The following is a 60,948-nucleotide window of genomic DNA, read 5'->3' as shown; positions in this document are numbered from 1 at the left end:
CAAAATAAAAAAATAATCAACAAAATCAGGTCTGATGATACAGACATATTCCTGGGGAAAATGCATTTGGTTCGATGAATACAACTAATTATCAACTTGAAAATTTAACAAGCTGTGTGGTTTTGGACAAGTTATTTACCTTCTCTGTGCTTTTGCTTTTTCTGTTACAAAATGGACATAGTAATAGTACCCACTTTCATTGGGCTGTGAAAATGAAATTAGATGATGCATCCAAAGCATTTAACAGATATTTTGAAAACATGCTCAATACTTCAAAAAATCTTTCTCTAGAAACCTTAAGTTATAAAAAGCCAAACCTATAAATCAAGAAAAAGAAAGGAATTTAAAAGTTATATCTATTATCCTCTAAGGGAAAGGACCAGGAAATTTGTCACATCAGATGATTTTGGGATGAAGAAATCCTAAACAATAGGGTAGAGCCGTCCCAGAAAGTCCAACCTATTCTAGAAACAAAAACTTAACATTTGTTCTTTCACAACATCAATGAATACAGTGTAATGATAAATTCCAGGAGACTCAAATGCAACTAGTGTTTACCAGGTGACTGAAAATGACCAGGCAGCTACTACGTAAATTATATTTTATTATTCAGAGTTGGAGAAACACAGAATGAACACGGGTAAGAAGCGCAGAGGCAAAGGTCTGCTTTTCATTTTAAAAGGTCCACAAGAAACGAACATAAAAACAGGCAATTATAACTTTGCAGAAGCCACAAAGTGACGCAATCACCTATATATAAAACAGCTAGAAATTTACTAGCCGTCGTAATATCCCAATGAAGAATCTGATAAATGTTCTCTACTGAGAACATGTGAAATCCACACTTAAAAAAAGTCTTGTTCCAGTGTACGTTGGTGGTATAGTGGTGAGCACAGCTGCCTTCTACAAAAGCCTGCTCATCAAAAGAGGACACTCCAAGAAGCGTCACGATATATGCAACTTAGCAAAACAATAATTTAAAAAATTAATTATAGAAGTATGAGACATAGATGAAGCAAATATGACAAAATAAATTATGTGATGAACAAATTGTTAACAAGACTGTTCATTACGGAGTCTTCAATGCAAAACATGGGTGTCTGTTCTTTGTATTGTTTCTTTTAGCTTTTTCTCTATGTTGAAAATTCTTAGCATAAAAAATTCAGAAGGGAAGTTTACATACCATGTAAGCTTAGAAGTATCACTGAAATCAGTCTCTTCTTCTCTTAGATGCTCAATATATCTCAGTAATAACCATTATTTTATTTGAGGTTTTTCAATGAACTATGAAACCAATCAACAGAGTGGACATACGCAGAATTATCTTTGAATATAACGGAAGCTCCTGAATACACTAGGAAGGGCTTCTAAATTTTGTTTCAGCCTGAATTCATCCCACCAGGGTCCATTAAAGTATCTGGATCTTGCAGATACAGTCGCAGCCAGTCAACCTAGCGTGAAGGAAGTTAGTTCTTGGCTTTTCCTTTTTTTACAGGAAGTTGACCTGTAGCTTCTAAGTACTTATTGACGAGGTCCTCTTGCGTGGACGGTGAACATGGCTGATACCTGCAGTACTCCATTGTGTATTCCCCCTTTCCCTAAGGCGTTAAAAAAAAAAAAAAGAAAACCAAGATTTTGTTTGTTTTGGTACATCTACCAAGGTAGTCATGCAAAGATAGGATTTCACGTATTTGACACCGTGTGGGGTGGTTTCTTAAAGAGCACACCTGCTTACCTCTGTGCATGACCTAAGTTCAGTGGAGTAACCAAACATTTCGTTTAGAGGCACCTGAAAAACACAGTAGATAGTACTGCTTATTGAAAAATATTTTTGAAAAGTACAGAAAAAGCCTTGGGCATTGAATGCCCTTAGACTTCGATTTCTAATAATTACTCCTGATTTCAAAGAATTACAAAGCCAGAGAAGTACTTTTGTTTTACTGAATGTAAAAAAAATCTTACTTAAAAATAATTTAATGTGACGGTCACAACCAGAAACCAAATCATTCCATTTCACAGGGCGAATCACACGGACGGCCTTCCCCCTCATACCCACTCCGCACTCTGGCTGCAGCTCAAGCACGGAGAAGTGCTTCTGTGAAAATGTTACTACAACTTTCCTCTGGACACCTCAAGGATATGCTGACAGCAGTGTCCTAGGAGGCCTTGTGCAATGGGATACACACTCTCACCCGTGAGGTGTAAATAAAGTACAGGCAATGGAACTCAATTATTATCCAGTAAATCAGACATAACATGATAAAGCAGCTACAGAATTGAAACTTGTAACGAGAAAGATAACTTTTATACATCTAAGAAAATGACATATTCACAAAGGCCCACAGAAATCCTATTTGTAGCTTTTGCATTTAAGAGTTGCTCTAACAGCAAATTACAGAAATTGCCACACATACCTAAGCCCAAAATACAGCACTTGAATAGCTGGGAAAATGTGTCAATTTGCTCTACACTCTCCGAATGCTGCCCTACAGTCTCCTTCTGTGGTCACTGAAAGTAAGATCGTCAGTGCCCAACAGTACTTACATCTGCATACAGCGTAAAATAGTCCTCAATCCCATCTTGTCCTGTGATTACACCATGGCGCCGGTTAATTCCTGCGATCACCTGTCCCTGAAATTCATTTGGGGCGATAACTTCCACAGACATAATAGGTTCAAGAATACATACTGTTGCATTTGCCAAAGCTGGATTAAAAAAATACAATAATTAGTTTATTAATCTTTAAATAAATGGAAACTCTTTCCTACCCAGATACATAAAAGGGAGAGTGCTCTCCAAAGGCACACACATGAGTGATGAGGTTAAGACATTTGACCTGGACTCTTTTTTTCTAATAGTGGTTAATAGTCATTCTCCTAAAAAGGAAATTCCAGTAAGACAACACATAATTATAGTATTACTATTTCTATTACTACATTTTTATCCTTAAACATTACTAAGCTGCAGAGACTATAAAAGGGGTCTTTAAACAACATTCAATCAAGTTCTTTACCATCTAAATTATCCAGCTGAGGATTACTTATTCTCTCCCACTGTCAAGTCTTTAACCAGGTAAACCAATTCTTTCTGGTTGGTCCCTGGAAGATAGTTATTTTTAACTATAAGAGAATAACTTTTATCATATATTAGAATTTAATAATAAGTCACACCTGAGATGTGTCTTTCCTTTTCTAGGTTAAATAATTTCAACACGATTAAGAATTAGAAGACCAAGTTTCTAGTTTCTGCTCTGACCCTAACAAGTTATACACGTCTTTCAGAAAAACAGTATGTCCAGCCCTCAAATTTCTTCACCTACAAAATAGACACTGGATGTGAAGACACATTTAAGCACTCAAATGTGTGTGTCCAAGCTTATTTTTTATCCCCCTTAATACATAACTAGAACACTTCTCAATTGTGACAAATACTGACTGTGGAGAGTATATAAAAACATTTCAAACGTTCATATTTAATTTGTATGTTATGATGGTGTGGAATAATACTGCAGCCTCAGAATGGATGCATTATCTCTAAATAAAGACTTTAAGCAAAACACAGAAAAGACGACAAAGAAAATATTTTAAGATAATCATAGCTTTCTGGGCACCAATTTGTTTATGATAAATTAATCGGCAATCACTCTTACCCAAATTCACTCAAGCACTTCTCTTAAAGACACTATTAGCTTAAGTGCAATAACTGTAAAAACAACAATTTAATATGCTTGGATTTCTTTGAAATATTTTCTAATTCAAATCATAGCTCAGATCTACCTTTGATTGATTAATCCTAATTAGTGAATTTTGTTCTAAAAAGAGAAGTAAGGGAACTTTGCAGACTCCTATTCTTCATCAGCTAAGCCCCAAAGAACCCTCCCAGACATCTAAAGCACCAGACTAACCATTCTGGACTGCAGAAACAGCTCTATTTCTTGTAACATCCTGGGTTACTCCCTGGCTCTAAATAAACACAATTAATGCAAAAGGCACCCCGGAAGACAGATGTGAGCAGACATATGAAGATTTAGTACACATTACCTACTGCTTTCCAGGAGGTCAGTGACATAAAAGAGCTAAACTGTGAAAGGGTCATATTTTACAGGGAAGGAAGGGCCAGGTATACGGTGCCCATCACTTAATTGCTGGGGATGTCCTGTCCAGTTCTCAGTTTCATATTCTCTCATCCAGCTCCTTTCAGCTTCCCCTTTTCCCCTAAATTCACCTCTTGACTCTGTTCCAAAGAACCTCGTCCTTATTCACGCCTTCTTCTAACCCGCTGTGACTAGACTGGAGTTAATTCACCCTGCAGTATTCAACAGTCCCACGGAAGCCCACTCCTAAAAGCAAAGTTTCCTCAAGCAGATCCATGTGTTCTACGGCTTTTTAATAAGACAGTTAAGAAAAAATACCGTCATCATCACAGGAACTTTTAAGCCTGAACTGGTGAGAAGAGGTGGTAATATTTTTATTTCAGCCCACTAGGAGTAACGTTGGTAACACCAGGCCAGGTGCTAAAGGGGCCGTATGAGGTGGTGGTCACTGGCTAGGGCTCTGGGCTGGGCTTAACTCTCAGCTCCACCACTGTCACGTAACGTTGAGCCATTCAATTAACTATTCAAGAGTCCTAATTTTCTCAACTATAAGGTCACTGTGAACACAAGATATGATAATTCACGTACTCAGCATAGTGCAGGGCACATAAGTGCTCAGGAAATGTTATTACGACCACTCTGAGACAGGAAGCTAGGGAATGGGTGGCACGGCACAGTCCCAGCCAAAGGTAATATGAAGAGTGACTAGCGTTCACTGCCCAAGTATGCACGTTTCAAATACATCCTTATTTTTAATTTTACATTCTCTCATATAATATTGTGGACTTACGGTCTCCAAGGAGCCTGGGGGAAGTTCCTATGACTTGCTCATTTCCACACGGTAAGTATGGAGCAAAGCTGGGGTTTAATCTCAACGTCCTCCACGTGATGGGGCAAGAGGTCAAAGAAAGGGCACAGTCAAGCTAAGCGAGCTAACCTTTGCTAGTCTAGGCCTTTATTTCTCTTGTACAGCGGCTTCTGGGGAGACCAAGCACAGTGCTCTAAAACCTGGCCACAGAAAATGATGGCAACAGTCACATCCGTCAGGTGGAACATGCCCAAACAGAACATTCGCTTTGAGATTTCAGCTTTAGTTCCATCACTGATTAATCTCAGGGACCAGGTTTACACTGTGACAACACAGTTTCAGTTTTCATTTTTTTAATGAAAAAAAAAAAAAGAGAATTTGAACTATTTCTCTTCCAATTTTGATAACAGAGAATAGCAGGTAGGTCTAAGCTATTATGACACTGGGCTCATTTATCAACATTTTCACCCCAAAACTCTCACACTGTATTCAACAGAGGTATATGCATAACAAGATGATTTTCTTACTGAACTTACTGAACTAAGGAAAGTTTCCTTTCACCCTATACACATCTGTCTTTCAATCATGGATGACTGAATAACAGATGAAGAAACAGGAAAGAAATTCATTTTTCATGATAGCACCCTGCTGATTTGCACGTTTATCTGGCAAAAAAAAAAAAAGTAATTCTCAATTACTACCTATCTAGTGCTTTTCCTTTGCACCCACCAGGCAGTTAATCACATTTAATGTTTGTGCACTTCAATAATTAAAAAGAAAATGGCACATATTCATCTGTTTAGTTAATATTCACAGACATATACACTGTTTTCATGGATACTGTGTGTAAATTATGGGCATCTACCCCTGCACTTACAGTTCATACAAGAGCAATTAAAAAAGATGATGAGGCTCTTTGTTACAGACGCCCATACCAATTATCTGGCTTTGTGTAAACTCCATCTCCAGGAAAGCTTATCAATTTCCAGTCAAGAATCAGCACAGAAAAATTGATTTGTAATTTAGCTGTGCTTGTAAGAAGTACTGTAATATGTATATATATCAAATCATCAAATACATATTTAAAATACCTTACAATTTTGTCAGTTACATTGCAATAAAGCTGACAAAAAGTACAAAAGTGATTACAATTACAGATTTACTGAAGTGGTAAACACCCGAGGGCAAAAGAGGCAGACATTTTAATGTGAATCATGCGTAACAAAATCTTATTTTCTTTATGACTTAATTTCCCTTTTACCTATCAATGCAATCTTCAGTTTATGACAAGATTTCCAGATCACAGATTTCAACTGGATTTTTAATAGCTGGCGTAAAGAAAATGAAGGATTTTCGCTCCTTTTCACAACTGAGAAACCAGCACACAAATTAACGGCTGCCATTTGTTTAAGTAACATAAGTAATTAGCAACCTGGTCAAGAAATGAGCAACTTTCTCCAACCATTGCCCCACACCGATCACAGATGCAAACAGAAAAACAACACAAAGTCCAAAATTCATGTAGAATAAAAAAAATCGTGATTTACAAAATGCGTAAAAAATGTTATGATTTATCTATTTTTTACTGTCCATTTTGATTCCCTTTGATAAAAATGTTTCTGAAATGTTTTGTAAATCATAATTCTCCAGTGTAAAGATACTTATGTATATTATTAATAATGAATATGGAAGAGATGACAAAGAGAATGAATGTTCAGTTTCAAGCTTCTTTATTGAATAACCCTGAGGTCAAATTGCTGTTATTTGCTTTTTTTTTTTAAAAGCAAGAAATCAGATATACCTGCCAATTGTTTAGGTTTCTGGTTCATCAGCAATTTAATAGACCTGCTATTCTATGTGGAAAAGGTTGACAAGGCCAGCGGTTTAGCAAGAGGTCTACACTGTAAATAAAGTTTACGGAGTTCTTTCAAAACATGTTGGTATCCTCAAAATGCCAAAAAGCCTACAATTTCATACATTTAAAAATTTACTTACAAATCTGATTCCCTGACATCTGAATAAGTCACTAAAAATAGCGTAACTGTAATGTTTCTATAGTATTTCTTAGTCTTCTGAGCACCTCTATCTTCTTTATTAAAAACATAATAGCCAGGCAGCCCAGGTGGCTGCTCAGCAGTTCAGCCCAGGGCGTGATCCTGGAGACCCAAGTCCCACGAGTCCCACGTCGGGCTCTGTGCATGGAGTCTGCTCCTCCCTCTGCCTGTGTCTCTGCCTCTCTCTCTCTCTTATGAATAAATAAATAAAATCTTTTAAAAAAAAAAAGAAAAAAAACCCCTCCCCCCCAATAGCCAAAATATGGAAGAGCCCAGATGTTCATCGACAAATGAATGGATAAAGGGGTGGGAAAAAGAAATTTTTAGCCGTCAAGGAAAATGAAATCTTACCATTTGCAACAATGTGGATGGAACTAGGGAGTATAATGCTAAGTGAAGTAAGTCAGAGAAAGACAACTACCATGATTTCACTCGTATATGGAATTTAAGAAACAAAACAGATGAACACAGGGGAAGAGAGGGAAAAATAAAATAAGACGAAATCAGAGAGGAAGACAAGCCATAAGAGACTCTTAACCACAGGCAACAAATATTAAGGGTTGTGGAGGGCGGGGTGGGGGAGGGGTAACCAGGGGCCAGGCATTAAGGAGGGCACATGATGTAAGGCCTGGGTGTTACATGCAGCTGATGAATCACTAAACTCTACCTCTGAAATGAATAATGCACTATATGTTAATTAATTGATTTAAAAAAACCAAGTGGCAAAACAGAACCTACAGATTATAAATTTAAGCCTATAAAAAGTACTAGGTAATTCAGGAGAATAAAGTAGGTTTCTAATTTTGTGAGAGAGAGAACACAGCCATCTACCCTCACTTCAATTCCCTAACTATGTGCCCAGACCTGCCATGGTCCCTGGTGAGCTGCTAAATGCCCTCGGGCGACAAGACTAAACTAGGTACAGGGTCCTGAGGCTCTGAGGGTCACCAGGGAAAACAGACGTGGGTTGCAGCACGTGCCAGGACACAGAATACCTTGTTTCAGGGCCCCTTCTCCCGCACGGATGAAAGAGATTTCATTGGAGTCGACCATGTGGTGCGCCCCATCTTGCAGGACAAACCGGAGCCCGGAGAGCTTGTGACCGGAAAGAGGCCCTTTCTCACAGGCGTCCAGAAACCCCTGGGAACGAATGAACACAACTTCTGGAATCAGTGGGTTTCACTTGGAGATACGTCACCAAGAATACTCACACATTCTACTGTTCTGAAGTATTTTTACGGATACCACATTCCACCCCTCAAAAAAAGTCTTTAAAAAGTGAACAGCTTAACTTTATTATTGCGACATCGAGATGAACAATCCCTTGGAAAAGCATTATCACTTACAGGTGTGGGCTGGTTTGAAAGTGATGCTGTGCGTGCTAATAACCCTTATCATCTTCAGGAATTATTTATCTCATAACCCATTATACACACAGCCAGCTCTTAATTTTACAAGGAGGAAACCGGAAAAGTACCTCCACCAAAACTGGCATTGATTCAACAGCTGCGTGCTGAGCTCCCACGACACACCGATCACCCCTTGCCTCCCCGGCAGGTCGCTACATTACAGCTATGGTGTCATAACACTAAGAAATGCAATTCAACACTAATTTCATTTTTCCTAATGCAGTTCTTTAAAAAACCCAGCTTCAGGAGGTATGACGAAACACAATAAACTAAACATATTTTTAAACTACAATTTGGTAACTTTGCAATACTTTTTCAGTCCCTTCAACATTTGTAGAGCTCCTCCAATTTAAGTTCGTTTTTCCTGGCAAACAATCACATATATCTGCGTATATAGTACAGTGTATTTCTGACACTGCAAAACTATAAACTCTGTGTTTTAAAAAACTTAAGCTCTCCTTCACCTACATTAATCTTGGAGAACAGAAGATAAAGGTGTGAGAGTGACAAAATAACTGTCTTGTAATAAAGTACAATGAATGAAATCTACTAATCACAAAGAGCACTACCACCACTTAAACCAAAATTATCATTAGTAAAGATTCCAAGTTAAAAGGGTAAATGAAAACCTAAACATCTCAATATATGAGAACAGACTGTTGAAGATCAGCAACCATCTTAAAACCAGTGACCCAGGAAAGGAAATCAAACACTTACCTCTCGCATGTGCAAAGCACTTCATAATTTACAAAGAAATGTCACAGAGCATTATTTGATTCTCAAGGTGGTGGGGGGTTCAGGGTTAAGGTTTTTATCTACACTCAGTCTGCAAACGAAGAAGCTGGCTCTGAAGCCCACATGCTTTACCAAAGAGCACATTCCTCAGTAGCAGAGAGGACGGGAGAACTCAGGTGCTGGGAATCTTAACCAATGATGTGCTACTTGGACAGTAAACTTCAATCCATAAATCTCAAGTGACTGCTACAAATTTTAGTTGATTGCAATTAATGAAGTATGTTCAATTTGTCAAAAGGAAAATAATAACTATGATTAAGAAACAGGATGAGGGGCACCTGAGTGACTCAGCTGGTTAAGCATCCAACTCTTGAGGTCAGCTCAGGTCACAATCTCCGGGTTGTGAGATCGAACCCCGCACTGGGCTCCGTGCTGGGCAGAGCCTGCTTAAGAAATCCCGCCCCCCCCCCCAGAAGCTTATATATCAAGCATGTTTAATAAATAGTTGCTAGTGCATGTCTTTAAAATGCTAGCTACAATTTTGAGATAGTTGAACTAGGAGAAAGGGGTTTAGCCCTCTTAGAGAAAGAACTGCTGCTCCATTTAAAAAAAAAAAGAAGAAAGAGAACGATTTCCCCCTTGCTGTCATAGCATATCTTTATATCTCTTCAACTTAATAAATTGAAGATTAAATCAGATAAAGAAGCAGGACTTCTTTATCTGATTTAACTAAAATGAACCATGGAAGACGATGTGATAGAAACAGGATGGGAGGGGTGCCTGGCTGGCTCAGTCAGAAGAGAATGCAACCCCTCTCAGGGTCGTGAGTTTGAGTCCCACACTGGATGTAGAAATTACTTGGGTAAAGAAAACTTAAAAAAAAAAAAAGAAAAAAAAAGAAATACCTAATTTGATTTGATATCTAATAAACTGGTTGAAAAACATGCAATAAAGTTATTTGTTTTTACCTTTTCTACTGCAGGCACAAACTGCTTTGGAACATTTGCCCCAAATGTTTCATCTGAAAACTCCAACTTAGTGTAGTTCTCTGGGTCCAGAGGCTCCAGTACACCTATCACTTTTCCAAACTGGCCTGCACCGCCCGACTGTTTTTTATGTGTAAATTCAAACCTGAAAGTGATTTAGGAGGGGGGGAAAAATCAACACAGCATTATGTTAATTACCAAAATGAAATAATTCCTACTGATCTAAATGAAAAACCACATTTCACCATTTTCACTTTTTCTTTTGAGTACTTTGCCATAAAATCTCATTGTGAAATTTATTTAAAAAGCAATTCTCTCTTTCCTGTTTTTACTTGGCAGCGAGGGTGAGGTTCAACACCAAAGTAATCTAGGGTTTTCTTTAATCCTGCCAATTCTTCACTTCACAGGTAGAAAAGCACAAAGGTTAGAAGTCGGTCTGAGGTTCTTGGTCTAGTAACCTACGTTCCCACGAGCCTATCCTATTCTTGTGGAATCCCTCCCTTTCCCAGACACAGGGTTCGCTTCTTAAATGCCTACAACTGAAGACAGTCCCTTGAAAATGGGAGCTCTGCAGTTAATTTATTGAGACGGTTCCTATCTGAGCTGACCACATGGACTTTACGGAGTGACGCAATACAAGGGAAGGGAGTTCTGGGGGGATTACCACCTAAGAGGAGTAATGGCAAAATAGTGACTAACAAGTCAGTCATTCAGAGACATACAGGGACAGATCAGTGCTCACTTCAAACCACTCGTGGCAACAGAAATACAATAGTATGTTCATATACATATTAAACATTTGTGAACATACACTAGTTCACTGAAAAAAAAAAATAGCAGGAGTATTTACTGTCTGCAAAGCATCTCTCCCTTTAAACTGAAACCTTCCTCAAGATAAGATGAGGGGCCCCTGAGTGGCTCAGTCGGTTGAGCATCTGCCTTCAGCTTGGGTCATGAGCCCGGGGTCCTGGGATGGAGCCCTGCTCCTCAGGGGGCTCCCTGCCCAGTGCGGAATCTGCTTCTCCGTCTCCCTTTGCTACTCTCCCTGCTTGTGCTGTCAAATAAATAAATAAAATCTTAAAAAAAAAAAAAAAAGTAAAGACCTCAAGATGAAAGAGGCCAAAAAGGCCAGCTGCTTTCAAAATTATCTCCGATAACTGCAGGCAAATGGACACTAATGAGTGTGCTCCTACATACAGATCTATGAGTGCTTTGGAATTACTGAACATTAGTTTTGGTAGGAGATGCCAGCTTGGAATACGTGGGTTTCATAAAAAGCCTAAGTGTGAATGCGCCTTTAAATAATCTCCCAGTTGCCAAGAGATTTGGGATGGGCTGAGAAAAACAAAATGCTGGAAGGTTAATTTTTCTGGGAGGGAAAACAACAGCTATCAGAACTAAGAGAACAAAAGCAGAAGGGAAAACAACTGCCAAAGCAGCACAGAATGACGGAAGGGATTCCACAACCGTGGTCCACTGACAAACTGTTGGGTATGCACAAGTTCTCGGAGACATCTAAAATTTTGTTTTCAATTTGACGATAACATAACATCTATACAAATATACCCTTGACCTGTGCTATCTATGGGGTAACCAAGGATGTTTACATTTAAGCTAGAATTTTTAAGATATTTAAATTTAGGGATCCCTGGGTGGCTCAGCGGTTTAGCGCCTGCCTTTGGCTCGGGGCACAATCCTGGAAGTCCTGGGATCGAGTCCCGTGTCGGGCTCCCTGCATGGAGAATGCTTCTCCCTCTGCCTGGGTCTCTGCCTCTCTCTCTATCATGAATAAATAAATCTTTAAAAAAAAAAAAGATATTTAAGTTTAGTTCCTCAGTTGCACTACTAGTCATATTTTAAGTAGTCCACAGTCAAATGTGGGAAGTAGCTACGGTCCAGAGCGGCGCACTGGGACATTTCCATCACTGCACAAAGGTCTACAGGACAGCAGCGCTCTCAAGGGCCAGTTCACAAACGAGTAAGTTTCAGGGGCCACGTTTGAAGCATCATCAAGTGGATGCCAAATAATGGAACACCAGGTGCCAGGCTTGTGCTAAGCAGTTTTTATGGATTATTTGTTCTTCACCACAACCTATGATGTGTGCACTATTTCTAGCACCATTTTACAGATGAGAAACCTGGGATCAGAGAAGCTACCTAACTTGCCAAACATGATGTAGCTATTAAGTGGCAGAGCCGGGATATGCACTCAAACTAAGTCTCTTAATCAAACATTTTTCTAGAGGGCAGAACACAAACTGATATAACCTGCAAATGAGGATTTCACTTAAACAGCTGTGAGAGGAACGGTATACGAAGACAAACTTTACAGTAACAGACAAGGGATAGAAGAACTGAGACATCACTCGGTAGGCAGCTCACAGGTGTGCTGGAGGTAGAAGAACCCATGCTCCAGTCATCAGGCCACTAGCATGTCGTGAAAGGCAATTTTGTTTTGGGAAAACATCATCTCTCACAAAAGTATTAGTGTTAATTAGAACTGCGTTGATTTTATGTCTTTTGTAAATTTATTTTGATTTTACAGTTGTAAAGTTGCAAGCTGCAGACCTTTTTACTTAGTTTTATGCTCATGCAGTTACATAAAATTATAATAATTAACCTGATCCCAGAGACCTGTAATAATTTTGTTACTTTAAAGGAAACCCATAGGGATGCCTACGTGGCTCAGTGGTTGAGCATCTGCCTTTGGCTCAGGGCGTGATCCTGGGATTGACTCCAGCATCAGGCTCCCAGTGGGGAGCCTGCTTCTCCCTCTGCCCCTCTCTAACTCTCATGAATACATAAATAAAATCTTAAAAAAAAAACAAAACTAAAAAACAAAGGTAACCTGTATATTATTCAAATTTGAAGATAAAAGCCTTGGACTAACCATTCATAAAGCTTTAGTACGTAAGATTTTAAGGACTCATGTATAGGAATGAGATTCTCTTAGTGCAGTTTATTAACATCTAGATAAACAGTTAAATGTTTTAATGTGGAAATTATACTTTGGGGGCATCTGGGTGGCTAAGTCGGTTTAAGCATCTACCTTCAGCTGAGGTCATGATCCCAGGATCCTGGGATGGAGTCCTGCAACTGGCTCGCAGCTTCTCGGTCCTCCTGTTCTTGCACGTTCACTCTCTCTCCCTCTCAAATAAATAAATTAAATTAAATCTTTAAATATATTATACTTTGAAAAGAATATAAACGTGTGCTTTTAGTAAATGCCTAATATGTCACCACATACTACCTAGCTTTGATCTATAGTATTCATAAAGCTTCAAGTGGTGACTTCATCCAGGAGGCTCACAGTATATTTCCAACCACTCCAACTGGAAATAACCAGGAGGTGTTAACTAGCTATTCGTGAAACTTAAATCTTCATTATCAGCAAAAAGCTCTGTCAGCATCACTGGAATGTACTCAGCTACTCTTTCCTGGACACTATCAAAAAGACCTAAGATTCAAACAATGCACACACACACACACACACACAGACAACCTAGGAAGTTGGCTGATGAATGACTCACCCTCTCAGTCTCAAAAAGAAAAACCTTTCATTTTTTTTTTTTTTAGAAAAAGCTTTAAGAGAAGAAACTAACCTCCTCATCCTCTACTTGCTTGATGGTTGGCTAATGTAACTAGAAAGGACAGAAATGTCTTACTCCTTACATTTTTAAATAATATACTTACTGCAAATACTTTATTAGTAAATGAAAAAGGGTATTTGAGGAAAAGAACACATTACAAATACATTTTTATTCTTTAAAGCACCACAACAGGGCAGCCCGGGTGGCTCAGAGGTTCAGCGCCACCTTCAGCCCAGGCTGTGATCTGGAGACCCAGGGTCGGGTCCCAGGTCGGGTCCCCCCTCTGCCTGGGTCTCTGCCTCCCTCTTTCATGCAAAAATAAGTAAGATCTTAAAAAAAAAAAAAAAAAAAAAGCACCACGACACATATGCCAACCCAAAGAACTTTCAAAGAAACTTCAAAGATCCGTTTTGAGAAAAAAGTAAAGAATTTCTGTATCGGAGATGACAAGCTAAGGGAAGGTCCGGCCGTGCCCCGGGTCCTCAGCAGGTCCCAGGCCTCCATCCGGCCCATTCAAAGGCAACGCGACAAGGCGCTCAAGAAACCGGGAGTGAAGTGCAGGGTCCGCGCCTGCTTCCGCAGCTCACAAGGTCTGTTGGAAGTTGCTTCCCCGTCCTGCCTTAAGTTCAGTCGTGATTTTTTTTTTTTTTAAAGATCTGACTTATTCCCGACACACAGAGGCGGGGACACAGGGCGCGGCAGGCCCGGGGCGGGGGGAGCCGGGAGCCCCCGGGGATCCCACAGGTCTGATTCTTGGGCTGTGATTTCAAAGTGATCCAGGTTAGAAGCCGGTTTGAGAGCAGAACGTCGCGTCTCTACGAGGCGGGGGAGGGCGCAGGGCTGGAGCCCACGGGTCGGCGGGCGGGCCCACGGGGGAGGGGAGGAGGCCGAGGGGTGACGGGGTGACTCACGGCCCGCTCCTCTGCACTTCGCCCCCTGCCCCGCCCGCAGTGGAGGCCCCAGCGGCCCCCTCCGCTCCCCGCCCGTCGGTGAAGGTGGGTGACGGCCTCGCCCCTGCCCCTGCCCCTGCCCCCGCCCCCGCCTCCCGCGGGAAAGGCCGGGGCTCCGGAGGGGGATGAGCGGCAGGGGCGGGGCAGGGCGGGGAGGGAAGGGGGCGGGGCGGGGCGGAGCGGGGGAGCCAGGCCCCCGGGGGAGCCGGGAGCCGGAAGGAGGAGGGGGGGAAGCCGCCCCGCCCCGCCCCATCCCCACCCGGCCGGCTCCGTCCCTGCCGGCTCCCTCCCTCCCTGCCGGCTCCCTCCGCCGCAGGCCCCGTCCGCCGCCGAGCATGGAGATCCCGCCGACCCAGTTCCCAGCGGCGCGGGCGGCCTCGGTGGCCGAGAACTGCATCAACTACCAGCAGGGGACCCCCCACAAGGTGTTCCAGGTGCAGGCGATCGCACAGGCCAGCGTGCAGGTGAGGCCACGCCGGGGCCGGGCCGGGCAGGGGGCAGGGGGCAGGGGGCGGCGGCGGGCGCGGGGGCGAGGGCGGGCGCGGGGCTCCCCGGCCCGTCTGCCAACAGCGGCCTGCGCTGGGGGAAGCGCCTCTCCGGCCCAGGACCACACGGAGGGGAGGGCGCCGGAGGGGAGGGCGCCGCGGCTCGGGCCGCCCCACCAGGCTGCTTCCATTGCTCTAAAACGTGCGATCGGAGGCTGCTCCGGTGCCGCGGCCGGGGTGCGGGCGGGGGTGCGGGCGGCCTGGGCCTCGGCGTCCCTCCCTCGTCCCTCCCTCACCCCACCGGGCGCCGCCGCCCCAACCACACGAGAATCCTATTTTCCTGACAACACAAAGAACCGAGTTATTTTTGTAATAACTCACCGCATTTTCTCAATAGGATATTCCGGAAAAAGGACATAAGTATTGCCTTAAGTTTTCTGTGGAAGAAGTTATCCAAAAAGTAAGTGAAATGTCCATCATGAAGTAAAATTTGACTGTGAATATTTTAGATCACGTTTGCTGATCAATCACAGGATCAACTTGCTTTCTGTTTTTAAAGCTATGGAATCCCTGCCTTGAAAAAATGATGAGCATACAAGGGTCCGATTATACTCCTTTAAAAATATATTTTGAGGGATCCCTGGTGGCGCAGCGGTTTGGCGCCCGCCTTCGACCCAGGGCGCGATCCTGGAGACCCGGGATCAAGTCCCACTCGGGCTCCCTGCATGGAGCCTCCTTCTCCCTCCTGTGTCTCTGCCTCTCTCTCTCTCTCTCATAAATAAATAAATAAATCTTAAATAATCTTAAAAATATATGTGTGTGTATATATATATTCTGAGATACATGAGGTAATTCTGTTGAGCTATTTAGAAAAGACACATTTCAGTTCAAATAAATTCCCTTAACAAATGTCATATATTAGGCCAGTCTGACAGGAACAAATGACGTCATTTACTTTCCAGTCACTGTCACTTTATGTCTGCCTTTCCAATTTTCCTTCACTCAGAGAAAGCCAGTGCCTTTAGATAAAATATTTATGAGCAATAAAATGACCAAATGATACCACCATGTTCCTAAGAATTTTTCTGTAATGGGGCAGGGAAATTTAAAAAAATTATATACCTGCCAAACTGTTAGTGAGACAAACTTAAAAAGACCCTACAATTTGTTTACCTAAATATCTTAAAATTAGAAAAATTAAAAGTTTGCCCTTTTGTTGAGCATAATTAAGGAGATACAGGCTGACATGAGGACATTTATTAAGATACCCGGGCTGCTGGACAGCCATCTTTCAAGGCAGAACCCATGCTACTATTTTCTGATTTTACATCTAGACAGATTACTGTATCTGGGCTTGAGAATATTTCTGTTATTCAGAAGCAGAGAGTAAAGAGAGTAATAGACTTAAAAAGTAACCAAAGTCTAAAGGTAGTATGTGAAGTCAAGACTAAAATCTGGCCTTACAAATGGACACCCCATTAATACTAAAATAATAAAGTTTTAAGATGGATTATAAGTTACTATACTCTATAAGTCATAAAAGAAGTTATCTATATTTTAGATGCCTTCTAGAAAACTGTTAAGCCAACCTAATTAGCTATCTCTGTCAAGTGTGGAATACCATGGGGGCGGGGGCAACATTCTAAATGTTGTAACTCAAGAATGACAACTAGTGATGCATGGCCATCTGCATCTAAAGATTTTTTGCAAAATGTTTCAAACAGCAAGTTACCCTGAACTGCACAGCTGAAGTCCTTTACCCTCTGACGGGACAAGATACCGCACCAGAAGTCAACTTCACATTTGAAGGAGAAATTGGAAAGAACCCAGATAAAGAAGATAACACATTTTACCAAAGACTCAAGTCCATGAAGGAACCACTTGAAGCACAAAATATTCCAGGTACATAAATATGACATGGAGACATTTTTCAACTTTAGCGTTTGCAAAAATATTCATTAGGAGTCTAATTCAACACAGGAGGGCCTTGCAAATTTACAGATGCGTCGCTTAACCGAGTCCTATTCTGTGCACGTTTGAAGGAAACTCGAACAGGACTTGGAATTTAGACCTCACAGAGGTTTGATCCCTTGTATGTAAAGGGCTTCCACTTACCAGTGCCGTCCCCCCCTCCAGACGGTCTCGGGCACGTGCCCCCGGAGATGGAGCCAGTCCGACACCTGGCCTGGGTCGCCTGCGGTTACGTTATATGGCGGAACTCGACGGAGAACACGTGGTACAAAATGGCAAAGATTCACACGGTCAAGCAAGTGGTAAGTGGCTTCTGTAGCCAGCAGCAGTAGGAGGTGTGCCGGGCGGAGCGCGCGGCCCCTCGGAGTGGACGGGCGCTGGCCGGGGCGGTCCGTGCCTGCGCTCGGCGTCCTAGAGACGAGGGCTCTGGCGATCGAACTTTCGGATTCAAGTCCCTATAGCTCTGCAAGCGAACCACCTCGGCTTTCCCACTCCCGAAGTGGCAGCCCGGCTGCTCAGGGACGTGCCTGGCATTTTCCTGCCCCGAGGATCTGCCGCAACAAAATCTTAGCCTCTTTTAATCCTTGCGACGCTTGCTGTTTGTTTATCATGTTCTTTTATAACCAGTTTAGTCATAATCTGCAGCCTCAGACCTACTGCTGTCCTGGTGATAAGTCTGATAGGACCATTCAGAACGGGCTCTTTCTGGTCTTTAGAGAGATCAAGTCAGCCTCACATTTTAGCTTTATGAAGAGATTAAAGAGAAAAAAATAATAAGGGCAAGTGTTGATGTCTAAATGGATATCAAGGAAAACAGAGTGCCAGCCTTTAGAAACGACAAACACCCATCTTTTGCTTCAACGTGGATGGAACTGGAGGGTATTATGCTGAGTGAAATAAGTCAGTTGGAAAAGGACAAACATTATATGGTCTCATTCATTTGGAGAATATAAAAATTAGTGGAAGGGAATAAAGGGAAAGGAGAGAAGATGAGTGAAAGTATCAGTGAGGTGACAAAACATGAGAGACTCCTAACTCTGGGAAACGAACAAGGGGTGACGGAAGGGGAGGAGGGCAGGGGGTTGGGGTGACTGGGTGACGGGCACTGAGGGGGGGCACTTGGCAGGATGAGCACTGGGTGTTATGCTATATGTTCGCAAATTAAACTCCAATTAAAAATTAATAATAAAAAAAGAAAAACAGAGTGCAGAGAAACCATAATAAACAGTTTTAGTTCTATAAGAGAAAAGGACGTTCCAAATGACCTGTTTCAGCTTGTTGGAAACAAACTGCAAGGCAGCTGGAGCACCTGTGCTCCGCAGGCTTTTGCCACCACTTATTAGACACCCACGGGCCCTGGAGGGCAGGATACCCAATGACAATAGCTAGAATATAATGCCAATACCTAACATAAATACCACAAGAACATTTTAAGAGCCTTTTTAAAAAAAATTTTAAGTAGGCTTTGTACCCAGCATTGAGCTAACACAGGGCTTGAACTCACGACCCTGAGATCAAGACCTAAGCTAAGATCAAGAGTCAGATGCTTAACCAACTGAGCCACCAAGGCATCCCAACTGAGGAGTTTTTTAATGCATTTCTATAGATATCAACTTTGGTTACAAATTCCTACTGGGCTATTGAGGCCTCAAATAATTGAGTATCATGTCTGGGTTACAGAGGTTATACAATCATAATCATGGTTTTCAGGGCAGGATTTTGTAGCAAAATATGTTCAAGACAATGCTAGAAGTTGTATGAAAGAAAACTCCTGTAACCCTTCATCAAAGCTTTAAAGCATTAATTAAAATTTCAGCTGAAAGGCTGACTGCACATTTATAATCAGTATTAACCAAAGGGGCCACAGGAGCTGCCCCTCAGACGCCAGGGCTTGTTTCAATACATTGATTATAAGCCTTAAAGAACCTTGGGTAAGTACAGCAAATCTCTGGTGAATACAGTTTTAAACGATGTGGATGCCGTATTTCTGTGTAGCTAATGGCATAAATACTTTATATGCACAAACCAATAAGCAGCACAGATCGAAGCTTTAATTGCAAAACCATATTAACTACATTCATTACATTTTCCTATTTTCAGTTTTTAAAGAGAGAATTTCTATTATAAAATTGGTTTCCTTTAATGTAAACACTCATTTCAGTAGCTTATTCCTTAAAACGATGCTTTTCTGAATAATAGAAACATTGAGGAATCTTAAATGACAAACTTTAGATCATAATGCTCTGAAGTAGCTACCACAACTCAGAACCTAAAAGGGGTATACAACTTTTAGAATAACAGATGAAATATGATTTTAAAATGTAGTTTGAGAGAAAACTTATTCATAAGAACATAGTTTTTCTCTCTTTTTCTTTTCTTTCTTAAGAGATAGAGAATAGGCACAGGCATTGGGTAAGATGGGAGAGGGAGGGAGAAGGAATCTCAAGCAGGCTCCACACCCAGTGTCGACCCAATGCAGGGCTCCATCTCATGACCCTGAGATCGTAACCTGAGCTGAAACCAAGAGATGGACACCTAACCAGCTAGCCACCCAGGTGCCCCAAGAACACAGCTTTTCCGATCAGACTAATTAAAGTATAACATTCAATTTTTATTTTTACTTATTAAATTATTATCTATTATTATCTAGTAACAAAAGCTGAATTTTAAAATGAACATATCATTTTTGCCAAAGATACTAAGTTTTAAACACCAGGTTTTTATTTTTTATGACAGCAAAGAAATGATGACTTCATTGAGTTAGACTACACTGTTCTACTTCATGACATTGCATCTCAGGTAAAGTATCATTTACCTTTATTTGATGAGACTTTGAAAACTAAGACTTGTTTTATAGCCAGAGCGTATGTCTTATTAATTTTGACTCTAAACCAGAATCCATGTAAATTAATACGGACACTAGGTTCAAGTATATTATACTTGTAGCCATTTAGCTTCTTTTTTGCTGTTCTTTTTAAGGACTGTTTTGTCTCTAACAAAATCTAAACCCAACATTTTTTCCTTAAAATGTTTTCTGAATTTTACCACAGCTTTAGTTTTTTACTTGCAGGAGATTATTCCTTGGCAAATACAAGTTCTCTGGCATCCGCAATATGGTACTAAAGTCAAACATAATACCCGTCTGCCAAAGGAAGCTCAACCGGAATAAATGAAGACCCTATCAATGAAGTGTCAGCTTCCTTTTAATGATGTGTATGCCTGTCTTCACTGATACCTACATGGTGCCATGCAAATCCCAAAGTGTAACTTGGTATAAATGTCTTCGTTACAGTATGGAACCATACAGATTCCACACAGTAGAGAGAATCATGATGTAAAAGGGTCCCAACGCTAATAGTGGTATGTATATCCCATAATAAAAAGCTTCGATTACAGCCTCACAGCATGTTTAATTGTGTTGCATACTTACGGGACAGGGGCAGTAATGGTCTCTCTGAAGGCAACTTTCGGCTTTCCTGTGACACAAGGACAGCCATATTCTCTTTCCATCCTCTAAAAAGAAGAGAGGGGAGTTAATTTTTTCATGTGCTTAAAAAAATAAACTGAAAGAAGAAAAATCCTAAGACTCTTAACTGCCTCTGAAGTACTCATTTAAATATGATTAAAATGATAAATCTCAAATCACTGAGGTATCTTAGAAAGGTTAGAAACATCAATACAAACTACTTTTAAAGATTTTATAATCAATTCCAACTTAGACTGTTTAACGGACACTTGTCTCTAGTTAATTCAATCACCAAAACTTCACCTTTGTTGCATATTATTACATATTCTCTGGAATAGCGTATGTCAGAGTTTTCTACTATCTTAACTTCAAAAATATGATCACGAGAATTTTTTATCATTTGTCAAATAGCTTTTGTTTTCATTCATAGATACAGAAGACCTTTCCTAGCAAAAGTACAGCCTATCTACTCTTCCTGTATCTATATTCTAATAATCTTCAAGTACTGACTAGAGAAGAAAATAGGCAAGAAAGGGCCTCAAGAGTGGGTACTTCCAGGCCAACTTCCTCAGCAGGTCTCTCCCTGCAGACTGTCTCCCTAAGGCTGGGACCAGGATTCGCCTGACCTAGGGGTGGATGGATGACCTAGGAGTGGATGGATGATCTTATTGCAAATAACTTGATTTGGAGTCGTGATTCTAGGAGTCTGCAAATGTTTTACAAATAAAAGGATTCAGGATCAAAAATAATTAATTTGTAAGAGATAGTAACATTTGTAACGTAACTGAATGCAAACCAGAATGAAGTCTGAAGAATCACTATTAGTTTGCAGTCATTAGACTAAGAATCATTGACTTGTAACAAAACACAGACATATATAAAATGAATTTAAGTTAACTTCCTTGTGACTCATTACCTGAGCATAGATTTCTAGGTGTAATTCTCCCATTCCAGATACAATGGTCTCTTTGCTCTCATTGTCGAAGTGGACTTTAAATGTGGGATCTTCTCTTGTAAACCTGCCAATACCTTTTGAAAATTTTTCCAGATCATTCTTTAAAAAAAGAAAGTCATTACACATTTTACTAAGCATAATAGGCAATAGGATGATTGAAAGAACTTTACTAAATGACATCAAATACATGAACAGTTAGGAAATAGCAGTGACCCTACCCAGTTCCTAGGCCAGACCCTCTCAACACGGGAGCTTGGACACCATACAGTCAAGAGGGCTGACAGGATTTTCTTTCCGTAACAAGATACAAAACAAGAGTCCGAGACTCCACTCTGCCCTTTCCTGTTATATCCTTAGGTGTACAGAAACTGTCCATCTGTGGAAAACTGCCCGTGAAGCAGAGAGAAGAATTGTGTTACTCTGCTACATTCTAGAAATGGTACACGTAATCAAAGGAAGCAGCGTGTTTACCAAGACCTGATTGTAGCTCCAAGCAGGCCACGGAAGACCAAAAGGAAGGCAAATGACACAGAGACTTCTCCTGTTCAAAACAACCTGCCTGGAGGCACCTTTATGCTCCTTAGATAGAATTCCATACCTGGTAGGTAGAAGTATGGTCCCCTGAGGATGTGCCCTAATCCCCCCAAACTCGGGACTGCTACTTTATGTGGTGACAGGGACTGCGCAGAGATGATTAAAGTTCTAACTTTGAAATGGGAAGATTACCATGAAGAACTGGGCTGGCCCAATGTAATCACACGAGCCTTTAAAAAGGAAGAGGAATACAGAAGGAGAGCTCGAATGAGGAAGGAGAGGCAGAGGATACTTGAAGCACATAAGGGACTGATTTCATGGCTGAAGATGGGATGGGGCTATGAGCCTGGGAAAACAGGGAGCCTCTAGAAGCTAAAAAAAAAAAAAACAAAACAACAACAAAAAAACAGGCCCCAGGTGACAGTCACCAAAGAAATGGGGACCCCAGTCCTAACAGCCACCAGGAGCTGAATTTTGCCAATAATCTGAGTAAGCAAAAGATAAAAGGTCCCCTTGAGCCTCCAGAAAGATACTCCCTGTCAGTATCTTGATTTTAGTCAATTAAGAACTATGTCAAAGGGATCCCTGGGTGGCGCAGCGGTTTAGCGCCTGCCTTTGGCCCAGGGCTCAATCCTGGAGACCCGGGATCGAGTCCCACGTCGGGCTCCCGGTGCAAGGAGCCTGCTTCTCCCTCTGCCTATGTCTCTGCCTCTCTCTCTGTGTGACTATCATGAAAAAAAAAAAAAAAAAAAGAACTATGTCCGATTTCTAACACCATAAAATAAATACATTTGTGCTATCTTAAGCCACCAAGCTTGTGGTACGCTATGGCAGCAACAGGAGACATACCCTGAATCACCAGTACTTAACAGCTATCACGTGTGCATGGAACTGTGCTGTAGGTTTTGAATATGTACTTCAAATTCTACCCACAATGCTGCAAGACACAATTACCCACATTTCACAGGTGAGGAAACTAGATGTAGAAAGGCTGAGTGACTTGTTCAAGGCCACAGAGCCACTGCATGGCAAAGCTGGCACCGAATCCTGGGTTAGTCTCTCTGAAGTCTTCTGCCTTTTCCCTACACTAGCCAGGTACTCTCAACTAGAAGATCATCCTTGCCCCCATTACCAGGATTCACAGCTTGATGCAGTGAGTGACTTCATTATATATATTTTTAAAGATTTAACGAGAGACAAGAGAGAGAAAGAGGCAGAGACCCAGGCAGAGGGAGAAGCGGGCTCCCTGCCCACAGGAGCCCGATGCGGGACTCGATGCCACATCCCGGGATCACGACCTGAGCCAAAAGCAGCCGCCCAACCGCTAAGACACCTAGGTATCCCATGACCTTATTATTTGATTTAAATTAATTTACTCCAGCAAGCAGACAACCTTGAGATACCAAATAACCTTTTAGATATTGATGCCTTTGATTTCCCTTCATTTTTGTGAACTATCAACAGTTAAATATCTTACATATACTCTGAATTGGGAATGAAGAAGCATAAATCACCCCCTGATTATTCAGGGAAAAGAGAAAAGCAAGCAAGTTAGCAAAACACCTGGAACTGTGGCATTTCGCTGTGTAGTAAGATGCAAGGTTTGCCTTTCTTCAAATTTCTTCCTCCCTCAACATTCTTTTTTCAACACTGAGAAGAGTACGGAAAAGCTCATTTCCTCAAAACAGAGGAAGAAGCACCTGTTACTGTATTCATTCACAAGACAATACATCAGAGTATGTTCAGTAAACAACAGTTCCCAGATAAGAGGTCATAACATGTTCACTCAATGCATGAATGAATTCATTGCAATTTACCATATTAACATGACTGTTATGAATGTCAAAGCAACTTAAGAACTCAAACGATTACTGCAGCAACGTGAATTATTCCAACAGCAGGACGAATTCCAGTGGCAGTAATGCCAGTGAGACCCTATTCAAGCAATTCTGGTTTCATAAAAAGCTAAATGACATCAAATCCAACCATAATACCATTATATTTGAAACTAAGAAAGGGGTGCCTGGGTGGCTCGGTTGGTTAAGTGACCAATTCTTGATCTCAGCTCAGGTCTTGATCTCAGGGTCCTGAGTTCAAGCCCACTAGGCTCCACTTGGGTGTGGGGCCTACTTTAAAAAAAAAAAGGGATGGGGCACCTGGGTGGCTCAGTTGGTTAAGCATCTACCTTCGGCTCGGGTTATGATCCTAAGGTCCTGGGATTCAGCCTCACATCAAGCTCCCTGCTCAGCAGAGAGTCTGCTTCTGCCTTGGCCCCTTCCCTTTCTCTCGCTCTAAGTAAAATATTTAAAAAGAGGAAAAGTCCCGTTTGCAGGTTTTCCATGTTATAACCATACAATTCCTAACTACCACATATCCAGAGATGTATTATCATTCATGAGGCAATTAATCTATGTAGCTATTTAATATACTTCAGTAAGGTTTTACTACAACTTAGGACAAACTTTCCTTTTTCCTCTTTTCCATTCCTTTATGATCTGAATATAGGAAAATATTCTTACCTCTTTGGAGCCAATGATACTGTAAAGAGTTAGCACAGTCTTGTGCCTATTTTAAAACCATCAAAATTTTCAGTATAGTGAGAACTAATTACTACCAACAGACAGGTTTTAGAAGCTGATCTCAATACCAAGAAACCATAAGATTACTGGTTATCACAAGGTAATTATGTGTATTGTGGAGAAAGATGGAAAAGAGCTCAAGTTTTTATTGTGCTCTACTGAGAATGAAACCAAACTCCTACCTTGTTAGAAGGCTTCATTGCTATTGAAATGACAGGGTCAGGAACATGAATTGACTCCTAAAATATTTTTTAAAAGAACAGAGAAGAATTCTATTACAGTACTGTTTGGGTCAGAGATGGATTAATTTAATATACTACTTACAAAAGAACAAAGGACAAATATTCGTCAACATTTTTAGGCTAGCCAATATATACCATGCTCTTTGTATTAAATGTATTAATATGACACATTAATAAGTGCATACACTTACATGATCTCTTCCCTCCCAAAATAACAAAAATAGTTTATTAACTGTTTAAGGCCCTTAAGTTTACTGACACATTCACTTTAAACATAATCCTACTGAACCCAAATGCGAAGATGTGGAATTCCTATTGGCTAGTGGCCACATGTGCTGTTGCTGTCTTTTGATAAGCTACTTTATTTAATCAAAATATACCACGACCACTGATTAAACAGAGAAAGGGCACTAGATTCTTTATACACATGATACCTCATTCAATCAATCACAACTCTAACCAGCAGATACCATCCCCATTTTACCAATAAACCATTAAAGGCTTGGAAAGAAGACAAAATAACTTGGCATAGGTGGGACTCTATGAAGGTCTATTTGTTTCAAAGCCTAAGCACTTCCCACAACCTCCAGTCCCTCACATTATTAATTACAAGTATTCAGAGAAGACCTTATACACGATACTTGTTTACAAACCACGAGCCTTCTCTAGATCCCACAGAAAACGGTATAGATTTTTTTGTATCTTAAATCACCATGTAGAACCACAGACACTAGAGAATATTTTATACCTAAAAAGTTAAATGACAAAATTATGAATTCATCACGTAACACAGAACCATTATAGTGCTCATCTGTTAGGGGTGGACCAGTTTTTAACATAAATGACCTACTCTAAATTCCTTCACAAAGGAATTTACAAATTACCCATCCCCCTAGGTACTCATATTCTCTCTTCACTGAATTCAGGAGAGGGACCACCCTCATGAACAGATGATCACACAGAGCACCTGCTCTCCTACCACGGCAAAAAAGGGAAGTGGATGAAGGGAATTCAAAGGCAGGAACTCGGGATCCCTGGGTGGCGCAGCGGTTTGGCGCCTGCCTTTGGCCCAGGGCACGATCCTGGAGACCCGGGATCGAGTCCCACGTCGGGCTCCCGGTGCATGGAGCCTGCTTCTCCCTCTGCCTGTGTCTCTGCCCCTCTCTCTCTCTTTCTGTGTGACTATCATTAAAAAAATTGAAAAAACAAAACAAAACAAAAAAAAAAAACAAAGGCAGGAACTCTTTGAGCAAAGGCAGGAACTCTCCCTTTGGGATCCCTCAGTAATGAAAAGGGACCCTAAGTCAGATGGTCTAGTTGCACCTTCCCTTTGAGTAAGGTTCTATTCTGTGATCCCCTAGTCTACATGGTACAGTTTTGGGGGGGACTGAGGCAAGGGTCCACTCTGGCTGTTAAATTACACTAAGTGGCAGGCCACTGGGATTAGCCTGATTATGGTGACGGGAATTAGAGGCATCAGCCACGGGCAGGCAGATCTCAGGGTAGTCAGCACCACAGAGTTCAGGTATAGCTAGTGGAGATTTTCCCCTCCACGCTAAACCGTAGAGTACTGTGGAATTAAGAAAAACCAAGTAGGTTAGCTTACACAGAGCACTTTGTCTAATGACATCCAAGGAGCCATGACAAATCTAAACTGATGCCTGTGGAAATAAAACTTCTGTGACCGTTTTTCTTAAGTACTAAATGTGCTATATAAAAACACAGACTTTTAAAACTCAAGTGATAAACAGCTTTGAAATTAAACACATACCATGGAAAGGCCACTGTTATTTCTGTTTGTGAATGTGTCTCCACTAGCACAGTCAATGCCAAACAATGCACAGATGTCTCCAGCATACACTTCCTCGACATCCTAAATAAACAAACAACACAAAATAAGACTTGCAGGGAATACAAATCGGGACATGGTAACTGAAAAGCAATCACGCAACAAACACCTAGTATGTACAAAAACATGGCCGAGTCTCACCAGGAATTCCATGGAGAATGAATCCGCTGGAACCAATGTGATGCCCTAACCCAACCAGGGCAAGATACATCTTGAATAGGGGCCTTTAATTGAACCACACCTCAACTGACAAGACTTTACTTTAATGGAAACTCAGCTATGGCATCCTTACGTGGAGGACCTGTAGTCCCGACAGAACGGGTCTCTCACTTCTAAAGTTATTTCTACACATCAAAAAGGATGTATTCCATGTGCTGCCACAGTCAAACAATGAGTTACGTATGACAAAGACAAACAAGGAAAAACTGCAAAGGGAAGTTCTGAAAACAAAGGCAGGAGAATTCAGCCCATTGTACTTAAAATAATCTTAATTTCTCACAGATGCAAGCAGTCATGTAAACACAGGAAATTTAAGAACAAAGCACTGGTGCCTCTTAAGCTTCCTAGTTTTTGTCCATTTATACTGACAGTCCATTCATAACAGCTGTGGCTATGAATGAGCAAGCGCGCCCGAGCCTCTAACCATCCCGCAGATGTAAACATTAGCTTCTGTGCATAAAAACATCTGTGACAATCACTAATCCTCGACCATGCCCCCTGCTGCCTGTCTCACAAAACAGCAATACCATCCAATTCTGAAAGACTGCTTATTCATCTTCCAGGAGAGAGAGAGTTATGACTACCACATATTTCTAAATGGCGTAAGATTTTGCTCAGACTAATCAACCTCTCCAGGAATACAGAGCTGACTTGGGAAAGAGCAGGAGGAGGAGACCACCTCACACACTTGGCATTTCTACCAAGGCCTAACCCTAAAGGATCACAGAGAAGGCTAGGACAGATTCAGAGCTAATTCAAAACTTCAAGCCATATGCCAAAGTTTATTTCCTTGATGAGATTTGAGAGGTTTTAAATCTTCAGATGGATTCTAGCACCAACACGGTCCTTCTGAGGAGGCGTTGGTTCTATAATAGGAATAAAGAGCTCTAAGGCTAATGGGGCTTTAACGTGGGGCCATACTTCTGAAAGTAAATTCACTGAACAATGTGGAACACTGTGTGAATTGATTACTCTCCATTACCTTGGAGAACCACCCTTCCACTCTTATACTCTTTGTAATAACTCTTCTTTTTTTTTTTTTTTTTAGAACTTTGTAATAACTCTTGAGAAAGATGCTGAATCTTGGGTTCTAAGTTGTAGGGAACTGTCCCTTTTCCTTAACCTTTGCACTGAGGAAATATAGCTAATCACAAATAGTGGTAAAATGTATCCTTAACATCTGCTAATTTAGCCCACACCAAAGTGCTGCGTCAGAATTACAGCACATCTAAGCAAAAAGGAAGACATTAGGAAAACTCATTCAGATAGAAGCGAGTTTCTTATGGAGCTCAGGAAACAAAGAAAGCAGATCCACTTCACTTGCGTTAGAGAAATTTCTGATTTCCCAGGAAGGACCTATACTTGCCTCCATCATGTCAGCATGCATGCGAACCAGCCGCTGCACCCGCACTTTCTTTCCTGTCCTCGTGTTATAGATGGTGTCACCCTTTTTCAGCTCTCCTTGATAATTACGGACATAAGTTAACTGTCCAAATCGCCCAGCCTAAAAGTCAAGATTGGGTAAGGCAGAAAGAAGAAAATAAAAGAAACATAAGAATCAAAATTAAGAGAAAAACTTCACAACAACTGCCAATTATTCTTTTCAATTTCAGTAGTATACTTTATACACGTTTTGATTTATTGTCTAATACACTGAAACACTAGCTCGGAGTTAGTAATTCATTAACATGAGTTAAGCGGTTGTTGTTTTTTTGGGTACTTCTTGATTCCTCTGAAATAGAAAATAATTTTAGATGTGTATGGAATAAGCAAATATCCTTTGGCTTCTAATATTATTTTATAAGTTCGGTTTAATACAGTTAAGATATAAAACTCAAGTAAGTTATTGGAAAGACAACAAAAATATAACTAGAAATATTAAGAGTGTACTATATATCTTTAAAAAAAAAAACCTTTGATAAGCACCCGGAAGGCTATATAAATAAGCATTCTTTAAAGTAACTAAATATAGGGGATCCCTGGGTGGCTCAGCGATTTAGCACCTGCCTTTGGCCCAGGATGTGATCCTGGAGTCCTGGGATCGAATCCTACATCACGCTCTCTTCCTTTGCCTGTATCTCTTCCTCTCTCTCTCATGAATAAAGGAAAAAAAAAAAAAGGAAAAAAAAAGTAACTAAATATAAAATAATCAAGGATCATTTCCTCCTTAATACTAACACTAATCAGGGCAGCCCCGGTGGCTCAGCAGTTTAGCTCTGCCTTCGGCCCGGGGTGTGATCTTGGAGACCCGGGATCGAGTCCCGCGTTGGGCTCCCTGCATGGAGCCTGCTTGTGTCTCTGCCTCTCTCTCTGTGTGTCTCCCATGAATAAATAAATATAATCTTGAAAAAAAAGATTAAAAAAAAAACTAACACCAATCAGCTATGTTTTAAAAGTTGCCAATTCTTCCTATATTAATTTATAGGTGTAATAGCAATAGCAATAAAAATCCCAAGAGGAATTTTTAAACATATGATTAATGATTTTATACTTCATTTAGAAAAATGGATAAAAATAGAAATTTCTGAAGTATTATGACAATAAGAAGCTAACCATGACTGATATAAAAACATATTAAATACTCTAAACTTAAAAAGCACAGAAGTAGCACAAATTAAACTGAATAACCCACAAAGTAAAAATATCTAAAACATAGAATATATTGTCAAAAGATGATAATGACAAAAGGTATGACAATGGAAAAATAGAGCAGTGTTCAAAAACCAGTAGTTGGACAACTGGTTCTCTATTTGGAGGCAGAGGAGATACATTTAGAGTGCATCTCACCGCATAAAGCAATATAAATTCCAGCTGGATTAACAATGAAAAAAAAATCCCATCATTAAAAAAGTAGGAGAAAACATTTATGAAATACATACAAAGGAGAGGATTTCTAAGGTTAAACATGAGAGAACTAAAAATGACTGATATATTTGACTATAAATTTTAAACTGCTGATTGTTTTAAAAAATAAGCTTTATTAGAGAAAGATCATTCAAATAAGTAAACATTTTGACACTAATTTTAATAACAAATGAGAGAATTACAAAAGAGGAACTGCATAATCAATATTTGGAAAAATATTCTTACCATTAGGAATTTAAAGATATGAAATTTTTTAAAAAAGAAATTAAAGCAAGATAAATTATTTTCCCTTATAAAACTGGTAACAATTTTTAAATAATAATTCAATGCTTATAAAAATTCACTGAAATAATTTAATACATTAACTCTGAGAGTATGAAAGAAATCTGGCAATAAACCATTAAACATTAAATCATTTCATTCTTTTAATTCAGTAATCACCATTATAGGAATCCTAAGAAGATATTCCTAAACGAGTATTTTTAAAAGCTTTACATATATAAATTGTCACCACAATGTTACCTGTACTTTTTAACTTAAAATTATTTTCTCCTTTTAGACGTAAGAAGTATATTGTAAAAATTTCAGAATAAAACTAAAAGCTCTCAAAATATAATCCCATCCCAGAAATAAGCACTTTTAACACTTCTAACTTAATCATCTTTCTCCCTTAAAACATGATGAATAGAAGCCAACAACAACCTAACAAAAAGTATTCCCAGGTACTCGAATCTTGGATTCTAATACCATTCTGGATTAAAAAGGAACAGAACCAAGGCATCTACAGAAATGGTTGATTCTAGGGCAGAGACTGGGAGGATAAGCCTGGAGGATCCTGTACTATCACAAAGTGAGGAAATAGTCAAAACATGGGAGAATGTCTAAAGGGTACAGGAGGCAACTAAAAGAGCTCCAAGAGCCAAACCCGGCCAAGCTGCACAATAAAATAAATAACATTCTACTTATTATACCTCAAAATATTTATCTGTGACGCCATACTGATAATAAAGAAATGACTAAATAAAAAGACAAATGAGGGAGAGAAGAGAACTCTCCCATTTAGATGAATCCCAAATAAATTAACTGTGGATACTACTCCGTCAAGGAGATGGAACGTAACTCCCCACAGCTTACCTGTGGACTGTGTATAGTAACTTCCCTCTAAAGAGGCGGTATGGAAAGATGGGAAGGTGGAGCAACTTTCAGCAGAGGAATTTGTAACAAAGTCATTTTGTATTAGGAAGACACCTTAAAAGAAAATTTCTACACATAGCAATTAAATACATTACAAAGCAACTTACCTCCAATTTAAAAGCCAGGCCTACAAATGGGTGGGAACTGTTTCTTTCGGAGTTCATTAAGATTCTGTTTTGCTCTTTTGAGTCACTTAAAAGAAATGCAAATCTGTGAGATACATTATTCGATATCTCTTTTATATCAATTTGTTTCATCAGAGTATTTCTGAGAAAAAGCATATATGTTAAGTGCTAAACATTTCTGACCTCACATAAGCGAAATTTCACGGAAAGACATTAGTAAGAATAACTTCTCAGAGCTTAGTTACTACTTTATGACAACACCAGGGCAGACTAAAACACAAAAAATGGTACAGAAAGAAAAGAAAAATCAAGGAGAGCTTTTAAAAAAACTGTTTTTTAAACTTTGCGGTTTTGGGGGTTTTTGGTGTGGCTGAAAACAGCTGGTCCCAAATGAAAAAATTTACTAATGATGTAAACCTTGGCAGATAATAAATCATACTTCTAACTCACAGAATATGATACAGCAAGTGGTATAATAAGTAGTTTTCTATATGTCAAAGTGTTACCTAAATAGAAACTGGAGATTGATTTTTATAAATTGGATTGGGGGAGGGAGGCCCTCCACAAGCACAACTTAATCAAAAGAACTGTTCTTAAATTCTTTTATAATTTATATAGAAATATTTTAACACTCAAGCACAAAGATTCAATTTCCAAGACTTACTCCTCCTGATGGAGAATAGCATAATTTTGGACTTCAGATGGATTTGGGAGGTATTCTAAAACAGCATCTAAAAGAGGCTGAACTCCTTTGTTCTTCAATGCACTTCCCAAAAAGACAGGAGTAAATGACCTGTTTAGAGTAACTCTTCGGATTGCACACTACAAAAGAAAAAAAATTAATAATTAGTTAACCGTAAAAAAAAAATTTGTATTTCAGACCAATTACAAGCCAACACGTGAATAAAATAAACTGACAGTCTTTGGAGTAGGGGCTATAGTGGGGACCAGAGTTAGATGCTCTATAACTTAAGGTCAAAATACAAGAAAAAGTTTCTTTATCAGGACTAGGAAGCTATTTACTGTGTAACAGTTTTCAACACTCTTGGAATGTCATTAATTTTCAATATGACAAAAAATATATACACATATAGAAAATAGGCACACATACATAGAACGCATAAACGGTAAGCTAACAACTACGTAAAACGTAAGGAAAAGTAATACACACATACATTCTCTGGAAAGATACACCAAAAACGATTAACTGGTAACTTGTTTTAGGGAAGAGGCAGAGAATTAGGCAAATAGGAAACACATGCGAGATTTTTTTTTTTTTTTTTTTACTGTGTACCTTCGTAGACTTTTAAATGTTCAAACCCTATGGAAATATCTATTAGAAAATTTTAATTAACAGATTTGTTTTAAGTAACACATAAAAGGGATCCCTGGGTGGCTCAGTGGTTTAGCGCTGCCTTCGGCCCAGGGCATGATCCTAGAGTCCTGGGATCAAGTCCTGGGATCAAGTCCCGTGTCAGGCTCTCGGCATGGAGCCTGCTTCTCCCTCTGCCTGTGTCTCTGCCCCCACCCTCCTCTATGTCCATCATGAATAAATAAATAAAATCTTAAAAAAAATTAAGTAGCACATATACAGGAAACCAAGTAGTACAAATCACTCATCAATTAAGAGCGATGAGAGTAACAGGCTCTAAAATAACAACCTCCAGGTCCTACCCCAACCCTAGTGCAGAAACTATTAATGTGTCCCAGGTGTGTTCCACAGGTGGCCCTCCTGGCTAAGCAGGTCTCGGAGAGTGAGCAGTAGAACTTCAGGTCTTAGCAGCTGGAAGAGGTCAACAGCAGTGGTGTGGCCACAACCTGCCACAGAAGAAGTAGCAGTATGGAACCAGTATACAATTATTTCTCAGTCCTCATGAAAAAAAAAATAGAAAACTAGTCATCTAAAAAAAGCTTAAAGCAAAAACACAACCACAATTTCTAAACATCACCACAATGGAAAAATAGGATAACAGCTGCACACAATAAAGGGAGTATAGAAAAGGGGAAAATATGCATGGCAAGAAAGCAATTCTGTTTGAAATTATCTTTTCTTTTTTTATAAGATTTTATTTATTTATTCATGAAAGACACAGAGAGAGAGTGTGTCAGAGACACAGGCAGAGGGAGAAGCAGGCTCCACGCAGGGAGCCCGACGTGGGACTCGATCCCGGGTCTCCAGGATCACGCCCTGGGCTGAAGGCAGTGCTAAACCACTGAGCCACCCGGGCTGCCCTGAAATTATCTTAAAAGCTTGTTTTTGCTGTCACTAGGATCCAGGAATGGCTAGGTCACATTCAGCTACCCTAAGCCACAGGCCCACAACCCTGACTTTCCACCCCTCCCTTATATGCCAAGTATGGACATAAAAGAATCTTACCAGCTTACTTTACGTACGTTAAATAGAGAAACATGAAGTTCGGAGATAAACAGAAAAAAAAAATTATAACCGTCCTAATTAATACCGTCCTAATACCAGTCTAACAAAAGCTTTACTTTTCCAAAACTTTCCCTTGTTTTCACAAGAATCATTTTCACCCTTGAAAGTTGTTGCCTTTCCATTGTCCCTAATATGTCCAACAATACAGAAAGTACACCCATGCATCATCCGCAGAAAACAGTAAATGTAGCAGCACGGAAACAGCTGTGCTTGGAAAGGCCTGTTTACAAGGCTGGCCCCCAGGCTGGTGTCTGGGAACCTGGATTTCAGGAGGGTTCCCAGCATTCCCAGAACTGAGAATGGCTCACTGTGTGTACAATGTCTGCACAAACAATGGGGCGTACGCTAAACACCTGCTTTCCTCCTGGGAGTCTGTTATTTGGGTACATGCTAGGTAGAGGAGGTCTGTGACTGGCCCCTAATAAATCCTAGGGCACTGAGTGTCTACTAGATGACCAACAGGTATAGTCACAACTCTCTGCTGGAGGAATGAGGTACAGCATGACCCCACTGGGAGAGGGCTCTTACACATGGTTTCTTCTGGACTTCACCTCAGGTGCCTCTTCCCTTTGCTGATTCTGCTTTGTATCCTCTCGCTGTAATAAATCAGTCATCAGTATGATGATGTGTTGAGAACTCGGAGCGATCCTCATGAATCACTGAACCTGGGAGTGGTGTAGGGGACCACTGACACACTGCCCCGACTCTGTTGGGGTTCCCAGGACACAATGCTTGACCTGTATCTTCCTACATGGTTTATGAAAGCTAAAGGACTCAAGTCATGAGATGCACAGTAAGCATCCTCAGCTTCAGTTAGCTTCTTTCCTTGTGCATTTGATCTACTACAAACCCCATGAGTGCACACAGTAATTATCTGATCTCCGATAAGATAAATCAGAGTAGTTTGGCAAAATTAGTATTAGTTTTTTTTATGGTAAAGCAAACATAAAATTTACCATTTTAACCATTTTTAAGTATACAGTTCGATGGCATTAAGTACATTTACACTGCTCTGCTACCGTCACCCCTATCCACCTCCAGAACTTTTTCATCATCTCAAATCGAAACTCTGTACTCTATTCTGTAACCCACCCCTCTGGCCACACCGCTGGTAACCACTATTTCTGTCTCTAGGAATGATAACTGCTCTCGGTACCTCATATAAGTGGAATCGTACAATATTTGTCCTTTTGTGTGTGGTTCATGTCGTTTAAGCATGTCTCCATGGTCACCCATGTGACAGTATGCATCAATCATTCCTAAGGCTAAATCTCAACTATATGTACACACTATTTTCATTTATCCATTTATCCACAGTGGGCATTTGAGTTGTTTCCAGGTTTTTCCTACTGTCAACAGTGCTATCAACACAGGTATACAAATACCTATTTGAGTACCTGCTTTCAATTCTTTTGGCTATTACCTACTAATGGAATTGCTGGATCCATATGGTAGCTCTAGGCTTAATTTCTTGAGGAATAGACATACTTCTTCCACAGTGACTGCAGCATTTTACATTCCCGTTAGCAATGCACGAGTTCCACACTCTCTACATCTTTGCCAACACTTGTTATTTTACTATCATTAACAGAAAAAAATTTGTGTTATTTTTGTTTCAATAATAACTATCCTAGTGGATAAAGTGAAATCTCATGACTTTGATTTGCCTTCCCTAATGATTAGCAATGTTGAACATCTTTTCATGTGCTTACTGGCCATCTGCGTATTTCCTATGGAAAAATTAGCTATTTGAAAAATAAATACCAGTCTTTGGCAGAGATCATCTTTATATTTTTAAGGAGCTAAATGGTCAGGTGAAGAAATCTATACAACCTTTTAAATAGTACAACAATACAAATATCAACATTTAGTCTGTGAACATTTAGGAGCTCTGTCAATCTTTTTGCTGTAACAGTTCTATATTGATCTTCTTTCTTCTTAAGAAGTTATGCCCGAGGTTGGATGCTCAAATATGCTTTTATAAAAAAACTATGACTCCTTTCCCATTTTATTTTTTAAAGATTTTATTTATTTATTCATGAGAGACACACAGAGAAAGAGAGGCAGAGACACAGGCAGAGGGAGAAGCAGGCACCATGCAGGGAGCCCGACGTGGGACTCAATCTCAGGACTCCAGGATCACGCCCTGGGCTGAAGGCGGGTGCTCAACCACTAAGTCACCCACGCATCCCTCCCTTCCCCATTTTAAGATGTTACAGAAGTCATTACTTAAAAAGTATTATGCCATTACAAGTATTTTTTGAAGACAACAACAACCAGGGCGCCTGAGTGGCTCAGTCAGGTAAGCATCTGCCTTCAGCTCAGGTCACGTTCCCAGGGTCCTGGAATCAAGCCTTGAGTTGGGCTCCCTGCTCAGCAGGGAGTCTGCTTCTCTCTCCTGCTGCAGCTCCCCCTGCTTGTGCTAGTTCTGTGTCTCTCAGTCTCTCTGTGTCAAAAAACAAAAACAAAAAAACAAAAAACCCCCTCCAAAAAACCCAACAATGTTAATTTACTCAGATTTCATTAATAAAACCCATGCATAAAAGCATCACATCTCTCTCACAAAAACAAACAATAACAAAAAACTGACCTCTTTTTCTTATTTATGTGAGACTTATTTTGAGAGCACTTGCCTTTAAATCAGAAACTGAGGGGATTTTTTCTTCTAGGAACATCTCACCAAGTTGCTCATCTGAATTGGCAACACATTCAATCAGCTCTTGCCGGTGGTCAGCTGCTGCTGCCCTGAATTCTGCTGGAATTTCCCCATACCGAACAACCTGACTAAGAAAAGAAATGGTTTTACTACTTGAAGGATATTCAATCAAACGTTATACAGCACCAATGAAAAAGATAAATCCTAATGGCTAAAAATTTTTTTTAGATGAGAAAGAATTCTGATATATTTGCATTAAAATGGCAAATAAGACTAATGTAGATCTTTAAAATTTAGACGGAACAGTGGACAAAAATACTTAAACAGGCAAATTGTAAAGGTTGTACTGCTAGTAAATGTAAGAGCCAAGATTCAAAGCCAATCAGATCCCAAAACTCATATGACTCCTGAAAATTCTATCAACCAAGTTAATCACAACATCAGTCACTAACAGGACCAGGGACCTGATTCTATTTCTTTCCACTAATAAACCAAATCACACAATTTTAACATAGAATAATTTATAGTAAAAAAAAATGCTACTAAATATGACAAACTCTTCCACCTTAACCCAGATCTCCATTCCTCTAGGGGCTGAATAGGTAACAGTTACAAATAAAATATACACAACTGAGAAACGGATATACTTGATATGTTAAAACATCAGTCTCAAAGGTTTCAAAGTATTTCTTTAAAAATGAAAACTAATGCCAAAACAATAAGCTTTTCAGAAAACACATTCCTAAATTTAAAAATTAAAAGAAGCCAACTGCAAAAAGGAAATAATTCTTATTAACCCAAAGAATGCTCTTAACAGCCTTCAGATCATAATTTCATCATTTCTGGCAAGCTCCCTGGTTCTTAGCTTTCCATGTCGGAATCGGTTGTGGAGTCCTTCTGATATTTATATACCCAGTGGTCTAAGGCTGGGAAAGGGGGCAGGTATACTAAGAAATTTCCTCTGTGGTTGCAGCACACAACAATGTTGAAGAGCCTCTACTTTAGAAGACAAATGTGTGCTCTTGTGACTTTGGGGAAGGAGATTTATTCATTCATTTACAAGTATTTTTTGAGTTCAAGTTCTAGGGCTGGGGATAGCATTGAATAAATTTGATAAAGTATCCCGGTCCTTTAGGGCTTTACCTTCTAAGAAATAGTGGATAAACGACAGTCACTATCATCACACAAGAAGTTAGAGAAACGCCTCATCCACAGACAGCCTACAGGACAGCTGATGAGGATGAAGGATACAGTTAACTCAACACCCTTCACTCAGCTGCTAGGCTAGCAATCCCAGTTTCACAGCAGAGAAAGAAACCTTCTCAGGAAGTCTCTATGGAGAAACTGCTTGGCTCTTGGGGCCATTCTTCATAATGAAGGACGACCTCCCATATTGCCAAAAAACACTGTCCCTCAAAATGTGATCTGCAGATCTACAATGGCAGCATCATTGGAAATGCAAATTCCAGGCTCTACCCTAGATCTACTGAATCAGAATCTTCTGGAGGAGGAGCCAGGAATGTGTTTTAACAAGCTTTCAAGGTGATTTTTCTGAATGTCAAAGTTTGATAACCCTGGGAAATTACAGTGTTTTATATGTAGAGGTCACTCAAAATGGATTGATGGATCAAATATGTCAAAAAATTAACAATTTGCTTCTTACATTATCCAAACCACATTTGTACTATTTTTAACTGTGTCTACATATTATCGTTTAACTTTGTAATCTCGTATAGTAGATAGAGCAAACACTCATTATCCATATTTTCTTCCCAGTTTTTTTTTTTTTAAAGATTTTATTTATTTATTCATGATAGACATAGAGAGAGAGAAAGGCAGAGACACAGGCAGAGGGAGAAGCAGGCTCCATGCTGGGAGCCTGACGCGGGACTCAATCCCGGGACTACCAGGATCGCGCCCTAGGCCAAAGGCAGGCACCACACCAATCCTGGGACTACCAGGATCGCGCCCTGGGCCAAAGGCAGGCGCCACACCACTGAGGCACCCAGGGATCCCTTCTTCCCAGTTTTTGTCACAATACCCAGGACATAGCAGCTGCTTCATAAAAGTCTATGGAATCAACAAAGGAATAACTGAACAAGTGGAAAAAGATACATTATTACCCAGTGGAAAAAGATAGATTATTACCCACTGATGGCCTTTTACCACACCATGCATATCATGACATAAATTACCCAGAAAGTAACATGTTCTCCCCCTTGGAATGAATACTAAGCAAAAACAGAAAGCAACTAGAATTAAAGGCATTAAAAAACAAAATCATTTTGAAGTATATTCCTGCAGCCACATTTTAAAAAATGTTTCCTCTATGTTTAAAGAAATCATCCTTTTTCTTCTCTTTGATGTTTTTTAAAATGTAAAATAGTAGTAACATTTTTTTAACTTACCCAAAGTCTCCATCAAAATAGATGGCTCGTTCCTCAATAAGATCTATTATACCTCTAAAGTCACCCTCCAAACCAATGGGTATCTGCACAAATGCTGCATTATGATTCAGTTTAGACCTGAAAAATAAAAATACATGTTTACCTCTTTTTTCTTCCTTAAATCCCTTTGAAATGACAAATAAAAATAAGTCAATGGCAGATGTTGTGGAACTGAGAGGAGTATCATCAGGAGCTCAGAACAGAAAATATAAAACAGCTGGGAACAACTGAACTCACCATTCCCAAGAAGTCAATACCCTATTTAGGCAACAAAAGAACTCTAAAATAAATATTTTCCCATCAGATTCCCAGAATATCCTGGATCAAAAACAGAAGGGGGAAGAAAACAAAAACAAAAACAAAAACAGAAGGGGGAAGAACAAGTCAACAGTGGCTGGTCAGAAAACTAAAGGATAGTGGGATCACCTTGCCTATCTCTCATTCTTAGATTAGCCGAGTCTAGCAAAGCTGAGTACAGCTATGTGAAGCAGAAGTTCTCATAGAAGAATTCTTAGCATGCAGGTTAAAAATCAGACACTCATCATCAGCCTGTACCCTCAATCAGGCACGACCACTGAAGGGATTCACTGGCAGGAATTCTCACTCAAGAAGAAATATGCTCTAGCTACCATTGTTTCGTCTAGAGTCTAGGCCCCCATCTATAAGTATGAACATGTGGGGACTAAGAATCCCCAAATATCTGAAGGGTACCAATAGCTTGAAAGAGAGTGTGAGCTCAAGAAACAGTACTAACTTCCAAGGAGAGAGTTACTTAAAATGTAAAGAACTGAGAAGTAATCAGCTCTGTTAATGAAGACATTGCAATAAAAGAGAAAGCTTAGGAAATTAATTACATAACTGCAGAAATATAAAAAAGAAAAACAGGCAATAACTGAAGAAATACAGATGATTATCAGATTAGAGAGCCTGAAGACTGACCTCAACAATTCCCTCCTAAGCCAGTCCAAAATGAGAACAAAATGTAGGAGAGTATGTGGTAACGTTAACATGGCAATGAGATCCAGGAGTTCTAAATCTGTGTAACAGGAGTTACGGAATGCAGGTAAAAGGGAGTAGAGCAGAAAAGGACTGCAGCAGTCAGGTAAATGCTAAAAGATAATCTTCCTGGAATTCAGACAAAGCCTTGGTGGGAACGGTCCATCACTGCCAAATACAAGTAAAACATAAGCAACAAGGACAAAAAGTAAAAAGGTTTTGTTTTGCCAAGGAAATACACCCAATGAAGAAAAACCGTCACGCTCATATCCTGAAGCACGTCACTCCAACAGTGCACGTGGTAGTACTGGCACTGGAGACTCTTCAACACCGTCTCTCTCGTCATCAGACACATCACTTTTGGAACCTCCACAACCACAAACTTTTTACACATCTACAAAAGGTGAAAAGTGAAACTTCCACTCTTTTCAAAGGCTATGTGAAATCTAAAGTATTGGGCCAAGTGTAAAGTGCTACAACCACGGCTGAGTGACGTCGGTACAGAAAGGAAGTGCTACTGTTGTTTAGTAAGTGTTACCATAGGAACCCAAGGGAATACACCATACTACTCAAGGGCAGTAACTAAAATTCTTTAAGTAAAGGTTAAAACAGAAGATCTTCTAAATATATAAAGTACTTTCAGAATGTACGTTAAATTATTACTTCTCTAATCATAGCCAGTGAATTGCCAGATTGTTTTATTTTAAAAAAATTTAACTTTTATTTAAATTCAATTAGTCAGCATAAAGTACATACTTAGTTTCAGAGGCGATGTGCAATGATTTACCAGGTGCATAGGACACCCAGGGCTCACACATCACATGCCCTCCTTAATGCCCATCACCAACGTAGCCCATCCCCCCCACCCCTGCTCTGATGACTTCCCGTTCAGTTTTCCCTCCTTGCCCCTATGATCCTCTGCGCTGTTTCTTGTATTCCATGTGAGTGAAACCATATAATTTCTTTCTCTGATTGACTTCTTTCACAGCACGGTACCTTCCAGTTCCATCTACGTCAACGTAAATGGGGGTATTCACTTTTTCTGATGGTTGAGTAATATTCCATTGAACATATTATTATGTGCCATATCTTCCTTATCCATTCATTGCCAAACTGTTTTCTGAACTCACCTTAAACCTCCCTAAAGTTTTTTTTTTTTTTTTTTTAAACATTTTATTTATTTACTCATGAGAGAGAAAGAGGGAGGGAGGCAGAGACACAGGACGAGCGAGAAGCAGGCTCCATGCAGGGAGCCCAACATGGGACTCAATCCCGGCGCTCCAGGATCACACCCTGGGCCCAAGGCATGCGCTAAACTGCTGAGCCACCCGGGCTGCCCCCTCCCTAAAATTTAAGCCACGTTTCCCCATTTTACAGAGAACAAAGCTGATGAGATGACACCACAAACCAAACTACTGACCTCAATGTTTCTTTACTAAGGTAAGTCAGTCACTCACATAAATTTTTAGAGAAAAAAAAAATTTTTTAATGAAACTTAATGACACTGAATTAGCTGTACGTAAGGTTTCTTATCCAAATCATGACAGCCCCTCCTGTTCTTTGTAAGGTTCAGTACCTCATTTGCTGCAGGGCCCTGGCTGGGTTGGAGCCCATTCGGTCCAATTTGTTAATGAAAGTTAGAAAAGGAACGTTGTAGCGCTTCATCTGACGGTTAACAGTCATGGTCTGGCACTGCACCCCTCCCACAGCGCAGAGAACCAGGACGGCACCATCCAACACCCGCAGGGCCCTTTCCACTTCTATTGTGAAGTCCACATGTCCTAAATGAAACAAAGAAGTGTGTGAGGCTCTTACGGTATGAATTTTTATAACATGCATTATTACAAGTTTTTTTTATAATCTCTGCACATGACACAAGTCTTCTAATTAGAATGGATTTCTTGAAACGCCGTACTGTTTGCTCACCGTAAGGTCCAGGGGCCCATCTCTTCAAAGAACTACAAGGGCACGGGTAATTTTCAATCAGCTACAGCTTTTAACAGGCAAGAACTTTCCTACTCACAATTTATTTGCACTATTTTTTAAAGAAACCACGTAAGGATGAAGTGCTCTAGGTCCCCGGTCAGATTTCTCTAACAGGAATTCATTGTCACACTTTGGAGTATTATTTGACGCTCAAAAATGAGCTGGGTCATGGTAAAGAACTACACGTGCTTTTGTCAGAACAAGCTGCCATAAAACCAAGAATTCAACTCACCAGGAGTATCTATGATGTTGATGTTGACATCTTTCCACATGGTATAGGTGGCCGCGGACTGAATCGTGATTCCTCGTTGTCTCTCTAGTTCCATGGAATCCATGACGGCACCAACTCCGTCTTTACCTTTCACCTAAACACAAGCACAGCCACTCAGTGCCCTGTTCCTGCATCCCGAGAAGGAAAGAAATCTTTACGGAGATGGAATGAGAACAGATAGCTAACGACGCGGTTTTTGGAGAAGGCTGTCGTCAGACCTTATCTTGTGAAACAAAAAGAAGGGATTACGAGTTTTGCCCTCTCTTTACCGCCTGACCCTCTTTCCATTGCTGCTCCCAGGAGCTGCTAACACAGAGCAAGCACCTCAGTCTCAGGGCCGACCTTGCGTCCTCTGCACTGTCCTGCCCACCAGCCTGGTGCTGGTCTTTTTCTATGAGGTAATAGGCAGACGCTCAAAGAACGGATTTTTTCCTTGCTCTATGACATGTGGATTTTGAGGCCTGGGCGGGAGGGATTCGGCTTTCAAAATATGTGATTTAACAAGATGACCTTCCTCTAAAGAAATGGACACAAGTTACCCAATGATGTGGCAATTTCTTTTAGAAGCATTCCAAATGAAAAGATTCTTTTTTCCTGATCTGTGTACTTTGTGACTATTAACATCGTACTAGACAGAGTTTCAAACTCTTTTTCCACTTAATATAAACATCTTCCCATAACATCAAAAACTACGTAAATACTTTTTTTTTTTTAAAGATTGTAGTTATCTATTCATGAGAGACACAGAGAGAGAGGCAGAGACACAGGCAGAGGGAGAAGCAGGCTCCATGCAGGGAGCCCGAGGTGGGACTCGATCCCGGGACCCCAGGATCATGCCCTGCGCTGGAGGCACTGCTGAGCCCCCCGGGGCTGCCCTGTAAATACTATTTTAACAGCGACTTAAGAATATATGGTAAGACTTAACTTTTTAAGTGAATTAACAATGTTCTATTAGTTTCAGGTGTTCCTAAAAGACAACCTCCCGAGGCTGCCCATAGCGACGCTTCCAGAAGATTCCGCACAACACTGCAAGCCAGTCTGAGGTGTCCCCTTTGTCACGACTTTCGATGAAAGCCCCACGGTAGGTAACACACTCTTTTCACCTTTCGGGTTTCCTGACGTTCATTAAGTCCTAACCACGCAACGACGAGCACCGCGCTCTGACCAGCCCGGCCCCAACCGGAACCCGCACCTCGTGCATCTTCGCGATCCTCCCCGTGTAGTAGAGCACTCGCTCGGTTAACGTGGTTTTCCCGGAGTCAATGTGCGCGGAGATCCCGATGTTCCGTATCTTTTCATTCGGAATCACTCCTGATGAGCACCATCGGCGGGCTTTCCAGTCGGCCTGAGAAATAAATCAATAAATCAGTAGCTCAGATCGGTGCACGTTCCGGGCGCGAGCAGCATAACAGGGCCGGGTTTGGCTGCGATCTGTCCTCACACCGATTCCGACGGGCACCAATGGGGTGTGAGACGGCCGGAGCCCGGGGCGGCGGAGGAAGGCGCCAGGCCCGGCCGGAGGGCGGAGAGGACAAGGCCTCCTCCCCAGAGGCCGCCAACGGGGCGAGGGCGAGGGCGAGGGCGAGGGCGGGAGCCAAAGTCAGGGCCAGGGCCTGGGCAGGCCCTCCCCCATCCTCCCCCTCCCTCATCCCTCCCCCTGTCCTCCCCACCCCCTCTCCCCTCCCCCATCCTCCCCCTCCCTCTATCCTCCCCACCCCCTCCCCTCCCTCATCCTCCCCATCCCCTCCCCCCTCCTCCCTCTCCCCTCCCCCATCCCCTCTCCTCCCCCCCGCTCACCCCGCAGCCCCGGGCCCGAGCCCCGCCCCCGGCCCCGCGGGCTCCGCGGGCTCCGCGGGCTCCGCTACCTGCGTCCTCCGCCAGCCCAGCGCGCCGGGAGCCCGCGGGAGCGGCCCACGCCCCAACGCCACGGCGGCCGCGACCCCCAGCAGCTTCATGGCGCGAACGCGGCGGCCGCGGAGAGGTGAGAGCTACCGACGCCGGAAGTGCCCCCGCGCGCCGCCGCCGGGCCGGAGAGCGCTTCCGGGGCGAAGGCCGCGGGGCGGGGCGCGCGCGGAAGGGAAGGCACTTCCGGCGGCTGGGAGCGCGGCGGCCGCCGCTCGGCGCCCCCTGCCGGCCGGGCTCGGAGCTGCCGCGGGGCGGGAGGGCGTGGCCAGAAGGTTCCGACCTGGAGCGTCCGCTCGGGCCCGGAGCGCCGCCGGCAGGTGCAGCCGCTGCTCTCGGTGATCGGGGCGAGGCCTCCAGTAGGAAAAGGAGCCGACGGGGCCTGAGCGGCCCGTGGGGCAGCGGGCGAGCCCCTGCGCGCCGGGCGTTCCGGGGGGGGGGGCGGGGCGGGGCCGCCTTCCCGGGCTGAGCGTCCTGGGCCCCCGGGACAGCTGGGTCACCTGGGTCACCTGAGTCCTTTGGTCACCTGGTCCTAGGGACACCTGGGTCCTTGGGTCACCTGGGTCCCTTGGTCACCTGGGTCCTTTGGACACCTGGGGCACCTGGGACACCCAGTACACCTGGGTCCTTGGGTCACCTGGAATATATGGGACAGCTGGGTCACTTGGGACGCCTGAGTTACCTGAGACACCTGGGTCCTTGGGTCACCTGGGATATCTGGGACACTTGGGTCACCTGGGCCATTTGGAACACCTGGGTCAACTGGGTCCCTGGGATATGTGGGTCACCTGGGACACCTGGGTCACCTGGACACCTGGGTCACCTGGGATACCTGGGTCACCTGGGATATTTGGGTCACCTGGAACCTGGGTCCCTGGGACATCTGGGATACCCGTGTCCCCTGAGACACCTGGGTCCCCTGGGTCCCCTGGGCCCGGGAGCTGACGCCGCCCCCCAGCCTGACCCCCCGCCCCCTGGGCACCTCACCCGACCCCTCCCCGAGGACCCGGACCCTCCGGCCCCAGCCTCGCTCCCCCGCGGTACCGGGCGGCTCCTTCCGCGTGTTCGCGCCCTCGGTGGGGTGTGACCGACTCTGCTCAAACAGCGCGGCCCGTCCACCTTCGGCGCACGTCCCGGGGCACCTGGGCCCTCCCCCTCCCCCCCGCTGGTCCAGGTGCACCTGGGCCCTCCCCATCCTCCCTCCCCCCCTCCCCCCGCCGGTGCGGGTGCACCTGGCCCTCCCCCTCCCCCCGCCAGCCGGTCCGGGTGCCCTGGGCCCTCCCCCTCCCCCCGCCGGCGCGGGTGCACCTGGGCCCTCCCCATCCTCCCTCGCCGCCTCCCCCCACCGGTCCAGGTGCACCTGGGCCCTCCCCCCCCCCCCCCCCCCGCGCGGGTGCACCTGGGCCCTCCCCCCCCCCTCGCGGGTGCCAGGAGGCCGCGTGGCTGCTGGGGGCCTGTTGGGGCCGTAGCCCCCTGCCCGTGCCAGGTGCTCGGTGAGCGGCTGTTGAATGACTTAACAACAAATCCATAGAAATCCGAGCAAGTGACCAGGGACGTGAGAAAAGGAAGATCAAGGTCTCAGGGATGAATTTCAAATGTGCTTTTTGCAAATCATCCATTTTTCACAATAAAGGATTTGTAAAGTGATTTGAAGGATAAATCCATTAATGTTGAATACACCCAGTAAGCTTTTTGGTTTGTGGACTTTCCAAAAATTATCTTTTTAAGTCTTTATGTGTATATGTTTAAAATATATAAATACAGGGATCCCTGGGTGGCGCAGCAGTTTGGCGCCTGCCTTTGGCCCAGGGCGCGATCCTGGAGTCCCAGGACCGAATCCCACGTCGGGCTCCCGGTGCATGGAGCCTGCTTCTCCCTCTGCCTGTGTCTCTGCCTCTCTCTCTCTCTCTGACTATCATAAATAAATAAAAATTAAAAAAAAATAAAATATATAATACATAATTATGCAAATGATAATGGGATTAAGTTTCCTTGGGTTTTAAGATACAATTAGGTTAAAAAAAGCGTATCTACTACTAAAATCCCCACTTTAACAAACTAATAGTTGTCTTAAGTAAAAATTCATGCTCATTATCTAGTGTATGTATATTCATATTTTCCTGTAATTACTATATTAAATATGTTCCTATCTTTATTAACCATTCTTAACCAAAGTAATCAACTTTTTTTTACTCCAAAGAGAAAATTGGGGGACGCCTGGGTGGCTCAGCGGTTGAGCGTCGGCCTTCAGCTCAGGCTGTGACCCTGGGTCCTGAGATCGAGTCCTGCACCAGGCTCCATGCAGGGAGCCTGCTTCTCCCTCTGTGTGTGTCTCTGCCTCTCTGTGTGTTTCTCATGGATAAAAATCTTTAAAAAATAAAAAAAGAGAAAACTGGAAGACAGAAAACCGAGAACTATGTAGCTAGACGTTCATGAGTAGGTATCATAGACGATCTCTGTTAAGGTTTTTGTTTTTCGGGGGAGTGAGCTTGCTGGGGGCCCGGGGCAGAGGGAGAGGGAGAATCGCAAGCAGGTTCCAGGCCCAGCTCCGAGCCCCAGGCAGGCTCAACCTCACGCCCGACATGACCTGAGCCAACCAGCTGAGCCACCCGGGCGCCCCGCACCCCACACTTGAAAGTGTTTACAGACGAGTTAAGAAAACAGTCACCTATGGGTACACACCACGCGTGGGTGGCTCCGCGGTTGAGCAGAGCAAGGGTGGGCATGACCTCAGGGTCCTGGGATAACCCCGAGAGGGGTCTCTGCTCAGCTCAGTCGGTTGTCCCTGTCCCTCTGGTTCCTCCCGCTGCTCACGTGTCCGTCTCTCAAGTAAATAAAACCTTTAAAGATTTCAAGTGGGAGGAAAAGATAGAGAAGAACAGGAAGCGCAGTGACCTAGATGCTATGTGAAGAGTTTGAGCTCGCGGGGCGCCTGGCGCCCTCATCCAGACTCTTGATCTCGGGGTCGTGGGTTTGAGCCCCGCATTGGGCGTGGAGATTATTGGGAAAAAATAAAATCTTCAAGAAAACACTTCGAGTTTGAGGAAAGTGGCCCCCAATGAGGCAGCGGGGGGAGACTCACGGCAGAGGCCGGACGAGGCAGGGGGGCCGGGGCCTGGCGGAGCTTCGGGGCGGCCGCGGGGCGCCGGGTTCGGGCCTTGCTCTCTGACCTGGGGGCGCCGCAGGCCTGTGCGGTTCGCTGGTCACCTGCCCTGCTCGGGGCGGCAGGACGGTCACGGTGACCCCGCGACCCAGCCAGAGGGACCGGCACCGGCTCGGTGGGCAAGGGCCCGAGCTCAGGGCCCGGAGGTCGAGGCCCGCGCTGGCCTCACAGGCCTGGAGCCCACCTGAAAAAATTCCCCAAGCTCTGAGGTGCGGACCTACACGCCCAGGAGGCCTCTTACACAGACACGGCGTGGCCCGGAGGCCTGTCCTGCTCCTAGGCCGTGGGCACGAGCGCAGAGAAGCTGCCGCCTGAGGCTCCGCCCTGGGCTCTCACCGTCCCGCACCGCGTGGCTCCGACCTGAGGGGCGCGACCAGGGAACCGGCCACCAAGGCTGCCCCAGGCGCGCGGCGGGAGTGGCCAGGCCGGCGCTTCCCCAGCGAACCACAGGAGACGACGGGAAGGACACGGGGCCGGGACGTGGCGCTTACCGTCAAACTCAGCCGAAAACACCAAAGTCTGACCAGAAGCCCAAGCCCCAAGAGGCCACAGGCACGACACGGGGACGAAGGCATCATCCGAATGGCAACGCGCGCCTCCGCGTAACCAGGGACACAGGGACTTAGGCCTCAGATACGCACATTGTTAGCACATTGAGGATCTCAAATGGCGGCAGGCGAGGTCCAGGTCGCGCTTCAGGAGACTCCAGGTTCTCCTATGGCCCCGTCAGCCCAAGGCCACCAAGGCCACCGTCTCGGCCCCCTCAGGCCGCTACAGGAAAAACACCGTAAAGGATGCAGCGGCTTGTAAGCAACAGAAATGTCACAAGGCACTGACCCCACTACGAGGGCCCCACCCTCATGACCTAATCACCTCCCGAGGAGGATCTCCTCGTCGTATCATATCGTCACATTTAGGGACCATCCTGATTCCATGTATCCCTGCCCTTGCCTTGTGACAGTAAAGGGTAATGGGGTCATAAAGGTGCAGTGATGGAACCTGCCCGAGAGCCAGACACCAGGAAAATCTCCAACGTGGCAAGGAGTGTGAGCGTGCAACTTGCCCTTATTGTCAAAACCACATTCACCGAGTTGTTGACGATCCTTCCATTCCCAAGACATCCAGGGTTCCAGAAGCATCAACGGTTGTCCACAAGGAAAGCCATTCTCTGAACTACAGGCTACAGAGAAACTCCTTTCTTATATGGTTGACTCCAGCGGTATGGTAAAAATGATTTGAAAAGAAGTAATTTCAGCATCATGTGATCCTGAAGAATTGACGCTTAATCTCTATATGTCACATATTTTTTTTTTAAATTTTTATTTATTTATGATAGTCACAGAGAGAGAGAGAGAGGCAGAGACACAGGCGGAGGAAGAAGCAGGCTCCATGCACCGGGAGCCCGATGTGGGATTCGATCCCGGGTCTCCAGGATCGCACCCTGGGCCAAAGGCAGGCGCCAAACCGCTGCGCCACCCAGGGATCCCTATGTCACATATTTTTATGAGTGACCCCTATGAAGCAGTGTGGCATAAGAAGAAATCTACCAAAAAAAAAAAAAAAAAGAAATCTACCTTTCATTCAATTTTTATTTACTTTCTATGGTAAATAAGTTGGGAGGAAAAATAGCTATAAATGCTCTGTTATATGATGCACAGAAATTATATTATTTTAAATATGATTATTTATTAAAGCGTGTTTTCATATTTGAACATAATGATTCAAGTTATCATCTATGTAATGATTTAGGCAGAAGGAGGATAATTACAGTGTCTATTCTATTGGGATTTTGCTCTATCAAGTAAATTTATGCAAAAGTGTTATTTAGAATTTATGCCTTATGGCAACTTCCCAATATGTTATTAGTATACTAAAGTATGCATTAGAAGAAAATGTTAACATCTTTAATACATGCATTTTTCTTATAAAAATAGACGTGTATGGGATCCCTGGGTGGCGCAGCGGTTTGGCGCCTGCCTTTGGCCCAGGGCGCGATCCTGGAGACCCGGGATCGAATCCCACGTCGGGCTCCCGGTGCATGGAGCCTGCTTCTCCCTCCGCCTGTGTCTCTGTCTCTCTCTCAATCTCTCTGTGACTATCATAAATAAATAAAAAAATTAAAAAAAAAATTAAAAAAAAATAAAAATAGACGTGTATGCATCTTATTTCAGTAATTAATTACAGGCATGAAACACACTAATAAAATTAACAGCATAGAATATGGAAAGTTAGAAGAGTATAAGCACGATCACATAGTTCTATTTCCAAAGTGAAAAAAGCAAGATATTAGGATTATAGAGTGATAGTGGGTTTTCTGTTCTCTTTTCCCCTCCTGAAACAACAAAAACTTAAGGGTTAAAGATTTTGTATTCTCATAAACTTCAAACTTTTTCTAAAAACAGATTAATGTTTGAATTCTAGGATAAAAGAGCTAAAGCTGAATTTTTAAATGGTACAAAACAGAACTGAATTATTAAGTACCTTGCTCAAACATACATATCAGCTGTCTGAGAAATTTTGAGACAATCAATCATTCAGGTTTACAGAATACCAAATGCATTTTTCTAAATGTCACAGGAAGGCTGAGCAGAGTTTCTCCAAGGACACTCCCACTTTAGAATGTTAACTGTGAAGGCAGATTAAGCTGTTTGTGGGAAAGGAGAACAGAAATATGCTACCTTAAGAAGCTAAAGAGAAAGGTCAATGTAACGTCTGATGAATGTTAAGAACGTAATACAGAACAGAGAGGGGAACACACTGCTTAAAGAAGTTATGAGAATAAAACTCATATATATCAGTGATTTAAAATCTTCCCTTGAAATTGAGATTTATTTATTTTAATGTAATTCATCAAAATAACTAGTTTCTAATAAAACAGTACCAGTGTAATTTTATTTTTTTTTTGAGATTTTAAAGCTCCGTGGCTACATAACACATAACATTTGATTTAAGTAATTTTACCTTTATTAACATCACTCTGATATTGTTAATGAAAACTGAGACTATTTTTTGACATTTTACTTTCTTATAACTAATACATTAGATAAAGCTAGCTCTACATTCAATCTTGAGTATATAAAAGAATATATAGCCCATAGAGTAAGATAATTGGGAAAGCAAAATCAAATTAGCATCTTTTAAAGAAAATGTTTAGCAACTTACTTAAAGTGTTGAAAACCAAAGTTTTATTCCTAAAGTACACACAGTATAAAGCAGGCTCTCTCCCGAGAACATTCAGGTATCAGAAGAAAGTGAAGTACAGTACTGACTCAACAAGAGATTGGTCTCATGGGTATAACCCAGCACCATTACTTTCTCTGTTAAAACAAGACTAAACAAATCAAATGCAAGGCTATTTATTTTTTGTTGATTTTCACAGGAGATCCTTTGACGTTGAGTTTGTCCACAGAAACATTTGATCTTCTTCCATATTCAATGGCTGGACTTTGGTGAGGTTTCTCTCTGGGAAATAGAAGACGAACATTAACACCATTTTTTAAACGCCCCGTAGTTGACAAATCAATACAAACATGATTTAAAGAAACACTGTAATTTATGGACAGTTTTACCTAAAACGTCCATAATAGCTTTGAAAACATATGGGAGACTATTTCATTAACATTTAAGAAAGCAGCAGCTACTTTCCTGGGCTAGATTTTACTGCTGAATCATGCCGCCCAACATGGTAGCCACTAGTCACATCATTTACATTTAAATGGACTAAAATAAATTTTATTTTATTTTATTTATTTATTTATTTATTTATTTATTTATTTATTTTTATGATGGTCACACACAGAGAGAGAGAGAGAGAGAGAGAGAGAGAGAGAGAGGCAGAGACACAGGCAGAGGGAGAAGCAGGCTCCATGCACCGGGAGCCCGACGTGGGATTCGATCCCGGGTCTCCAGGATTGTGCCCTGGGCCAAAGGCAGGCGCCAAACCACTGCGCCACCCAGGGATCCCCGACTAAAATAAATTTTAAAATTCAGTTCCTCAGCTGCACCCGCCACGTTTCAAGTGTGGTTCAACAGCCACATGTGGCTGGTGGCTACCATATTAGACAGTAGGGATATGTGACATTTTTGTTATTACAGAAATTCACTCCAGAAATTTTCTATTGCAGAAAATGCCCCTGGTAGCAGGCCACGGATTCACAGATCACCTACAAAGAGCTCGCTTTCTCTAACAGGGACCTGATTCCATAGTCAAACTGAGCACTGTAAGGTTTTTCAAAATGAGATAAATAATGGTCTAAAAGTAATATGGAAGCTCATTTTCTTCAGAAAATATTAGGGCTCTAAATTCCTAAATGAGTATTTTAAAATAAAGTTCTGTGCACAGCGTCTGATCTACTCGATACCCACTTGTCCACCGCTGGTTCTGTGAAGCCTTCCACCTTCTGCCCCCATCCTCCTCTCTCCTGTGGCCCAGAACAGATTTCTGTTTTAAGGGCTGTGAGGCCCCCCCCACCCCATCTCTCAAGTGTAACTTTAAAAGGAATTAGGTATTGTTTTTCATTTTTCCCCCAAAGAACAAAATTAAATTCTAACTCTAGAATATACTAGAATATACACTAAATGAACAAAAATCTCTTTAATCTTTAAGGTGTGGTTTCAACACAGCAATTCCAAAGGTAATCCCAGTGGAGGCTAAAGTTCTTGAAAAATTCTTGCAAAATATCTAATATTATCGAATACCTCTCCCCCTCCTCTCTCTCTCTCTCTCCTAAATAAAATCTTTAAATAACAATAATAGCGTGTTTCTTCACTAGTATAGGTGCAGTTAATGCCACGTATTACGTAAGAACCTAAAACTGCATCTACCACTGACTTGTTAGGGAAGTTTTCTTAAGCCTTTCAAATGGAGCCCCTCTCCCCTTATCGTATCTCTAGATATCAGAATCTTTGCCTGGCATGAAATGTAGGATTCCTCTACATCCAGGTTAAAATCTGTCTTACAAGAACAAGTACATTGTACCATCTCATTTTTCCTTACGAGGATTTTAGCCCCTATCTTCTGAGGCATAATTTGCCAGTGGGTTACTAATCATATAATCTTAAAATATTAACGGTTTTTAGAGACAAACTCAAATTTCTGTGGAATGCTAAGATACGATGTGAAATTATTACATCCTTCACAAAAGATACTGTGGATACAAACAAGGGATGTCAGTCAAAACTTCCTGATACAGAGGTGAAATTACATAACTTTTCTTCTGATTCTTAAAAAACGCATTTTTAGAAATAACTTTTACCTTCTTTTAAGTTCTCGGCAACCTGAATTCTCATGACCAACGCTTCGCATCCTAGGGTTTTCCACGTTGCGCCATTGTCCCACTGGTTTGTACTTCAAAATCTCATTTTGCCACTCATTATCAAAAGCATGAGCATCACCTATATTAAATATCAAAATAAAGGGGCAAGTGTTAAGGTATTAACGGTCAGTAGCTGCTTTGACTCCCACATACTTCATTCTGGCCTTGTGCTTCCATCAGCCTAACCTCAAGAGAGAGGCAGGAGACTGCTCCAAATATAAAAGGTCTTTGATTCAGAGTATATTTCCCTTTTTGTTTCTCTTTTATTCCATTGATAATTCTGTTATTGATGAACTGGTTTTTCATGCCCCTGCCTGCATACCATATTATCCTACCCAATGAACCTCTGACCCAATTACAACGACCTACGGTCTTTCTTCCCGGGTCATCTCCTGGTGGTCATGCTTTTCCTCTGTACTTGGGCACGTCTGTAACTAGCACTGCCTATTAACCTCACCATTTTCCTACAGAACTTGGCCTAACCCCTAAGTTTCTGTTGTCAATATCCTAAGACAGGTTACTTACCTCAACTGCCAGTTTATGTTGTTATGAGATAGGCCATCTAACTTGGATAAAATAACAATAGGTAAATGGTGATATTTGTTCTATCAGAAGGACTTTATAATAATAACGTGTTCCGGGGTGCCTGGGTGGCTCAGTTAGTTAAGCCTCTGTCTTCGGTTCAGGTCATGATCCTGGGACCCTGGGATTAAGCCCTGCATTGGGCTCCCGCTGCTTCTCCCTCTCCCGCTGCTCCAGCACAGGCAGGCCAGTGCGCTCTCTTACTCTCTTTCTCTCTCTCTCTTAAATAAAACTTTTAAATAATAACAATAATGTGTTTCATCACTAAATTTTTCTTCATGTTAATTATTGTGCAGTACTCCGTATATATTTAATGCGTAAGAATAGTTTTCTCAAATTCAATCTTAAGAGAATTTCTTTTTCTAAAATGATACGATAATTTAAACCATTTCCATTTAAAGAATGTAAATTTATTTATTTATTTATTTATTTATTTATTTATTTATTTATTTATTTATGATAGTCACAGAGAGATAGAGAGAGAGGCAGAGACACAGGCAGAGGGAGAAGCAGGCTCCATGCACCGGGAGCCCGACGTGGGATTCGATCCAGGGTCTCCAGGATTGCGCCCTGGGCCAAAGGCAGGCGCCAAACCGCTGCGCCACCCAGGGATCCCTAAAGAATGTAAATTTAAAGTAACAAAACACTTATTCAAAATGCTTTTTGAAACTGGGAGGTGAATATAACCCAAAAATTACAATAAGAAGAGTTAGGACACTGGAAAGACTTAAGTGCAGTTGAATTGAAGAATGAATATAAAATCTAGAAAATGGAAATATGTACTTGATATATACATGATATATTATCTAACAATACAAGAAATTAAAATCTTATCTATACAAAACGTTAAGTGCCCAACAATACAGAATTGTTATTATTTTTTAAATATTTTATTTATTTATTCATGATAGACATAGAGAGAGAGAGAAGCAGAGACACAGGCAGAGGGAGAAGCAGGCTCCATGCCGGGAGCCCGACACGGGACTCGATCCCGGGACCCCAGGATCACGCCCTGGGCCAAAGGCAGGCGCTGAACCGCTGAGCCACCCAGGGATTCCAGAATTATTTTTTAAATTATGGCCCATTCATGACAGAACTTTTAAGTAACCATTTAGAATATTTTTGAACAATAACATCACAGGTGTCTGTTATCATAATCATGGTGGTGAATTAAAATAAGCACAATATAAACTAGACAGTAAAATACTAATTTAAAAAAAGTATATGTGTTTCTATATATAAAACTATTGGGAAGAAATACACTAAACCATTAACTGTAATTCTTTTGGGTTGGGATTATGGATAATTTTTATTTTCTTCTTTATTCTTTTCTATACTTTTCAAATAGGCCTCAGAAATATTTAAGAGCTCATTTTGCCTACTGGCAGTCTTACTAAATGGTAATTCAAAAGATTCATTTTCCAAATATAAAACAAAAACTAAGTAACATTCCCAAAAATCGCAATAGAAAACAAATCTACTAAGAAACAATGAAACCACAATTTTACTGCTTGGATAAGGTAGTCCCTACACATATTATTCATAAACTACCTCAAAATGATATAAAATGTTTCCACAAAAGACATTCATCAAGTACTACCGGTCCAGCTGCTATTTTAAGAGGAAGAATGCTATTTTCCGTGGCAACTTACATTCATTCATATTGATGAACTCTTGATTGACCTCTTCATCTCCAGTCTTGTTGTTCTTTGACTTTTTAATGACATGAGCTCGGTCGTGAAGATGATGACCAACAGACATTTTTTCTAGTCCACTATCCGAATCTCTCAATGCTTTCCTAGTTTCCTTTATCTGTAAAAACGAAGAAAATAAAAATTAGTTATTATTTGAATATATATAGAATGGATATAATTCTCAACCCCTCAGGACCTGTCCACATAGAGAGGTAAGACCATAAATCGACATCTCTAAAAACACTGGGTACTCAATTCCAGTACCAACTTGCAGCAAAATTGTGGTAATAGTTCTCTGATATTTTCAGAACTGCGTAAAATTAAAACGTCTAGGGCAAATAGAGCCAATACAATTTAAACTTTTTCTAAATTGAAATCAAGTAGTATAAGTTGTAATTTGTTATAAACGTAGTGCTTTCCACACTGTCCTTAACAGTGTCATAGTTGGGAGTACGTGCTAGCATCTACGAGTAAGGGCTACTTACTTGGGTTTGAAGCTCATAGCTCCTACATACGGACTCTGTAGGTCAGGAGGATATTCGTGACAGCCAGACTATTAATATTAGCATGGTTTGCTGTGGGATGTCTACAATTAGCTGTCTGCATTTAAGATACATGTCACTTATAGCAAGTTAGAATGAAAATGTCTGCACTATGGCAAGAGCATCATGGAAAGGTATGTCTTTATATGTAAGAACTAAAAGATTAGCTATTCACACCCATTAAACAGGCAAACTGAATTTTTTTTCACTATAAGTACTAATGAGGAAGTGTAGAAATGGGAACTGTTATGCCAGACTTTGTGGGAGTAGTCAACTGTTTCAATCACTGTGTGATAGTAATTTAGTGAGTTTTAGGTAAAGATGAAGACATCCGCCTCCTACAAACCAACAATACCATTCATTTGCACATGGAGACATGTATAAAGCTAAGTAAGCGAAAAATTAGAAATACCTAAATATCAATCAGCAGAAACATCAATTAAACACATGTAGCATGAAACCATTTATATAAAGTTAGAAACCAATAAAATCACTCCTTATATTGTTTATGAAGCATATAGGTAATAAACTTATTAAAAATACATGAGAATGATACGTACAGGAAAATGGTTCTCTTGTGGGGGGGCAGTAAAAGGGAAAAGGAAGTAGGGAGGGAAGAGTGCACTGGAAGCTTTAACTGCATCTAATATTATGCTTAAAAAAGAAAACAGAACAAGAGACAACCTAAAGCAAATAGAGAAAAATGTTATGATTTGACTAAACTGGGTAGAAGGAATGTATTTATTATATTATTTTCCATATCCTTTCTGTACACTTCAAGTATTTCATGAGTTAAAGAAATTCATTTACTTAAGATATAAATTAAAAATAAACGTTTATTTCCTGAGACAAAGACTTCTTTTTTTTTTAAGATTTTATTTATTTAGTCATGACAGAAAGAGAGAAAGAGAGAAAGAGAGAGAGAGGGAGAGAGAGAGAGAGGCAGAGACACAGGCAGAGGGAGAAGCAGGCTCCATGCTGGGAGCCCGATGCGGGACTCGATCCCGGGTCTCCAGGATCGCGCCCTGAGCTGAAGGCGGCGCTAAACCGCTGAGCCACCCGGGCTGCCCCAAAGACTTCTTTTAGTGTCTACTTACCTGGTCAACATGTAAAGGTAATAATAACCATCAACAGACATTCACATGAAAAAAAGGCATCTGAGGTCGGGGCGAGGGGAGAAAAAAATGGCTTTAACTAAGTAAATACAGTTATTAGCATCATTGTTTTTCACAGTATCACTTGTTCCGGTGACACGTGTCTTCCTCCCTCGTCCCTACCCCCGGAGTCCCAGATCAAGCTTTAATGATTAAAATCTGACACGGGCGATCCATCATTCCACAAGTCCATAAAGCTCCAAGAATGCTCAGAAACTACTCACTCCGCCTGGAGCCCTACGGGTTTGCGTTGAGGCCTGGAAAACCTTCGGTGGTTCATCTCCTACTTTGGAGTAAGTCATGACTGAGGAAGAACTAAACGAATGTCCGTTTGGATCCATTGAAAGGTGACCCTGGGGGCAAATATAAATCGTAAGTCCAGAGAGTTCAGTCAAATATGCAGAACTGACGTCAGAGGAGTCAAGTAAGTAACTATAGTAACTAACGTTCTTCTAAGGTCTCCGCACTGTCGTGGGCTGTATCCAGTGGCACCAGGGAGGTCCTCACTTCCTCCGTTTCAGGTACCAAGCCTCACCCTTCTTGTGAGGGAAGCAACAAGAAGTGACTCACTCAGAGACCCTTAAGTCTCCGTGATCAAAGGCTGCGGCTTAGGGTTAAATCTAGATGCTGCGCCCTGAAGCCCCTGATGCTTTAGAGTCAGCGGCTGACACGGGCCGCGGGTTTGCCAACACCAGCCAACGGGCCATACGCCAGCAAGTTCTACACCTGCTGTGGGGGCCAGATTGAGCTAGATTGCGAGACTCACTGATGATGCCCTAGATTTGGGCATTCTGAAATGATCCTTAAATTCTAAACTAGATGGCTGCAATCATAGGAGTCTTCTTCATATTAAATCAAGTTATTTTTTTGATGTTAATACTATGAGGAGAATAAGAGTATTAACACTAGCTTATAACCACTTGGACTGTACGGATCTAATCCCATGCCCAAACATCATTCCTGAAACTTCTGTTTTCAGGTTGTTTTTTTTTTTTAAAACAACAACAACACTAACAGTTAATTTCTTAGCTGTTATAAATCCTTTTTTAAAAATTTTTTAAAAAAGATTTATTTATTTATTTATGACAGAGAGAGAGACAGAGAGGTGCAGAGACACAGGTAGAGGGAGAAGCAGGCTCCATACTGGGAGCCCGATGTGGGATTGTGCCCTGGGCCAAAGGCAGGTGCCAAACTGCTGAGCCACCAGGGATCCCTATAAATCCTTTTAAGTAGACAAGTTATAAATAATTAAAAAGTCTAAATTCATATAAAACGTTCATTCATATAATAGTGACCTTCCGCAGCAGAAATGTTTGAGGTATTTTTTCCTTAATTTTGAAAGTTAATTACTGTGATTTTTCAGACTTGTAGGTTGTGAAATCGGTTTGGTGGGTCGTGACCCAGGATTTTAAAAATATGAACTGAAATAGAAAATATAAGCGCACACCGTGAGTAGCGTGGTCATTTACTCACAAAACTCGTGTTTCAGGTTTATCTGCCCGGTACACCGGTGTCGCGTACTGGGCCGTACTGGAAGGTCTAGGTCTCAACCGCTGTGGACACGATTTTCAGAAGTTGAAAGCCGCCGTGAGTCGGGGGTGCGACAAGGAGAACAAGGCCTCATCGGCCCCGGTACTTACGAGGCTCCTCTGCAGCTCGTGCACGCTGTTCCGCATGTTCCCCATCACTTGCTCCATCGCCTGGAAGGGGCTGACGTCCGTGCGCTGCAGGGTATCGGGGTGTGTTAGTAACTGGGGGCACGACACAAAGGAAGCAAATCAACTTGCCCAAAACAGCTGAAAAAATCTTTCTCTGGATTCACGCGGGGTGGGGGGGGGGAGGCTCATGCGGCCGCGGGCCAGGCGAGGGTGGTTCAGGGACCGCAGCACAAAGCCATTCGTCGAAAGCACGTGCAGCTCGGAAGCAGGGGCAGCCCCTCAGGCAGCCTGCACGGGTGAGGAGGCCGCTGCAGCACCGGCACCTGCGCCTGCGCCTGCACCTGTGTCTGCACCTGCACCTGTGCCTGCACCTGCGCCTGCACCTGCGCCTGCACCTGTGCCTCCGTCTGCACCTGCACCTGCGCCTGTACCTGCACCTGCGCCTGCACCTGCGCCTACGCCTGCACCTGTGCCTGCACCTGCGCCTCCGCCTGCACCTGCGCCTGCGCCTGCACCTACACCTGTGCCTGCGCACGCGCACGCAGGGGCCCAGAAACACACACGCACCAACACTTCTTCGAGCCCAACCTAGTCACTGCTTCAGTCCTGTGGCTGCTCCGGGCCGGCACAGCTCCAGCACCCACGAGTCTTCTGGGGTCCCCTTCACCCCCGAGACAGCCCGTGCGCCCCGCCCCGTGCCCCTGCAGGCCGCCCCGGCCGAGCTTCAGGCGGCAGGAGGGCCCGGAGGTGGCGGCGGCCCCGGCTGGCTGTGGCGGGGCGGGAGCAGGACGGCCCCAGGGCCGCGAGGGCGGGCGCCCGGGACAGGAGCTGTGGGGCTGCGGGGCCGAGATCTGCTCTCGGTCAGGGAAGCCCCACGAGGCCTTAGAGCCGAGGCCCGGTGCCGGCGTGGCCACGGGGGAAACGGGGTACAGGACACGCAGCCCAGCCCGGCCCAGCCCGGCCCGCCCTCCCCGCCGGGGTCTCTCAGGGGTAAATCCTGGGTCTTTATTTTGTTAAAAAGATTTCATTCATTTATCCATGAGAGACAGAGAGAGAGGCGGAGACCCAGGCAGAGGGAGCAGCAGGCTCCACGCAGGGAGGCCCAGGCGGGACTCGATCCCGGGACCCCGGGGTCACGCCCTGGCGGGAGGCAGCACTAACCGCTGGGCCCTGGGCTGCCTGCGCCGCCCGATCCTAGGTCTTTAACGAGGAAAGGCCCCCCCACCTGTGCCCGCCCTCGGCCGCCTCCTGCCCTCGGGGCACGTCCCCTGCTGGTCTGGAGCCCCCGGCTCAGGCCGCCCCACAGAAGGTCCCGGGAGGCGCCTCCCCAGGCCCAGCAGCACCCACCGGCTCAACCGACACATCCTGTCCCCGAGCCCAGCCCTGCGCTCCGCTTCCCCAGGCGCTTGCACCCCACGGGGCAGGGGCGCCTCCGACCCCAACAGCCTAACCGAGACAGCCCTTCCCCCGGCGCCCGCCCGCCCGCCCGCCGCTCCTGAGCCCAGGGGCCTCCCACCTGATGCCTCCTGCCAAAGAAACGGGCGTGTACTTACTTTCCTTTTCCCTTTTACTCTCCCTTCAACCCAGGAAGCCCCCAAGGTTCACCCATTTACCTCTTGAACTTTCAAATAAGACACCACAGCCCCTGCCCAAGCGGAACCCAAGCGGAACCCAATAGTCCCCAGAACCCTTCAGCGGCCTCCTGGCCTCCCTGCCTCCACCCCGCCGCCACCGCAGCCCCTTCCAACCTCTCCTTCCCCGCAGGCACAATAATCCTTCAAAAATGAGAACTGGATTCCATCACCACTTTGGCGAAAATTCATCAGTGCTTCCCCGTTCCTAAGATGATGGCCAGGGACCTTGCCAGGACCGGAACAGTCCCAGTTACCCTCCTGCCCTTACTCCCCAGCTCACGCTCCGGGCGAAGTGATCCTAAGCTCTCTGAGCTCCCTAGCAGCCAGGTCTTGGCATATGCTGTTCCCTCTGTGCTGAACATTCTTCTCCGCTCCCTGCTTCTCCGGCCTCACTCCCCTTAACCCATGAGGTTCCAGAAATCTCCTCCCATTAACCTCCATGCCACCTCCCCAAGAGGTCTGGGTAACAGGCTTCTTCTGTCAGCGCTCCCGTAGCATGCTCGACTTCGGGTCATTTTACTGGAAACTCTGCTGTAACCGCTTGTTTAATCTGTCACTTGTCTCACTGAGAACGTGGTCAGGAAGGACACACGTGCTGTGTCAGGCTTCCGGCAGACAAATGACCGAAGTCTAACACAACCCGAAGAGACTTGTTCGCAGGAGCAGAGGTGCGTCCGCAGGGAATGTTCCAAAGTCACGCTGCTGAGCTTCTCCTCGATTGCTTTTAAGTGTGTCGGGAACCAGCGTCACAGAAACAAAGGAAGAGGAGCGAGAAAAGTCGGGGACAGAGTGGCCGCAGGTGGGCGCCACGAGCCGACTCCCCGAGGAGTCCCAGCAGAGAGCAGACAACCTGGGCTCCTCTAGCTACAGTGAACACTCGTCTATTAGAATGTATTTCTTGTCTTTTCTGAGGACTGACTTTACATATGCTGGTATGACTTAATTCAGAAAAAACACGAACACTCCAACATTAATACAGGAAATAGGTTTTAGCACAAATTCTAAAAAGCCATTTTGAAAATAAGTGAAACTGCATGCCAATCTACTTTGCCTGAGTTAGTGAAAAATAAATATTTGTCACAAAACACTGCTAAAATGGTTTGTGTCTCATGATACGAACCATACCACCAAAACTGCCAAAAGGTACAAGAGAATTCATTGCCTACAAAAAAAAATCCAATTAATTTTGGTTATGCTATTTATTATTTTTTAAAAGATTTCTTTATTTATTTATGAGAGAGAGAGAGAGAGGCAGAGACCCAGGCAGAGGGAGAAGCAGGCTCCATGCAGGGAGCCCAATGGGGGACTCGATCCCAGGACCCGGGGAGTCACAACCTGAGGCCAAAGGCAGATGCTCAACCACTGAGCCACCCAGGCACCCTATGCTATTTATTATATAATA

The 60,948-nt window shown here is 42.7% G+C and overlaps 3 protein-coding genes across 7 annotated transcripts in view; 1 reads left to right on the top strand and 2 right to left on the bottom strand.

Annotated features, from left to right (window-relative positions):
• Positions 1 to 587: 587 nt before the first annotated feature.
• Positions 588 to 43,915, bottom strand: GFM1 (G elongation factor mitochondrial 1). The gene is made up of 18 exons (XM_041734267.1): positions 43,768 to 43,915; positions 43,095 to 43,247; positions 41,864 to 41,996; positions 41,222 to 41,426; positions 38,611 to 38,727; positions 36,180 to 36,330; positions 31,774 to 31,931; positions 31,092 to 31,176; positions 28,292 to 28,429; positions 26,629 to 26,730; positions 24,798 to 24,854; positions 21,464 to 21,601; positions 20,512 to 20,594; positions 10,068 to 10,230; positions 7,951 to 8,095; positions 2,545 to 2,705; positions 1,736 to 1,789; positions 588 to 1,598 (listed from the first exon to the last, which is right to left on the bottom strand). Exons 1-18 carry the CDS (start codon positions 43,855 to 43,857, stop codon positions 1,467 to 1,469), a joined length of 2,265 nt encoding a protein of 754 aa, XP_041590201.1. The 5' UTR covers positions 43,858 to 43,915; the 3' UTR covers positions 588 to 1,466.
• On the top strand, positions 14,391 to 20,482 carry LXN (latexin). Of its 3 annotated transcripts, none has more exons than XM_041734270.1 (7): positions 14,391 to 14,455; positions 14,942 to 15,089; positions 15,508 to 15,570; positions 16,835 to 17,012; positions 17,247 to 17,383; positions 19,818 to 19,880; positions 20,152 to 20,482. In XM_041734270.1, the coding sequence occupies exons 2-7, from the start codon at positions 14,961 to 14,963 to the stop codon at positions 20,248 to 20,250; spliced, it is 669 nt and encodes a 222-aa protein (XP_041590204.1). In that variant the 5' UTR covers positions 14,391 to 14,455; positions 14,942 to 14,960; the 3' UTR covers positions 20,251 to 20,482. The 3 variants fall into 3 exon arrangements, with proteins under 3 accessions (XP_041590204.1, XP_041590203.1, XP_041590202.1); XM_041734269.1 differs by lacking the exon at positions 14,391 to 14,455 and adding an exon at positions 14,501 to 14,670; XM_041734268.1 differs by lacking the exon at positions 14,391 to 14,455 and having other exon boundaries at positions 14,859 to 15,089.
• A 5,932-nt stretch (positions 43,916 to 49,847) lies between the features above and the next one.
• Positions 49,848 to 60,948, bottom strand: part of MLF1 (myeloid leukemia factor 1) — a 33,348-nt gene continuing 22,247 nt past the window's right edge. The window contains exons 3-8 of one of the 3 annotated variants that reach the window (XM_041734519.1): positions 60,667 to 60,708; positions 57,895 to 57,978; positions 56,479 to 56,607; positions 54,517 to 54,676; positions 52,223 to 52,361; positions 49,848 to 50,429 (exon numbers count right to left, since the gene is read on the bottom strand). In XM_041734519.1, coding sequence (XP_041590453.1) covers positions 50,324 to 50,429; positions 52,223 to 52,361; positions 54,517 to 54,676; positions 56,479 to 56,607; positions 57,895 to 57,978; positions 60,667 to 60,708 — 660 coding nt within the window. In that variant the 3' untranslated portion in view covers positions 49,848 to 50,323. The remainder of the gene's footprint in view (positions 50,430 to 52,222; positions 52,362 to 54,516; positions 54,677 to 56,478; positions 56,608 to 57,894; positions 57,979 to 60,666; positions 60,709 to 60,948) is intronic. The other 2 variants (XM_041734520.1, XM_041734521.1) reach the window with 2 other exon arrangements.

The sequence above is a fragment of the Vulpes lagopus genome, chromosome 19 (genome assembly GCF_018345385.1).
Source record: "Vulpes lagopus strain Blue_001 chromosome 19, ASM1834538v1, whole genome shotgun sequence".
NCBI lineage: Eukaryota > Metazoa > Chordata > Mammalia > Carnivora > Canidae > Vulpes > Vulpes lagopus.
This window is presented reverse-complemented; position numbering and strand designations above follow the sequence as displayed.

Coding starts and splice junctions, on each gene's coding strand:
- LXN (XM_041734270.1), top strand. CDS start 14,961: ATGGAGATCCCGCCGACCCAGTTCCCAGCGGCGCGGGCGGCCTCGGTG. Junction 15,090..15,507: donor TCGCACAGGCCAGCGTGCAG/GTGAGGCCACGC, acceptor TTTTCTCAATAG/GATATTCCGGAAAAAGGACA. Junction 15,571..16,834: donor TGGAAGAAGTTATCCAAAAA/GTAAGTGAAATG, acceptor TGTTTCAAACAG/CAAGTTACCCTGAACTGCAC.
- GFM1 (XM_041734267.1), bottom strand. CDS start 43,857: ATGAAGCTGCTGGGGGTCGCGGCCGCCGTGGCGTTGGGGCGTGGGCCG. Junction 28,430..31,091: donor GCCTGGCTTTTAAATTGGAG/GTAAGTTGCTTT, acceptor CTTGACTTTTAG/GCTGGGCGATTTGGACAGTT. Junction 21,602..24,797: donor CAATGAAGCCTTCTAACAAG/GTAGGAGTTTGG, acceptor CTTTTTTTAAAG/AATGATCTGGAAAAATTTTC.